General features: G+C 37.3%; 7 protein-coding genes and 2 pseudogenes across 9 annotated transcripts in view; 2 read left to right on the top strand and 7 right to left on the bottom strand.

Moving 5' to 3' along the window:
* Positions 1–4,341, bottom strand: part of LOC137717352 (receptor protein-tyrosine kinase CEPR2) — a 5,274-nt gene extending 933 nt beyond the window's left edge. Inside the window, exons 1-3 of one of the 2 annotated variants that reach the window (XM_068456683.2) lie at positions 3,836–4,341; positions 3,629–3,716; positions 34–2,736 (exon numbers count right to left, since the gene is read on the bottom strand). In XM_068456683.2, coding sequence (XP_068312784.2) covers positions 34–2,593 — 2,560 coding nt within the window. In that variant the 5' untranslated portion in view covers positions 2,594–2,736; positions 3,629–3,716; positions 3,836–4,341. Of the gene's footprint in view, positions 1–33; positions 2,737–3,628 lie in introns of both variants that reach the window. The other variant, XM_068456684.2, reaches the window with a different exon arrangement.
* A 1,803-nt stretch (positions 4,342–6,144) lies between these two features.
* Positions 6,145–9,569, bottom strand: LOC137717642 (uncharacterized). The gene is made up of 5 exons (XM_068457062.2): positions 9,304–9,569; positions 7,458–7,657; positions 6,767–6,868; positions 6,520–6,571; positions 6,145–6,421 (listed from the first exon to the last, which is right to left on the bottom strand). The coding sequence occupies exons 1-5, from the start codon at positions 9,392–9,394 to the stop codon at positions 6,309–6,311; spliced, it is 558 nt and encodes a 185-aa protein (XP_068313163.2). The 5' UTR covers positions 9,395–9,569; the 3' UTR covers positions 6,145–6,308.
* Positions 9,570–11,814: 2,245 nt separating this feature from the next.
* On the top strand, positions 11,815–14,303 carry LOC137717193 (alpha/beta-Hydrolases superfamily protein; the record flags this gene model as incomplete). The annotated part of the gene is made up of 3 exons (XM_068456491.2): positions 11,815–12,115; positions 13,249–13,552; positions 13,651–14,303. Coding segments are annotated over 3 exons (1,149 nt in total), but the record flags the coding sequence as incomplete, so codon positions are not given.
* Positions 14,304–15,017: 714 nt separating this feature from the next.
* On the bottom strand, positions 15,018–18,034 carry LOC137718577 (MICOS complex subunit MIC10). The gene is made up of 3 exons (XM_068458126.2): positions 17,794–18,034; positions 16,160–16,302; positions 15,018–15,208 (listed from the first exon to the last, which is right to left on the bottom strand). Exons 1-3 carry the CDS (start codon positions 17,924–17,926, stop codon positions 15,194–15,196), a joined length of 291 nt encoding a protein of 96 aa, XP_068314227.2. The 5' UTR covers positions 17,927–18,034; the 3' UTR covers positions 15,018–15,193.
* A 1,228-nt stretch (positions 18,035–19,262) lies between these two features.
* Positions 19,263–20,164, top strand: LOC137718500 (uncharacterized). The gene has a single exon (XM_088699029.1). The coding sequence runs from the start codon at positions 19,352–19,354 to the stop codon at positions 20,162–20,164; it is 813 nt and encodes a 270-aa protein (XP_088555155.1). The 5' UTR covers positions 19,263–19,351.
* A 22,229-nt stretch (positions 20,165–42,393) lies between these two features.
* Positions 42,394–45,416, bottom strand: LOC137717583 (patellin-3). Its single transcript, XM_068456995.2, has 4 exons — positions 43,796–45,416; positions 43,400–43,524; positions 43,166–43,316; positions 42,394–43,081 (listed from the first exon to the last, which is right to left on the bottom strand). The coding sequence occupies exons 1-4, from the start codon at positions 45,107–45,109 to the stop codon at positions 42,821–42,823; spliced, it is 1,851 nt and encodes a 616-aa protein (XP_068313096.2). The 5' UTR covers positions 45,110–45,416; the 3' UTR covers positions 42,394–42,820.
* Positions 45,417–50,154: 4,738 nt separating this feature from the next.
* LOC137718699 (protein NRT1/ PTR FAMILY 5.10-like) lies at positions 50,155–54,939 on the bottom strand. The gene is made up of 4 exons (XM_088698126.1): positions 54,429–54,939; positions 54,070–54,287; positions 51,286–51,779; positions 50,155–51,129 (listed from the first exon to the last, which is right to left on the bottom strand). The coding sequence occupies exons 1-4, from the start codon at positions 54,571–54,573 to the stop codon at positions 50,328–50,330; spliced, it is 1,659 nt and encodes a 552-aa protein (XP_088554252.1). The 5' UTR covers positions 54,574–54,939; the 3' UTR covers positions 50,155–50,327.
* A 2,147-nt stretch (positions 54,940–57,086) lies between these two features.
* LOC137716814 (uncharacterized) lies at positions 57,087–57,657 on the bottom strand (annotated as a pseudogene).
* A 1,456-nt stretch (positions 57,658–59,113) lies between these two features.
* On the bottom strand, positions 59,114–66,541 carry LOC137718358 (26S proteasome non-ATPase regulatory subunit 1 homolog A-like; annotated as a pseudogene). The gene is made up of 13 exons (XR_015965742.1): positions 66,271–66,541; positions 65,252–65,321; positions 64,794–64,899; positions 64,412–64,523; positions 64,170–64,338; positions 62,739–63,202; positions 62,481–62,616; positions 62,141–62,386; positions 61,867–62,044; positions 61,466–61,724; positions 61,100–61,332; positions 59,832–60,351; positions 59,114–59,615 (listed from the first exon to the last, which is right to left on the bottom strand). The product of XR_015965742.1 is annotated as a 26S proteasome non-ATPase regulatory subunit 1 homolog A-like (transcript).
* Between the last annotated feature and the right edge of the window lie 4,854 nt (positions 66,542–71,395).

Here is a 71,395-nt window from a genome sequence, read left to right as displayed (position 1 = left end):
AAATGTATGTGGTTTCGTAGATTTGAAACTCACCAGGAGCAATATAGCCATGTGTGCCGGCGAAGGAGCTGTAATCACAACCCTTCTGAGAGCTTTCTGCAATCTTTGCAACCCCAAAATCAGCAACTTTTGCCTCATAATCGTCGTCGAGCAGAATGTTAGTGGATTTAATATCTCTATGAATTATAGCTGGTGAACAATCATGATGCAGATAAGCAATGCCCCTAGCTGCTCCCAAAACAATCTTATACCTCTGGCACCAATCCAATTTGGGCTCCCCGCTTTTAATATCTCTGTGAAGCGCTTGAAATAAATTACCATTTGCCATGTACTCAAACACGAGAACACTAGATCCGCCCATCGCTGAACAAGCGTATAGCTTCAGTATATTTCTATGCCTGATCTTCCCCAAAATGTCCATCTCTGCGGTCAAAAGCTTCATGCCACCTCCTTTCCAGAGTTGTTTGACAGCTACCGTGCCACGACCTTTCTTCAAATCTACACGGTAAACTTTCCCTGTACTGCCACTTCCAATCAAATTTTCTTCTTTCAAATCGCATATATCATCTGCATCTATTTCCAACTGGTGGAAAGACGCAAGTTTCCATTTCAGATCTTTCTCCTTCCCTGCATCCAAATTATTTTCTCTGTCAACTGCCTCCCCAAGCTTGAAGTTCTTATAACTGACCAGCAGTAATCCAGCAAAAACAGCAACCAACGCCAATGCTATAATCGAGAACAAAACCAGTTTATTTTCAAGCACCTTTTTTTGATTCAGCTTTTCAGTACACATGTTCATCCCAGAATTTGTACGTGTTCTGGAATATTGATCAATGCAGAGTCCCTTGTTTCCATCAAAGGCTTTGTCTCCTCCCATGGTCAGAAGATCAGATGGTACTCTTCCGGATAACTGATTCCCCGACAAATCTATAGAACTTAGCTTCAGTTTCACCAAAGTTTCGGGAATTAAACCCGTGAGGTTATTTTGCGAGAGATTTAGAGAGTTCAAAGAGCTTATTAGTGATAACGTACGTGGGATATTACCAGTTAAAGAATTCGAAGCAAGATTCACGTCCACCAACTTATCACAGTATCCCAATTCTGTTGGTACGGATCCTGTCAAAGAATTGTGTTCAAGATGCAAAGATGACAGCCGCTTTAGAGCACCAATTTCGGAAGGTATTTCACCGGAAAATTTATTACCACTCAGATAGAGCCTCTCCAAGTTTGATAGGTTCCCAAGTTGCGGAAGATTACCAGAGAAACCATTGTTCTGCAATTTCAACTGATTCAAGCTGGTAGAAAACCCAATGCTGGGGGAGATCTCTCCGCTGAAGTCGTTATCACTCAAGTCAATCATTGTCGCGTAGGGAAGTGACCAAAACTCAGCTGGAATCTTCCCAGTCAAATTGTTCTGATTGACTCTCAGCCTCTCTAGAGATTTACATCGAACGTAAGAGTCTGGCAGCTCCCCAGAAAAATTGTTGCCCAAAGCAAGCAAGAATTGTAACCTGCCCTTTTCACAAAGAAACCTTGGGAAACCACCCGAAAACTGATTCTCGGATATGTCAATGCTTTCCAAAGGTGAGAATCTGCCAAAATTGGTTGGAAATTCCCCGGAAAATCTGTTTTCATAAATTGAGATTGCAACAAGGTGTTCCATATCGCCGAACCCAGCAGGGAATTCTCCGGAGAAATTGTTCCCGAATAACTGAAAAACCACCAAGTTCTTGAGATTTCCCATCTCCGAAGGCAACTTCCCATAAAACTTGTTTGATGAGAAATCAAATTCCCTTAGGAGGGTGAGATTAGCGAGCCCTGGTGGGATTTCCCCGGTCAAATTGTTTCGAAAAAGCTCAATCTTATTGAGTTTTTGTAGCTGGGAAATCGAGTTGGAGAGCTTCCCAGAGAGCTTGTTCTTCGACATATCCAACGTCTCCAATGCCTTCATTTTGTAAACAGATTCCGGAATCTCTCCTCTGAACTGGGAATTCCCCAGATGGAGCCAAGTCAAGTTGGTCAAGTTTCCAAGCCCCTCAGGGATTTCACCTTCATCAAATTCATTTTCCCCGAGCCCGAGAGAATTCAACGCAGACAGATTCCCCACCCATGATGGGAATGCGGCGGAGAAGGAGTTTGTAGAAAGATCAAGAATCTCCAATTTTGGGAGGGCAGAAAGATCCGGGATTGCTCCCACCATTTTGTTGCCAGTGAGATTCAAAGTTTTGAGATTGGCACAACGAGTGACTTGGGCAGGAAGCTTTCCTGTAATGTTGTTGCAAGGCAGCGAAAGTGTGGCGAGGCTGTCAAGAACACCAATGGCGGGCGAAATCTCACCTGAGAGGGACTTGTTATCAAGAGAAATTCCAATCACTTTCCCGCTAATCCGATCACAGGCGACTCCGAAGAAGTTGCAGGGCGACCCATCTGCGGTCTCTTTCCAGGAATCGAGAACATTCAGAGGGTCTTTGAGCTGCCTCTTCAACTCAAGGAGGGCTTCAGCTTCCGTTTCAGTTCCGACCGTTAGAGGCATGCATGGCGGGAAAAGCAAACAGAGGAAGACCACAGTCGGCAGCAGCAAGTACAATGCCATTGGAATGTAGTAATAGGTTGTAGTAGGGGTAGAATGGTCAATTAGAGACGACGGAGCTTTAAATTTGGGGACCACCACCACTACCCCATGCCGATGCCATTCTTTGGACTTTGAACACGTTCCGAAGAAGCTTAAGGAAACAGCTGTGCAGAAAAAGCCCACAATTCATTGTCCCTGACTGCATTATCTTTTTAATTTATAATATTAACAAAAATGCTATTTTTATCATTTATTTATATCATCATTGTCCTAACTTTTTAATAGAAACGAAACCAACATGTTTTGATGAATTTACACGTATTAGAGAGATGGTACAAATGACGGTATAAATAGATGGTAAGTGTAGCACTTACTAATAACTAAGCTTTCTAGCCAAAATAAATTTGAGATTGACATAACTCATCACTTAAGTTCCTGAGATTTATCCATGCATTTGTCACACTATGGAGCAATGGTCGTTTTGGATAATTCCGTTAGAACTTCCGCCCCTTATTTGACGCTTTAAACCATTTATTTTGTATGAAAGTTCTAAACGTATTATGCAAAAGAGTTTTTGCTTCACATTGTGACAAGGCCGATATCAATACACACTGATTTTTAGTTTAGAAACTAAGGCTCCAATTGTGCCAAAATTCATGAAACAATGCTCTAATTTCATCGAATTACTTACTTAGGACTTAACTAATTTACTAAAACTAAAAGAAAGCAATACTGTTATATTTTGCAAGTAGCAACTAATTAATTAAAGTTATTAAGTTAAAATAACGATGTTTTGAGCCAGAAAATTAGCTTAATTTTGTATTTCCTAAATTTTCTTGCCAGTATAAAAATAAATTATTTAGGCTTTGGATTAATTTTGTTTTCTTTTTTCAATAATTAAAAAGTAGTTTTTAGTTTATCTAGTAATATTAATCAAGCAGAAGGCATTCATAAGTTGAGAAATTACAAAAATGAAGAAAGAATTAATCCAACAGAATCGAAAATAATGTTTAGAGTTAACCTAGAGAGAGGTGAGAGATGATTAGATTAGAGTACCTGATGATGATGATCAGATCCAAGTGAGTGGTAGATCATGTGGTGGAGGAATTAGCATCAAGTGTCGGCAGCCAATGCCTCATCACATCTGATGACGGACAAGTTAACAACAGGTGGGAATTTGATCAAACAAACTGGATTAATATGGTGAACAAATTATACAGAAGAGAAAGCAAACAGAAAGAGCATGCTATGATATAACTTTACTTTGTGTTTGTTTGGGTGATGGGATATATGAACAAGTGTTGTGCATGCATATGGTGATGGTCCATGGATATGGATGGAGACTGGAGAGATGATATCTGACACTCTCTTCCTTGCTACCCACATGTTTCTTGCTTACTAAGTTCACCACTCACCACTCAGTAATCTTTCATCTACCCAGGCACTAAATAATTATGTGTGTGTATGTAAAACCCAGGAAATTAAGCAAATAAAAACGAGAAAAACAAGCGAGACAGACAGCGGAAGGTGGAGGAGGCAGAAGAGATAAGCAAGGACGAGAGAGAGAGAGAGAGAGAGAGAGAGAGAGATGAGTAATAGTGTATCTACGTGACTGATGCGAGGGAGGGAGCCCATAATGGAGAGAGCAGAGACAAAAATGCTTTATGCGCAACATTTGGAAACTAGGGCCTCCTCCAAAAATCACGAAAAAGTAATTATTGTTACATGATATGAGTGGAATCTGGATGCTCGCCGGATCCTTTTGTGAGAATCACAGAAATCCATGAATCGTATCTGTATTCGTTTATCGTATATCGTGCAATCAGAAATCATTTTAAATATTTTTATTTAAAATTAAACACAAACAGTACCTGACAAATATTGATCACACAATGTACGATGAATGGACACGATTTACGGATCCATAGGATTTTCACCAAAAGAATCCTGAGAGGATCCTATTGGATATGAGTGAAGGATTTTTAACCAAAATGGTATATGTGATTGACAATATATAAAAGTAGTTCATGAGATTCTTCTTTGTCAATCATTTTAGTCATTTCTTGAAAAATATTCGTTAAATTGAGAATATTTTGTCAAACCAACCCCTTCACTTGAACTTGTGGTTTCTTCAATTTAATGAAATTTTTTCAGATAAAGATAAAAATGATTGACAGTGGACAATTTCAAAACCATTTCTATCGATTTTAATTTCAACGACCAAAGTGAGAAGTTGTGGGGCCCACACCTTGAACTTCAACAATCTAAATCATCTATTTTTCAAGTTGCACCTCTTAAATTGTCCTTGCAAAATATTAGCCAAATTAGAAATATTTGAGATATCTAATTGAGTTCAAATAAATTGACGAACACTTTGTTCTATAAGAAACAATGAAATTTCATTGTGATAATTAAATAAGCAAATAATTTCGAATTAGATTGAATTTTTGCAAGAATAATCTATGAATCTAGACATACAAGATGATTGAGATTGTTGAACTTTGATGTAGAGTGAGTCCTCCAAAATAGACAATTTTATTTTAGTTTTACCTTCTTTTTTTTTTTTTTTTTTTTTTTTTTTTTACACCGATTCTATGAGTATTTCTTCATCTCCACTTTCTAACATATATTTCCCTTATATCTCAAGTACAAAAATGCAAATTAAAAATGACTAAAACAAATGGTTACTAAACGAGTCCTTAATTATATATAAAATGTGACTTGGTGATTATTATACGGAAATGAGATATGCTTAGTAATTGAAATTCAATCCACATAAGATTTGAATTTAATTCGATGAAGCCAGTGCCAACACAAATTTGGAATTTAGATGCGACATTCCTACTTGGTTCGACATGGTCCAGCGAGACAATCATTTATAAGGACTTGTTATACAAGCATCTCCATCCGTTAATGTATCGGTGTATCAGTTTTATGTCTTCTTTTTTTGTTAAATTAATTATCGATGAAATTTAAACTAATATTTTTATGCAAAAATTCAACACTTTTTCAACATTACAGTAATAAGCCACTTGCAGTTCTACGTGTCTAACGGACAATCATTACTCGTCTTATTGTGTGTCTAATGTAGAATCATTACTCGTCCTAACGTGTCGGTATATCAGGTAATGTGATCAATAGTTATACCTATAAAGCAATTTCATTGTCACAGTAATTTCCAGTTGGAATACAGCGAGTTATGCTTACCCTAAACCCTAGACCCTACATCCCCTAAAAAGCATGTGAACGCAAAATATTCACGAGATCCGCTTTGGATGTCTATGTCCGAATTCGGCGGACCAAAAATCGAAACAACTCATCTTGAATTCTACCATCCTCGATTAGCCCATCCAACTGATCCACCTCATGCAAACCAAAGGTTTAGATCTCCCTTACTTTGAATGGCACAGATCCCTGGGCTAGCTAGCTCCAGACTTCGAGATGCGCAGAGGATCTCGATTTGTATTCGACCCTCAATGAACCACTTGGGAGCATATGCTATAGACATCAGTAGGTACATGTTCTGATTTCATGTGTAAATCACAGTAATTCAGCATGAAATAGTTAAAAAATACAACTGAAACTACACTGAAATATATAGATGGCTTCCTTGTACAATCATATATTTCAATGAGGTGAATTATGTCCGGTTTTTTGACCCCAAATAACAAAAAAGTAAAATCCAGCTCCGTCCCTGTTTTTTCCGTGTGATTAAAAATTTCCATGGCCGCACAGTTCAGGAACCTCCATGACGGCGATAGAGTACAGACCGATAAATGGCAGCAACGTGGAAGAAGACGATGAGCACTATGAAGAAATCGTCCAGGAGACCAGCTATACCAAATATTGCTACAAGAACACTCAAAACAAAGATTATGTATTAATAGTGCTACTTACTAGAACCACCCCACAAGAAAATTCAACCAGCTTGAAAGCATAAAAAACACCTTCCGGGATGAAGTCAAAAGGACTGAATAGGTACGCAGCACCCATTATCATCTGTATATTTAAGAAAATAAAATTTCCAAAAAGGTCAGAACTTCTTAACGAACATACAGTATACAATATACTTCAGATTAAAGATGAGATAAGTTCTCGCAGAATGTTATTTCCAACCATATAAACTGCATTAACATCTGCATGAGAATGCAAAATATACGAGAAGTGATCGCATACTTGTGTCAATTACTTAACTGAAATCCAGACACGAGCCCTTATAACAAGGGGAAGAGATCTATCAGGATTAATTAGTTCTCGCAGCAGCCTCCGCAGGAGAAAAGGAAGGTCCTGCGCTCTCTGTTGACAAGATTATTGAAATTTATAGAAACAGATTAGAAATGCAGGACATAACGATCTATTATTCTCAATCAACTATGTATTATTTTCATGTAGTTGACAGAGTACAGAAACTGCAAATATTTTTCAACAAAAAGCATATCTGTGCGTGTGCGTGTGCGTGTGCGTGTGCGTGTGCGTGTGCTGGTGCGCGTGTGTGTGTGTGGGGCATGTGGGGGCTGTGCGTGAGCGTGTGCGTGTGTGTGCGTGTGCGTGTGCGCGTGTTGTAGCTCTCACTACTCATTGTATTTCAATAATTCAACCGTCTAATTTTTCAGTCTTCCCTCAAAGATCATCCTAACAAAATATCACTGAAACCCAAAACTTTTTTACTACTAAGTGGAAGGTTTGTCACTTTTAGTGTTTTCTAGATGTATCATGTTTGTCTATTTTCTTGACTCGAATTAGATGGCTAAACGGTCGGAAATGTCTCATATTTTGGGAAGATGACCTTTGAATGAAGAACTCAAAAATAGACTGTTTGGATTATTAATATAAAATATGGACCGGGCCCCACAAGGTTATTTGATGGATACATAGATTCATTTACCTGAATAAGACTTCTGGAATGACCTCCAAAAACACGATTGTACCTTTCAATCTTGCCTAAAATCTCTGCAACCTCCGGCTTATCAAGCTGCCTTGAAGAAGCCCTACTTGGAACCAACAAAGTGATGGGACGACGACATAGCGGGCATTTACAAGGGCGAACTGTTGATCCATGATCCCAAACAAGCATAATACAATTTCCTGAAGAAAGGGAGCCAACAATGCATTATTAGCTATTACTTTTTTTTTTAACGACTACTCAATTTGGAGTTCAAGCCTTGTAGATTATATGTAATGGAATCTGATACTTGCATGATCGTATATAGTAAGAGTCCTGCAAATTCTATTATACACTCACAATGTTATACTTGATCCGTTATCTTACACAGTATGCAGTGTATACTAAATAGAACATCACACCCATTCAGTTTAGGTAATATAACAACAGTCCTACAAAAAGTATGGGAAAATATTCTCAAGTAAGCAAGTTGGGGACTTTGTAACCACTCTGTGTATCCATAGTCTGTATAATCTATTCAAACAAAACAATTCCAAGCAGAGATCACTTTTACGTACAATAGAAGCAGTAAACTTGTCAAACAAAAAAAATCCTTACAGTGTGCATGGAAGAGGGAATTTTTAAGTTCCATGCAATTTTCGTTCAGAATGCGCTACAAAAATTACATAGAGGGACTTGAAAATCACTAGATGCAATACATTTGAAAGTACACTTGAGAGAACTTCCAAATTACTCCTTGAAAGGTGTCATTTGCAGGTGTTTTAGTAGTAGCTTTAAAGTGCTTAAGTAGTTCATTGATAGCATTCTTGTGATGCGTTTTAACAATTCAGTCTAAATTCCCTTGACACTTTGAAGTCTCTCATCAAAACATAAGGTTAAAGCCTAAACCCTATGCGCGGGTGATGTTCTATAACTAGACCCAGCTCAAAACAGCATTACACCTCTATATGAATGCATGAATGAGTTAAGGCCCTGTATCATCAAGTTCAAAACATGATCATTTATATATATAAATATATATAGGCACCATGGGCATCCACGATTTATAACCAGACCTGGAATTGCGCTCGGAAAAACTAGCTATATCAGATGTTGGTTAATAGGCACTATGGGTACCCGCGGATTTATAACTAGACTCGGAATTGCCCTGATCAAGAATATCAAGTCCATTCTTTAACATACAAATTTCCTTTGCCACATTTTTACAATGCAAGTCTTGGAAACCTACACAAAGGTGTTCTTTCTATTCACAGAACTCTGCAGAGTACAATTACATGTACACAATGACATTCTGTCTTGCCTTCTCTACATATCAATAAGAACAAGAGACTAATGATATCAAACGAAAATGACTATTATCGAATATCTACTGCGGTTTCTGAGCTCCATCTTCGGCCCTCTTCTTTGTTTTCACCGAACTTTTAAGTTAGTTTTCACCAAACTTTTAAGTTAGCATAGGCTGCATAGCTAAGCTAAAGACTTGTTTCAGCGAAAACGTCATAGATTGCTCGAAATAAACACCCAGTTTGGATTTGGATTATAAGTCCCTTCGCTCTAAAGAGCAAATGATATCGAAAGCCCGCCGCTGCTAAAATCTTCTGAGTAATCAATCAAGTCTTTCAACACAAGCATGCTTAAACCATCAATCAATCGTATCAAAACATGAACAAAAGCATGCTTGAGAAAAAACACAAACACAAACAATTGAATGGAGAAATTGAAGACAAATTGGGTTTAGGGTTCTTTCGATTGCACCAAACCAATACCAAAATTGGTTAATTGTGTAAGCGAAGAAATAGGAACGAGAGAGAGGGAGGAAGAAAGGTACCGCAAAACCAGTGAGAGCAATTGGCCTGACAAGGAGTGTCGAAGTTGCCATGGCACACCGAACACAGATCGCCGCCTGGAGGGCCGTCCATTCCGATATCGCCTTCGCTTACTCCGCCGTTACTTCATTCCTTGGAAGATATTCTGAAACCCCCCTTAACCATGACGTGCCACACAAAAGGATCGCCACGTGTCGCCGCCCAGGACCCGCAGTAACTGTAATCGTCACATTATTACACACGGATTGGATCGGAAATAAGGTTTTCTGATTTTTAATCGTATCAAAAGTTTTAAAGTGAACATTTTTTATATTTGAAATTTTCGGAATCAGCATCTTCACAATATTCCGAAATGTGGTGAACGAACTTCACACAAGCGTAAAATTATTTTAAAGTCTATATAATTATTAAATAAAAAAAAACAAGTGAGACTTTGTCATACTGATGTGGTGTATGTTAAAGGCTTTTTTATGCCTAAGTTAGATTTAAATGTAGGAAATGAATCACAAACTATGAGTTTTTTGGCTAAGGAACAGTTATCTTATCATGAAAATGAACATGACTTTACATAGTCTAACATGAGCTTGAGGATGATTTATTAAGGCATGCATGACGCTTTTTAAGTGGTTGGTTTAAACACTATATTATCCGCTAATCACGATTGATGACGAGAGATATAAGGAGAGGCACCAATTAAGAGTCTCATTTAATACCGACCTGTAACAGCATAAGTGATTAAGACCTATGTACGGGGCTATGATTATGGTAAACATTATCTTTTGAAGATCTTCCTAGATCTTTGCTTTATCAATCCTTATCTTGCTTTATCAACCCTTCTGAACTGATCCCAATGTGGAATCCCCTTTTGGGCCTTACTCGGGCCTGCTAATCCCTAAACCCAAATTTGTTGAGCGGATATGGCCCGAATCTTCAACTTGATCTAAGTTTTTGCAAAATTTAATTGGAATATTGTTACTAGCTACTTATGGTGTGTAAAATCTGTTAAACCAACTGGTGATGGAAGATTTGCTAGACGAGCCTTACATCAAGATGATTGAAGATCGTTCCAAATTGGAGCCGCTAAAGAGTGTATAAAATGATGTGTTTGGACTCACACAAAAATCCAAACACATCATTTTATACTATCGTTATTCTAGCATTTTTCTCCTTAGGTTTTAGTTCAACTAAAGTCTTTCTTATTTTTCTGCTGTAGTTCGTTTCAAGTTGTTCCGTTTCCAGCACTTTGATTTCGTTACTAGTCTTAATTCATTTGTATAATTTGTCCAAAATAAATGAGAATGTTTGGCTCCTTGTACGTAAGGAGTCATTCATTTTAAAATGATTATGTAACATTATTTTATTATAAAAAAAATGTCACAAAATCAGAATAATTGATCCGTTTTATACTAATCTAAAAATTATCTCATGAAAAATCTATTCGATTTGGAGACCATTTAGTAATCTGTTTGAGTCAAATAAATTGTGTCTTTATGTTGTCTTGCCCGAATTACTACTTTACTACCTTGTTTTGCTTCCGTGCTTAAATTACCAATATGGAATTAGTTTCACATGCAACCCATTACAAGTAATGATAGAAAAACTAAATGTGTAAACAAATTTTGTAAACTAAATGATATGGAAGTTGATGATTGGATTATTACTTAAGTATTGATTAATGTGCTTATTTTTTATTAGTGACACATTATTGCAAATTTAATTTACATAACATTACTCCTCATTATATGGTGGTCTCATGTAAACCAGAGAAATTTGACAACACCAAATAGAATTTATATTAAATAGTTTCACTTCTAAAACAAGGAGAACTTTACTTTTGTGGAAGGAGTAGGATTCTCTCCCTTTTTTTTTCCCTTCCCTTCTCTCCCCTCCTATTTGAACGGTCACGGTTAAGTCACGTCAACATCTTATATTAATTTTTTATAGCAAGAGAAAGACAAAATAAGAGAATGTGAAAGGAAGGGATGGAAGGGGATGGGAAGAGGAGGAGAGAGAATCATAGTCCTTTGTGAAAAGGTTTGTTGATGACCCAAAATCTCGACAATATCAATGTTATTACTTAGGGTAGTGTTATCCATACATTTATTTTTACTTCTTACACATCCTCTCAATTTCCGACCGTCAGATTGAATGAATTGAAAAAAATCAATGACAAAAAATTACCAAAGATATGCATGAGTTAAAAATGTGTGTGAATAACATTACCTAGGGAGCATTTTTGCTTACCACCATTTATTGTGGTGTATACTCACCATCCTATTTATCACAGTTAGATGAGTTTGAATTTGAAGATTCATGTAGTGGATAAGTACAAATCTCAAAATTCAAATTCATCTAACAATGATAAATAGGATGGTAAGTATATACTGTACTAAACAATGATGGTCAAAAATGAACTCCATCACCTATTACGTATCAGTAAGTGGTCGATGGCCGCGTATGAAATCCTTACAGCTTAAGGTAGGTCCCCCCACTAGAAGTAGGGAAATTAATTTTGCGGCGTACGTTGGTTTGAAGAAACAAGGATCAAACACAAGAGGAAGAAGTGTCGTGGAGCCAAACAACTGCAAGTGTTGAGGAAGGAAGGAAGAAAGGAAGATGAAAGATATGAATTGGCTGTTATACTCAACTGGAAGTGGAAGCGGGAAACTACCAACGCCACAGCCGTCGGCGGCGGCTTCCATGTTTCTCAGAAGCAAAACAAAAACAAGAAGAAGCAGCCTAAATCATCGATTCGATTTCCTCTCAACATTTTCTGCTTCTCCTCTGCGGGCCGCCGCCGCCGCCTCCTCCTCAGTACGTTCTTATTTACGTTCCTCCTTTTACTTTACACTTGTTTCTTCTTCTAATTAGATAGAGATGGAGGGACTTTGAATTAGTTTGGAATGCTATTATAAAAATTAGATGGGAGGACTTTGAAAATCACTAGTTGCTATACTTTTGAAGACACCTTTCAAGGTTTAATTCCAAAAGTTTAGTGCATTTGGAGAGTGTTTTAGTGGTATTTAAGCAGCTCACTGTTAGAGTTTTTAATGCAATTTAGGACTCGTTTGGAAAGGATTTTAAAATAACTAAATAAAAATGAAGTGAATCTTAGAAAAGCGCTTAAAGTGCTTTATGCTAGAAGCATAGTTATGTGCTTCATCTATAAAGCACTTCCAAGTGCTTTTGTAATCCAAAATCATTTTCCATAAAAAAAACTTTCATTTATCTTAAAATACTTTCAATCGAGCCCTTAAGTTTTAAGTAAGGTTCTAAAATACGCTAGGTGCTAGTCAGGCGGCGGGCCAGGGACTAGCGCCTAGGCAGGCGCCTAGGCCAACTAGCCGGATTTAATATATTTTGTGTATATAAGTGTTTGTTTATCAAGTATTGAAGCATAATGAAAACATGAGGAACAAGCATATAATGTGTGTTCATTTTACTATTCAGCAAGTCTCTTACAATTTATTGAAAAAAATGAAATACAAGATGAAAGTTATCTATTTTCTATCTAAGTAAGTCGCAATCTAAGCGGGTGTCTAGGCCGGTCTGGGCGGGTTAAGCGGGTGCCTCATCAGATCTAGGTGCTCTTTTTTAATTTTCAAATATCTAAACATTAATCGGGGTGGTAACCAGCTGCCTAACGCCTAGGTAGGGCCTAGACGGCGCTAGGCGGGATTTTTAGGACAGTGGTTTTAAGAAAGCATAGCAGACTAAAGTTGTTGGGACTTGGAAAGTCCCTCGTCCAAAGATGGGAACTGAATTAAATCTACAAGAGGCTTAAGGTATCATTAATAAAAATAAAACTCTTCACTTTTGATTCTCTACATGCATCTTCATCATATGATTGCCAGAACAGCACAACTGCAGCCTGCTGCAGTTAGCTATTTGATTTTCTGTGCTGCTGTGCGTGTTGTTCTACCTTGACTGTAAAGTGTAAACCTCAGTTTATGTTCAGACGCAACGCAACGCAAGTCGTCGGAGGTCAGCTGCAGCGAGTACAGGCACAAGAGTTGCTTGTAGCCTACTAAAAGCGGAAGACAACGTAAATGACGACGAAACATGTGAGCTAGTCAGTGGATTTGAAGTTTCAGTTGACGGCGAGGGTGTTGCCGGTACCATCAACGCTTATCTCTTCAAGGCAGTCAAAAACAATAACGGAATTGGGATACTTCTCTTGTCTGACATCTTTGGCTTCGAAGATTCATCCACCAGAGAGTTTGCATATCGCATTGCCTGCAACGGTTACAAGTAACTACATTTTCTTAACCTTCAACTGCCATGACTATATCTATGCACAATTAAGTAGTTCCTCAAGTTTTCTTTTTTATACGTACAACAATATGCAGCGTTTTACTTCCGGACCTATTCCGCGGAGATCCATGGACAAAGGACCGCCCGAAGGTTGATTTTGAGAAGTGGATTGCTGAACAAGAAGCTCAAGGGGTTGCAAAAGACATTGCCGCATGTGCAAAATGGATGGTTGATGAGTTTGCAGCTGCAGGGATCTCAAACAAGCTTGGCTTGATAGGTTTTTGCTACGGAGGTGGCAAAGTGATCGAGGTGTTGGCGCAGGACCAGGGCGCTTATTTCGGGATTGGGGTCTCATTCTACGGGACAAGGATGGACAACACATCAGTAGCTTCTAATGTGAAGGTTCCTGTATTGTTTATTACAGGGGACAACGACCCGCTGTGTCGTGTGAGCGTGGTAGAAAGTATTGAGAAGATCATCGGCAGGGGATCGAGGGTGGTGAGTTTCAAGGGGAGAGGCCATGGCTTTGCGCACCGACCTCAGTCGTTTGAAGAAGATGAAGATGCAGAGAAAGCTTTCACTTTGATGAGAAATTGGCTTGATGGCTTGCTTGCAATTGCAAATGCAAATGCAGGTTAATTAGATATTGCTTAATCAAGTATAAATCCTTCATTACTGTATCTGTCTAATTAATCACAAGATTATATGTAGTTTATTAACTCCGTCTTAATCTTTGTTTTACATCTCATTCCTAATTCTTCATTAATTTCCTAGTGTAAACCTTCCACATAAACTACGGTCAATCTGGAGATGAGATTGGCAAAAAATTAGCGCAAAGGTAACACCAGGTAGCATATTCGCACGGTGTTACAAGTTAACACAGAAACGAGTCTATAATTCACGGGATTCTACTCGATTGGGCTCCCCCAATTTTCCTACAAAGAATTGGCATGGGCCATAAACTACATGGTTCAACAATTGCTTATGCATTTCTTGTTGCTCGGAACACGGTGCAGCCCGAAACTGTTGTCACCAAGTTAACAAGAACCTGAATCGATTTCCACGGAAAACACCCTCACAAGAACAGTCACGTGAGGTGAGCAAATAGCGTGGTAAATTAGAGGCAAATGGTTCGACTGAAGGGCACAAAGCATGTCGTCTCACCAAGGGTTACAACCAACAGGAGGGTCTTCAACCATTAACAACATATTAATGATTTCAGTCTTCCGAAACCCTCGACATTTTCATATGAATCCATGTTTTCTTATGAACAAATACCAAAGCAGAATACTAATGAAGTGTTCAGCATCGCCAAGGACAACTACTAGGATTATCAGCAAACGACGATGCACATAATACATACTGATGAGTTTCCTTTCGTTTAGTCATCAAAGACACCAAACCCGCAATCGCAATTATTTTTAACTTCCACAAACTAAGTTTGTAGAGTGACAGCATTACAGAACAAAAGGCAATAAATTTGTATTAAGCCTGAAGTGGATCAGGTGAAATCTTTATCAATCAAAAACAGCATTCGTACTACATATTCAAATCCATAGCAGGCATAAACGCGACCGAGAGTCAAAAAACCTCCAATTTGAATCCCAAGACTGTGGGTTAACTTGACTTTGCATAAACTCAGTCTTGTCCGTCCTGAAAACAACAGTAAAAACGACATCAAATAACTTCCATGCACAATTCATCCCTTCAGTAATTGACTTATGTTCATCCTCAAAACAGAAAAAAGACCCGAAAATGTACATTAGTTTCAAATAAATCAACATGCTGAAAATACACTAACTTCAATGGATTGAATTTTTCACTGCAATAAAACTCATTTTCATCAACATGCTAAAATAATACACTCTCCTGCAAAATGAGTATGAACCAAGAGATGAACCTACATCATTTATCACAAAGTACAAAGAAAAAAAACCTCCAAATGACAAGGTCGTCGCACATCAGAGCTTTAGTTTTCAAACAATAAAAAAAGTTGAAAATAATTATAGGATTTGAGGCTTAAAAGGAAAATTTTGGATGCTTAATTCAAATCGGTCTTTCTGTTTGGTTCATGAAGGAAAGAATTAGAAATTCACTGCAAGATGTTCACTAGGTGCAAAAGGAAACCAATGGAGTGAGGTGCAAATAGGTTTTCCAAAGCTACACATATTGAAGCTCATGAGCTCTAGGTCTCCTATGTACAAGCTACAGGCCATGGAGTAAGTACATACGGAACCTCACAGAGCTGCATGCTCAACCCAAGCAAGCACCTCATCATCCAGTTTTGGTGAGGAAACTTGAGCCCATGTGTCGAGAAATGAGTGAGAAAACATCCACAAGGGTGAAGTCAAACGAGTCAAGGCTCATGAATAGATGGAGGCACCCTCCTCCAGTAATGTGTTTTCTTTTTTCCTTTTCTATTTCTAAAAGATTAGTGAGTGTAGATGTTTTGGTTTTTGAGTTTTATTACTATGTATGAAAAGACAGCCTTGCCTATCAATTGTTAATTTGAGTAATCTTCCGTTAAAAAGGAATGTTGGTGGAATAAATCAACGTTGTGGGGTATGAGTGGAATAAATCAACATCAGAAGAAATCAAATCTACCTGAGGAGCAGGATTCTCAACAATCTTAGGAGCAGCCGGCTTTGCTGGAGATCCCTCAAACAAACGAGAGCACTCTGTGTATGCAGATCCAATGCCCAATCCAGCACCAAAAGCTACAGAAGCCCAACGAGACGCCGGACTTCCTAGTAAGACACAACAAAAATACATTTATTCAAGATTACTAATTATGAGAGATTTAAAACATATATATACAGTTCAAATAAATGAAAGACATTGGTCACATGTGAATGATAATTAGATAAAGCATCCAACGAACCGAATAACCTCAAAAGGGCTAAAGAAAATGTAGAATATATTATTACTTATGTTTTTATGCCTTTGAAAGTCAAATCATACCCTTGTTATCTTAAGAATTATGATACATATTACATAGACTTGGACAAGAATATTAGATGAAGCTACATGTCCATGTGTTCAATTATTCTGTTTTTAAAAGATTACCAATGACATCGGAGTGTCTAGTTTCATTTTATCATGGTCAGGTCCTGTCACAGTAATATGGCAGGGAAATTGGTTGCATCTACCAAATTACTGGTATGATGTCTTTCAAGGTATTAGACAGGCTCTAAGTCAATTTCCATTAGAAGCCACTAAACATTGCCATACAGTATGCTTGGTTTTAAGAAAATGTGCAAAAGGAAATTATTTTGCAACGATAAAAGCAACATGACCGACCCACTAATATCCTGAACCTATACTAAGAATTGCTAGAGATAGGATAAATGGGGACGGTAGACGTCATACTCAAGATAGTTTCAGGCTGGCCAATGACTATCCAGCCTGGTTGCATTTAGTCTCCGCTTCAATGGAGATCATAAGTTCAAATCTCATGAACGACAGGACAGTTTATTAAAGGGAAAAAAGATAGCCTTGTGCAAATTTTTTCCTTTCATAATCGCCCAATACCCTGAGGAATGGTAATAAACCAAATTAAAGCCACTAAAACACGAACACCTAACCCGATAAAAGAAGGCAACAACATTACTTTGACATTAGCAGCCAATGAATCATAATTTACATCACATTTCATGTTATCCAATTAATCAGTAAGCTCTATTCTACATAGAACAACATTGAGAAACATATAAAGTCGAACCGAAGAAAATAGCTGGAAATCCTAACCCTCCATTTGTCTGATGTCACAAAATACAGGAACATATATGCATTAATTCGGTCCAGAAAAGTACTAAGAATCGCTCGAGTTCATTGGGCATAGCCAGTTTGTACATATATATACATGTATGTATGCCTACGAACGCAATTTAAGGTTCCATGTAGGTCAATTCAATCAAGTAAATATGGGGTGTTCGTGTTCGTGTTCGAAATAATTTTGGGCATATTCCAAATTGCAGTGAAAAGGATTTCGCCTAATCATTCCAGCTAAACCCATCAATCATCATCCTACTAACTAACTAATCTTCCAATTATTTGCACATATACACACACACATGCATACATATATATTCATATAGATATATAGATATAAATGTATACATAAATACATATATATATATATATATATATGGAAATTGTCTTGGAAATTGCAGAGAAGCAAAACGGAGAAACGAGAGAAATAAAGTGAAGGAAATGGGGAGAAGAGGAAGACAACTGACTGAACAAAAGGAAACCGCCAAAGGCACCACCCAAGGAGGAGTAGACGAAGCGCCGGACGGTCAGATCGAGACAGGCGTCCCATTTGGCTTTCACGTCGTACGGCGGTGGGATGATTTCTTTGTTGTCCGCCATTGTAGCCACCTGAATTTTCTGCTTTGATTCTTTTCTTTTCTCTCTCCCTTCTCCTCCTCTTGCTTTCCGCCTTGGTTATGAGATTTTGTGTGATTTGGTTGGGGCTGTGTCCGTCGTCCGTTTTGGTTTCAAGCTGCATCCTTTTTGGGCTTTAGTTGCATAAGTACATGGGCCTCTTCAAGCACTTACAGTAAAATTGATTTTGGGTTCAAAAGAATTCGTTTGGAAAAAGCATTAGATATGTGCTTCTTGTGAGAAGCACTTAAAGTGCTTTTTTAGGATCTACTTGAATTTTTATTAAGGATTTATTCAAAAACATTTACACTAAAAACACTTTCAGTTATTTTAAAAACATTCCCCAACGAGCCCAAAGTAACTGAGCCTCCCCAAAATTTTGCATCGTCTTCGTCGGAAAATTTGAATTCTTCAATTGTTGAAGCAATTTCCAAAACTCAGAAGTCCCTATTTTCATAGCCATCCATTCTGAATCTATGGAATTGGAATCAGATTTGAAATATTGTTGAATTCGTAGAATTGGATTGGATGGATTTAAAAAGGAAAGATTGGATGGAATTGGTTTTGTAAATTTAATAGAGTTTTATGTAATTGGATTTGTTGAGTTTTCTATGTTCTTTTTCGTTCAAGTTAAATTTTGTTGAGATACACGGCGAGGACGATTGGATTTTCCAGACGGGAGCATACATGAAACCATCTTCTCTGGTTTATTTTATTTTTAATCAACAATACTTTGTTTAGATGTAACGTGAAATGTGTAAATAAGTCTAACTAGTATTAAATTTAATTTAACGATTTATATAAAATAGGTCGTCACAGGTCGAGAACCTTAAGTTAGCATCGTTGTATTTTTTTCAAACAATAAAATATGTATTAAAATATTATTAGATTAAAATCAAAACCTAAGTACCTAAGTATTATCCGATCTTCATTGGGCATAAGATTCCAGATTGAGCTGAAGCATCCGTCCTGACCTTGCAACTGACAAAACCAAACAAAACCAAAAGGATCCTCTTTCCGGATCTTTTTGTTAGAATTTTTGGAATTCGTAAATTGTGTCTGTTCAGCGTATATTGTGTGATGAATTTTTATCAACTACTATTTATATTTAATTTTAAATAAAAATATTTAAAATAATTTATGATGACACGATATATGAGGATCGAGGGAGGATCCAGATTCGTGAAACTGTCGCTTCCGTTTGTTTGCGTCTCTCTTTATGTTTTTGTCAACCAACAAATTTTGTTAATTTAATTGTTAATGGGGTTCGAACTTACTGTTACGTGAGGACTCAACGCCATTACTGTGTTAGAATGCCACTTGCTCCTTCTCCATTGTCATCAATATATCTTCCTTCTGCTTCTTAACAGTAAGCCCACCAAACTCCTCCTTCCCATCTCCTTCTCCAAAATGGCCGACGAAATCCCCAGACCAACACAACCATCAGACCAAGCACCGCCACCAGGGCCTCCCGCCACTTCCGAGTCTGAATCACAGGCTTTGACGGTAGCTGAGTCTACAGAAGACGCGCCCCCACCACCACCGCTGCCAGAAGTGGCAGAGTCTGGGAACGAAGAGGCACTTGCACTACCACCAATGGCGGCGGCATCGGTGGAGTCTGAGCCAGTGAAGGAAGAGGCGGATAAAAAGCAGATTCCTCGATCTTTGATTTCGTTCAAGGAGGAGAGTAACGTAGTGGCCGATCTCTCAGATTCAGAGAGGAAAGCTCTTCAAGAACTGAAGCAGCTCGTCCAGGAAGCTCTCAACACTCGCCAGTTCACGTCCCCAAAAGCTAAACCACCACCAGCAGTACAGGTTTCCGAATTGGAATCGGAATCGGAACCAAAACCAACCCATGAACCCAAAATGGAAGAGCAGCCACTGAACGAAGCAGAGGAATTAGCTAAAGAAGCTGCATTGTCGGCGGCTGAGGAAGTGTCCGTTTGGGGAGTCCCTCTTCTCAAGGACGAGAGGAGCGATGTGATTCTTCTCAAGTTCCTGAGGGCGAAGGACTTCAAGGTGAAGGATGCCTTTGTCATGCTCCACAATGAAGAAACCATGAAGAAACCAGAGAAAACTAAGAGACTTGTTTTACTGAATATTCCTCTTCTCATTTACTTTCTTTTACTTAATTACAAATGTGTTTATTTGTACATATATATAGCTGAAGCTATGCACAAGGTTTTCTCTAACAACCGTAACAAACATAACAAATCTAGGTAATTATTATTACAACCATAACAGAAATAATATCCTACACTATATGAGCTGTCATGACTTGGCATCTTTATCTTTACACCCCCTCAAGCTGAGCGTGGACAGACTAGGAGTACCAAGAGAAAGCTTGGATTGAAGAAATAGAAACCGATTTTTAGATAAGGATTTAGTATGAATATCAGCAATCTGGTCCTCACTGTAAACATACTTAACCTGAATCAGATTGGCAATGACAAGCTCCCTTATATAGTGGTAATCAATCTCCACACGTTTAGTGCGGGCATGAAAGACGGGATTGGAAGCAATGGAGATTGCAGAGATATTATCACACCAAATAGTAGGCTTAACAAAGGACAGGAAACCAAAATCTCGAAAAATCTTACAAACCCAAGTTATTTCAGCAGCAGTATGAGCGAGAGACCGGTATTCAGCCTCAGTAGAAGAACGAGCTACTGTAGACTGCTTTTTAGCACTCCAACTAACCAAATTTGAGCCAAGAAAGACACAAAATCCACTCGTGGATCGCCGATCAAAGGTACAGCCAGCCCAGTCCGCATCAGAAAAAGCAGAGAGAGTAAGAGGACCTTTGTGAAACCAGATACCATGGGAAGAGATACCTTTGAGAAATCTAAGTATTCGCTTAGCAGCCTACATATGAGAATCCGTGGGAGCATGCATGAATTGGAAAACTTGATTTACAGCAAAATAGATATCAGGCCTAGTCCAAGTTAAATACTGAAGGCCACCCACAATAGATCAATACTCAGAAGGATTATCCAATGGTATACCACTATGATCCAGTTTGACAGTGCCTATGGGTGTAGAGCAAGGCTTAGCACCCTCAATTTTAGTCCTTTGCAACAAATCCAGCAAGTATTTGCTTTGGTGTAGAAAGAGCCCTTCATTGGTCCGTTGAACTTCAAGACCCAAGAAATAATGTAAAGGACCTAAGTCCTTGACAGGGAACAAAGAACTCAGTTGCTGAATGAACAGATTGCACACAGATGAATCAGGACCACTAACCAAGATATCATGCACATAAACAAGGACAATAACCAGAACTGGATCTTTAAGAACAAACAAAGAGGCATCAGATGAAGACTGAGTAAAGCCAAGAGACTGGAGAGCTTGAAACAACTTATCAAACCATGCCTGTGGAGCCTGTTTGAGGCCATACAAAGATTTCTTGAGTTTGCACACATGATTTGGGAAGTTTGGATCACTGAAACCAGGGGGCTGATGCATGAAGACGTCTTCTTGTAAGTCACCATGAAGAAATGCATTACTAATATCAAGTTGGTGCAAAAACCAATCGAATTGCACTACAAAGGTCAACAAAATCCGAATCGTAACAGGCTTGGCTACGGGACTGAAGGTTTCTTGATAGTCCAGGCCTTCTTTTTGATGAAAACCCTTGGCAACAAGCCGGGCTTTATACCGGTCAATAGAGCCATCAGGCTTTTTCTTGACTCGAAACACCCACTTACAGCCGACAACATTTTGAGATGAAGAAGAAGGAACTAAAACCCAGGTACCAGTAGACAGTAGTGCATTAAACTCTGCTTGCATAGCAGATCGCCACTCAGCAAACTTAGAAGCTTGATTATAGGTTGTTGGGACATAATCATGAGATGAGAGTAAGGGATGTTTGGTAGCAGTATAGGCTTTGGGTTGAAAAATACCATTTTTAGACCGAGTAACCATGGGATGAAAATTTGGAGCTGGTAAAGGAGACAAGGATGAAGATGGTGAAGAACTTAAAGGGGTTGGGAAGGGAGAAACAGGAGAAGGAGGAACAGGTAAAGGAGAAGAGATAGAAGGAGAACTGGGAAGAAAAGAGGATGAGATAGAAACAGGAAATTGCAGATCAATATTAGGAGAGACAAGAGGAACAGAAACAGAAGCAGTAGCAGGCTTTGGAGTAAAAGGAAAAGACTGTTCATCAAACACAACATGCCGAGAAATATAGACTCGGGCAGTGGCCATATCTAAGCACCGATAGCCCTTGTGTTGTAAACTATAGCCAAGAAACACACACTGCTTGCTTTTGCCATCAAGTTTAGAATGAACATAAGGTTTTAACCATGGATAACAGCTACACCCAAAAACCTTGAGCCGAGTGTAATCAGGTAATGTTCGAAATAATAACTCCCAAGGTGACTGTGCAAGACCAGAAATAGGTAACCGGTTGATCAAATAAGTAGCAGTAGACAGAGCTTCAACCCAATAGACTTGAGGAACATGAGATGCTACTAACAATGTCCGAGCTGTTTCAACAAGATGGCGATGCTTACGTTCGACACAGCCATTCTGTTCAGGTGTGTGTGGACAACTGAACTGATGAAAAATCCCATGTAAAGCAAGATAAGACTGAAAAGAAGTACTAGTAAATTCACCCCCTAAGTCAGAACGGATAGCTTTTATTTGATTGCCAACTGATTTCTCCACATAAGTCTTGAAAGTTACAAAAGTAGAATACACCTCAGATTTTCTTTTCAAAGGAAAGAACCAGCTATATCTGGTGTAATCATCAACTATCAAAAGATAGTACTGAAAACCACTTACAGAAGAAACAGGGGCAGGTCCCCATACATCACAATGAAGTAAAGCTAGACTATGAGAAGTAGAGGAACCAACAGAACAAAATGGCAGTTTATGATTTTTAGCTATAGCACAATCCGAACAGAAGAAGTCAACTGAGGATTTACCATCTAGGGCAAGCTTATTACCAGAAATCACTTTACGAAAAATAGTAGACGAAGGATGACCCAATCGACTATGCCAAGTCTTCACAGGAGCTTTAATACTGACCAGAGCGGAGTGAGAACTTGAAGAGGAAAGACCAGGCAGAGGAGAGCCTTGCAGATGATAGGATCCATCCTTAACGGGTCCCCGCAAAAGCATCTTCCCCGTAGAACGATCCTTGACAAGGGATCCATCAGAATCAAGGGTCAATGAAACTGAATTATCGTTGACAAAGTGAAAGGCAGATAACAAGTTGTGCTTCATTTGAGGAACATGAAGGACATTGTTCAATTTAAAACAAGAACTAGGAGTACATAACAAAGAAGAACCAATATGATTTATAGACAGACCTTTACCATCACCAATATAAACTTTGTCTTCACCAGTGTAAGGAGAGGGAGAAGAGATGTTGGAGATGTCATTTGTAATGTGAGAAGTAGCACCCGAGTCAATAAGCCAGGAAGGAGAAGAGGACTTGGATGTGTAATGAGCGCACATTGCAGCAAGCTTTGCTGGAGGAATGCGACCAGAAATATCTGGATTCATGCGATCAAAACAGTCAATGGCTTCATGACTGGAGTTCCCACAGATCTGACAGGGCATACGAAAACCAGAGGAGAATGTACCACGAGAATTAGAGTTGGAATGATGACCACGAGTTGAACCAGATTGGAATCCAGAATTGTAGTGGCCCCGATTAGTACCTCTGTTGCCCCGATTGTTAAAAACACGAGAGTGGCGGCCACGATTAGAATTGTATCGAAAAGAATTGTGAAGTGGAGAATGTTGAGCAGCCAAAGCTTGGGGTGGTGTAGGAAGAAGCGGTGGTGCAGCTTGAGCCAAGAGAGCATGAAATGGTTCAGTGCTTGGAGAGGATGCAAGTTTCTTCCGGCGAGTCATGGAAAGTTCCTTGGTGAGTAATAACCCATGGAGTTCATCAAGAGAAGTGGAAGACATACAGAGCATGATAGAATCAATGAATGATTCAAAATCATCAGGAAGACCGGCCAGTGTAGCAGTAATAAGATCACGATTGGAGACCGAAGCACCGGCAGCAGTAAGAGAATCAGAAATCTCTTTGATCTGTTGCAAGTAATCACCCATGGATTGAGAACCTTTCTGAATATTCTGAAGACGAGAACGGAGCTGATGAATATGGGCATCAGAAACACCACCAAAACGCTGCTCAAGTTTGAGCCATAGATCTCTGGATGAAGAAACACCAACCGTGAACGGAATAACTTCCTCAGAGAGAGTGGAATTAAACCAGATGAGAAGATTCTGATCCTTCTCATACCAACTCTCAAAAGCAGAATTCAGAGATCGATCTGGGAGAAACGGCGCCGGACAAGGGTCAGATCCATCAACAAGACCAAGAAGCTTGTAGCGACGAAGAATTGGGGCAAAAAGAGCACACCATGGCAAATAGTTCGAACGATTGAGCTTGATCGGGACCATGCTACCAATGTTCTGAGTAGTAAGAGATGTGTACGATTGAGACAAATTAGGGTTTGAAGCGGACGAATTTGGCAGAATCGGAGAAGAGGAGTCAGGAGGTAGCGCCATCAGAAATCAAGATCAAGAAGACAAAATCAAGATCTGAGAATCAATCAACCAGCAACAACTTACAATACGAAGAACAGACCAGAGATCGGAGAAGAAATCTCAGCGGAAGAGATCAGGATCGAATAGTGCCGTGAGGCGGTGGCGATGGATACCATGAAGAAACCAGAGAAAACTAAGAGACTTGTTTTACTGAATATTCTTCTTCTCATTTACTTTCTTTTACTTAATTACAAATGTGTTTATTTGTACATATATATAGCTGAAGCTATGCACAAGGTTTTCTCTAACAACCGTAACAAACATAACAAATCTAGGTAATTATTATTACAACCATAACAGAAATAATATCCTACACTATATGAGCTGTCATGACTTGGCATCTTTATCTTTACACAACACCATTCAATGGTGTAAAGAGTTCAGGATCGACGCTCTTGTGGAGGAGGATCTCGGTGATGATTTGGAGAAGGTGGTGTTTGTTCATGGGTACGATAGGGTGGTCACCCTGTGTGTTACAATGTGTTCGGGGAGTTTCAGAACAAAGAATTGTACCAGAAAACATTCTCGGACGAGGAAAAGCGAACCAAGTTTCTCCGGTGGTGGGTTCAGTTCTTGGAGAAGGGTATTCGAAAGCTTGATCTCACTCCTGCCGGTATTTCTAGTATTTTTCAGGTCAATGATCTCAAGAATTCTCCTGGACCCGCAAAGAAGGAACTTCGATTGACCACCAAACAGGCCCTTCACTTGCTCCAGGACAATTATCCCGAATTCGTAGCCAAACAAGTGTTACTTAATAAACTTGATTGTTTGTTGATTGGGTATCTCTGCATTTTTTATATGTCTATGTCGAATGTTGAATGCCGATGTTTGTTTGCTTGGTTTGGTTGTAGATAAATCTTGTTAATGAAGGTGTTTATCAATGCTCCTTGGTGGTATCTTTCATTCTACACCATGATCAGTCCGTTCTTGATGCCGGGGACGAAAAGCAAGTTCGTTGTTGCAAGCCCAGCCAAAACCGCAGAAACCCTTTTCAAGTTAGAAGGATTATTCTCTATTGTCTATCATCTTATGTGCCAAAGTTCTCATCTCATCCGATATCAAGAACGCTTACTTTGTCGTATATTTTTTGGTTTGTCTTAGTTTAAATTTTGATTGGCGTATAATGCTGGTACATCTCTCCTGAGCATGTTCCGATTCAGTATGGTGGCTTGAGTGTCGAATACTGTGACTGCAACCCCGAGTTTACCATTGCGGATCCAGTTGCCGATGTTACAATTAAACCTGCAACAAAACAAACTGTGGAAATCATAATATATGAGGTTTCATAATATATGAGGTTTGATTGCGATCTTTCTTTTTCTTTTTTTTTCTCTACTTTTATTTGATCCATGAACTGTATATATGCATTGGCCAAGTGCTAAATTATTATCCATGGCTCATTGGTTTAATTCATTTGGAGTTGATGAATTGCAGAAGTGCACCATTGTGTGGGAGCTCCGTGTGGTCGGATGGGAGGTGAGCTGTGGGGCTGAGTTTGTGCCCGAGGCGGAAAATGGATACACAATCATTATACAGAAAGCCACAAAGATGAGCCCAACCGATGAACCAGTGGTGAGTAACAGCTTCAAAGTTGGCGAACTGGGTAAAATACTACTTAAGATTGACAACCGAACCTCGAAAAAGAAAAGGCTTCTGTACAGGTTCAAGATTTTCTCAGCAATTTAAATGAGGCTGCAGCACTTTAAACATATGTTATGCATTGTGCACTTTGGGCAGGCTGCATCATACTTGTTTTTTTCCTTTTCAAAAAAGGGACTGGCTGATGGCTTCGCCGCGGCAACCCTATCTTCTGGAGGTCGGAAAAACTCATAGCGGCATTTCATCCTTCCCTAGCATCATACTTGTTTATCATCATCCTTTTTGTGTTGTATTTTGTTAATTGGGTTTTCTAGTTACTAAAATTTATTTTTTCCTTGTAATTTTGGGTGGCTTCTATATTCTAGTTTATGTTTTTCTGTTTAGAGTTGAACACTCGGAAACAAAAATTATAATTATATTGGGAAGAAGGCCAACAAATTTGAGAAAATGTACTACTTTGGTAATCATTTTGTACAATTTCCTTTTTTTTTTTAATGGGTTTTCAAAGGATGAGTCTTACTGACTTGGCTACAATACATTCATGTACCGAGTACAATTACCTATTAACAGTCACATATATGTTGTAATGACATTGGACGACCATATCTGACTGTTAAGGGGTGATATTCAAGTAAATGTGAGACTAATATTCAATAGAAAACAACCACATATGGAATTTGGGTGTATGCATTACCAATTGAATCATGAACTCCAAGCCAAGATAATACTAACTATTTATCAAACAAAAGCAATAAAAGCAAAAACTCAATTAAGGGATCAATAACAATAATAAAGAAGACAATGAAAATCTTTATTGGACTGGGATGGAATTCTCATTCTAAGAGGCTTGTTTGATTCGAATTAAATCGTTCTCATGAATGAATCATTGTCATTAGTTGACGATTACAATTAAGTCATGTCAACATTTTATATTGAAAAGAAAACCGTGTCTCAAACGAATTTGTTGTTGACAATCTCTTGATAGTTTAACGCAGGTGCAGTTAAAAAGGAAAAACTAGAGGCATACGAATTCAACAGTCAAAGGCACTATTTCTTTAAGGTGTTGCATGGCGTGCTCTCTTGCTTGGGCTTCCTCAATGGGAAAATCGTACCGAAAAATCGCTGTATCCCAAGACCAATGTTGGAAGACCGGATGAACAACAATTTTCTCCAATCCAACCATGTTCTCTGTTAGGAACTTGACATATTGAGTGACCAAGGTCCCAAAAGACGCTATGCGCTAGTCAAGCGATGGGCTGAGATCTAGTACCTAGGCGGGTAGGTGGTGGATTTAATTAAATCTTTTATATTTCGTATAAATAAGTGTGTTTTATATGATTTCATCATGAACTACAAAATGGAATGACATATATATTATGAGCTATTGGAACATAATGAAAACATAGGGAATAAGTATATAATGTATGTTCCTTTAAGAATTCAACAAGTTTCTTATAATTTAATAAAAAATTTAAATGTAAAATGAAAGTTATTTATTTTTTGTCTAAGTGAGTCACAACCTAGACAGGTTTGGGCAGGCTAGGCGGTCTAGACAGACTCCTCAGTAAGTCTAGGCGTCCTTTCTTAATTTTCAAACGCCAAGGCATTAATCGGGACGATGGCCAACCATCAACCGCCTAGGTGGCGCTAAGCAGGAATTTTTAGAACAGTGTGAGTGACACAGGGAAGGTGACGGTACCCTATTATTTCTACTACCTTGAGGTAATTATTCAGGGAGGGGCATTTATCTGGTACTTTTTCTCCTTCTCCTGCGTTACGCCATCTCACACTTCGCTTCAACACAAGTCTCTCCAAGTAAGGACACGCCTCCATGGAAAAAGCTAACCAGCGAAGACTCCGGTAATGCTGTGGAACAAATTCTAACTTCAATTGTCTGAGACTTGTTAAGGTAGGACACGTACGATTCTGAAAGTAGAGACTGTCACAGTAGACAGCTCCATTGGTCTCCAATTCGAGAATCTCTAGTTGAGAAAGACAGCAAGAAAGTTTGTCAAAATGAAGCGTTAAGGGGTGTATGCGACAATGACCGAAACCCCTGTCTGCTGGACAAACGGACATGGATATGTCAACAAGGGAGGGTACTTTACTCACAGCCAGGTTTATAGAACCACCGCGATAATAGAACGAAACAAGGTTCACATCACGAATCTCAATGCTTTTGAGACCAAGACAAGATTTAATAGCTACCAAATTGTTGGCAGCGTAACCCACAGATAGGTGCTCAAGAACGGGACAATTGGATGTCAAGTACTCAAGTATTTCTTGAGTCACAGAAACCTTGCAGAGGCTAAAAACTTTGAGAGATTCAAATCCGATACAGTATCGACTTGGATTTTCAGGATGCGAGTGCTCGAGCTTCTAGGTATACACTTGTCCAAGACTTAATAGTTTCTCTGGGAATGTATAATAGTATTCCGTCTCAGACCGTGTGGAAAAAAAATCCAACTCAAGTATTTCAATTCTCTTATTCATTGCAAATTCAATCCATTCATCAATGGAGCTTGTGAAAAATATCATCTAGCTCAAAGCAAGCTCTGAATCGAATGATGGTTGTGCCTTCATGTTGATCCATCACACTATTTACCCAATCGACGTAGCTACGGGCTTGTTTTTCTCTTTGTTTTGGTGAGAATGCATGCAACCGGAGACAAGGGTTAGCATTGAATCCCGAACCAAAGACGAGATTCATAGTGGACGCCCGCGCACAGCGCCATCGCCGAGAAAGGATACTAGTTGATGTTGCTTCCTTTAGCGGGAGAAGAGACAATATACTAACAAGAAGTTCATCTGGCAACAAACTGATCCGGTCCAACGAGCTGCAATCACCCTCATTTTTCCCTTTCCTTCCCAGGTAGTATCTTTTTTTTTCCTGTCTAGCGGCCAACGTCTCCTTCCCAAGTTGTACACATAGCACTTCTTGAACTGGACAAATTGAGAGGTTGGGCGAACTCTCTTCTTCATTATATTTATTTATCTCACGGTACGGCTGATATGTTGAGAGCTTGTGACAGCGGTTGGAAGTTTATGGTTGATCTCACAATTACCTGATTTCTAACCAAATTTCAGGATTTGTTCAAACAAGTAGAGAACATATATAATGGAGTTTTGTAAACCCTAATTCTAATATATATATATATATACACACACACACACAGGAACTTTCATGAAAAGGGTTTGGGCTAAATTTATTTTAACAAAAAATCGTGCTATAACTTTATTTAATGGAAAAAAATTAAATTTTAATGAAAAACCCTTAAATTTTAATAAAAATGACAATAAAAAACTAAATTTTTAATGAAAAAGACAAAAAAAAACCCTTAAATTTTAACCAAAAACCGTACTATAACTTTATTTATGAAACTGAACATTATTTATGAAACTAAACACTATTTATGAAACTACACTATTTATGAAACTGAACGTTCCAATTTCATAAATAATGCCTAGTTTTTTTGTCAACTTTCATAAATAGTGTCTAGTTCTTGATCATGTTTCATTAATAATGCCTAGTTATTGGGTCCAGTTTCATAAATAATGTATAGTAATTGGTACAGTTTCATTAATAGTGTCTCTTTCTTGGTCCGGTTTTATAAATAGTGTCTAGTTATTGGTCCACTTTTCATAAATAGTGCCTAGTTCTTGTTCATGTTTTATAAATATTGTCTAGTTCTTACTCCAGTTTCATAACTAGTGTATAGTCCAGTTTCATAAATAGTTTCCACCTATTGGTTTAGTTTTGGAAATAATGCCTAATTCTTGTTTTCGTTTCATAAATAGTGTCTACTTATTGATCCAGTTTCATGAATAATGTCTACTTATTGGTCTAGTTTCATGAATAATGTCTACTTATTGGTCTAGTTTCATTAATAATGTTTAATTCATTAATAGTGTCTACTTATTGGTGAAGTTTTATAAATAATGTTTAATTCTTGGTTCAGTTTCATAAGGTTTGAAACTTAGACCCTTTTTGGTCATGTAAAAGCACCCATTGCGCCGAAAATGATGAACCCAAAAGTGACTCTTTAGATCAAAACCTTGAGAAGATTATGTTCTCAGTAATTATATTTAAAAAGCTGTTTTCAATTACCAAATTAAAATTTCCTCACTTTTTTCATATACCTACAATAATAAATGTAGCTCTCCATCCAATTTCTTGAGTTGGGTGTCATCTTGGAGAAATTTTTCCTTTTGCTCATAACACAAATGGTATACCACGTGTTATTATATAAGTGGTGAAAATTTTATTTTTTATGTTATTAATTTTTTAACACAAGAATCTTACAACTTATATAGAATGTACTACCCCATGTTCTGGGCGCACTGAAATGTTTCTCATCATCATGACTACTATTGGAAAATAACACCACAAAAATAAAACAGAAGAATGTAATTCAATTTGAAGTATTTTTCTTAGTCTAAGAAAAATAAAAAATAAAAAAAAAACTATTAATGTAACTGACAATGGGACAAAAAAGTGGAGTATTTGAAAGTACGGGGGGATGGGGGGTACGCGCCCCAGCGCAAGTTGGGTTTGTTAAGTTTTTTATTTATTAGTCTTTTTTCCTTATTATTAAATAAAGTTAGTGAGTGATTTTTTATTAACATGTAAAGATTTAAAGTCCTTTATATTAGTTTTCCTATATATATATATGTATGTATGTATGTATGTATGTATGTATGTATGTATGTATGTATGTATGTCTATTATTGATCTACAAAGACAATCATACAAACGAGGAGACTCAATCATACAAGGAGAAGGAAACTCAATCATGCATACAAGGAGAAGGAAACTGGATCATACAAGGAAAGGGAAAACAAATATTATAGCTACGTGCATCAAAGAGTCCTTACTGGATTGGGATGGAGTTCTTATTCTAAGTGGATTGTTTGATTTGCATAGCTTCTTAATGTGGTCGGAATTGGCACTAGAATATAAAAAAAGTTAGAAATACCAGAACTGAAATATTTAATAAAAATAGTTTTGAGGATGCATTCTAATCAAAATAAGAGAGAATGCAAGAGCGCAAGAATGGTTACCTCATATGGAGTAATTCTACTGTTCGTGCATGTTAATTGGTTGGAAAGTGTGTTGAATTTATGATTAAGTCTTGATCGCAGCAAGACTGCAATATCTTTGGGGGATGGCGGATGATGAAGAGGAGATGATTAGAGTTATACATTAAGGGGATGGGGTAGCGGGCTAAACTTCACAATGAGCTAATAATAAATAATGTGGTTCAATTTCGTCTTAGGCGAGAATTGAAAATAAGATCTCTCACTTACTAGTGCAAAGGAATACCACTACCATAGTACTAAGTGGCATGAGGCTTTTAGATTTTTTTTTTTTTTTTTCTCTTGGTTAAGGGGCTTTTAGATTTAGGAGGGTGTATTTAATTAGAATTCTAATAGAGTTTAATGTAATTATCAACTCTCATAGATTTCATAAATTTTAATTGATTCACATAAAATTGGGTGAATTGTAAAAGAATTTGGTATGAATTTTTGTTAGATCCCACATCGCCCAGGGGAGTACATCTTGTAAGCCTTATGTGCATATTCTCATCTCTACCTAGCACGAGGCCTTTTGGGAGCTCACTGGATTCAGGTTCCATCGGAACTTCGAAGTTAAGCGAGTTCGCACGAGAGCACTCCCACGATGGGTGATCCACTGGGAAGTTCTCGTGTGAGTTCCCAGAAACAAAACCGTGAGGGCGTGGTCGAGGCCCAAAACGGACAATATCGTGCTTCAGTGGAGTCAAACTCAGGATGTGGTGGAGGCCCAAGCCAGGATGTGACAATTTGGTATCTGAGTCACTCTGCTGTGTGGTGCAGGTGTGCCGACGAGAACGTTGGGCCCCTAAGGGGGGTGGATTGTTAGATCCCACATCGCCTAGGGGAGTGGATCATGTAAGCCTTATATGTATATTCCCATCTCTACTTAGCACGATGCCTTTTTGGAGCTCACTGGCTTCGGGTTCCATCGGAACTCCGAAGTTAAGCGAGTTCGCACGAGAGCACTCCCACAATGGGTGAACTGACACACCCCGACCCAGAAAGTCTACTTGGACTCCAAATCGAGTTGTGCTGGCCGATACAGACGAAGCCATAAAATATAGTGATGTGGGAAAATGTGAATAAATTTAAATCTAAAGGAATATCAACAATAAATCCATAAATATACCACGACACAACATCTCATGAGCAACATAAATAATCATGTGCTCAATAAATCAATGCTAGCACATAAGTCGGAGTCACTTATATTGACTTGTACGACTCATCCATATCTCATCAATCAATGCTAGCACATAAGTTGGAGTCACCTATAGTGACATGTACGACTCATCCATATCTTATCAATCAATGTTAGCATATAAGTCGGAGTTGCCTAATGCAATTTGTACGACTCATAGGCAAGCCACTCTGTCGTGTGATGCAGGTGTGCCGACGATGGATTGTTAGATCCCACATCGCCCAAGGGAGTGGATCCTGTAAGCCTTATATGTATATTCCCATCTTTACCTAGCATGAGGCATTTTGGGAGCTTACTGGCTTTGGGTTCCATCGGAACTCCAAAGTTAAGCGAGTTCGCAAGAGAGCACTCCCACGATGGGTGACCCACTGGGAGAAACAAAATCGTGAGGGCTTGGTTGAGGCCCAAAGTGGACAATATCGTGCTTCGGTGAAGTCAAGCCCAAGATGTGGTGGGGGCCTGGGCGGGGATGTGACAATTTTGTTATAAAGTTTAATGCATTTTTGTGGAGTCTAATAGTCATCGGGCAATTTTTTATTTACAGATTCTAATCATTGTTTTTCTTTTCTCTCTATCTCTCTCTCTCTCTCTCTCTCTCTCTCTCTCTCTCTCTCTCAAACGTCATTAGCAATTGGCTCAATTGAATCCATACCAACATAAACTTTTTTCAATTAGAGTTGCTCGAGTGAGTCTCTCCTGAGGTACTATTTGCTTCATTATCTATTCTAGCTCTCTTTCTTTGAGGGAGTTTTGTTATGGCAGGCTCCAAATTTGTGTCCAAGAAAAGTAAAGTGTAGTCATCTTTCTCAACTTGACTCTACATATTTGTGTTAGTATTGCCATCAATAACATGGTCTTCTATCACGGCACTTGTATTGTTTCCCACTCTTATGTTCTAGAATTAGTGTCTTCACCCAATCCAACCGAGTTCCCAAAAGCTGTTCCATGCCAAATACATTTACCAAATTATCGTAGTCAGGAAATACCCATTGGAAGAACTTGCAGTTTTCAGTAGTTCTTCCAATTTCAATGCGTCTTCAAATAAACCAATACCCACATAATCCATGATGTAAGTAAAAAGAAGAAGAAAAAAAAAAAGAAGCAAAATCACAAATAAACACGATAATTAGAACCCTAATCAAAAGATTTACAATAGGAGACATAGCATATTGTTGTGTATTACCTGGAAAAGAAACTTTTTGAAGAAGTTGTTCGTAGTATGTAGCATGCTTTGAACATGAGGAATCACGTTGAAATATGGAGAAGGGTGCTTGATTTGTGAAGGCTTTTGATATTTATACCTCACACCCTAAAATGTATCAAAATTAGCAAATTCATTGAATCTTACGAATTCCCTTATTTTTTTAATACTCTCATATTTGAAAAGTCACTCTAAAAATTTAGATTGAATACCACCAGACTTTGATTGATTCTTTATAAATCTATATTGAATACAACATGCATTTGATTGATTCATTTAAAATCTTAATTGAATACCCATGGATTTTTAAACTCCTTTAGAACCTCACATAATCCTAATTGAATACAACCCCCTTAGATGCCTCATTCCACTACTATGTTAGTGGTGCCCTCATTTATCATCCGGTTTTTCTCACTAATAGTTCATGAGATTGAGCAAACTCATTATTTTAGTCCTTCACTTTCAAAATTAATCAATGTTGTCACTGACATTCACTACTGCATATCAATTTTGTAATACCCCGTATTTAAAAAAAATGGTTATATATACACGTATGATATTATTTTGTTAGGCCTTAAACTTATTCTTTTTACTTGTTGATGGAAAATCACCATTGCTATCTTCATTGATCTTTAATTTGAAGCATAATCAGGAACAAAGAGCTAAGAGCTTGAAGTGGGGATTATCTAACTAGAATTGGTGTGATATTTTTTAACAAATGGTGGTGTGGCAAGTTGAGTTAATGTAGTGTGATTATTCACCCCTAAACATTGGGGTGAGGTGTGAGTCTATTTAGGGCCATAGACTAGGTACGTGTGTCTAAGTGCATGAGTTGGCAATATTTTGTGGTTTTAGAGTGTTGATTCACAAGGCTAAGAGCAACTCCAGCGTTGGAGCCTTCGCCCCTGGCAATACACTATTCAATCCACCTAATGAACAGTAACTGCCCTTAATGAACAGTAAGTAGCCCTGGCAATAGAATTTGCATCTCCACCGTTACACTTCAATAACCCTGGCAATAGACAATAAAATATTAGTATTTTTTTTTATTTATAAAATAATACAAAACCAACTCCAAGGAACCTGGTTTCACCACATGCTTCTTGGCCATTGAATTCCTCTGCAAAACCATTTCTCCCCCGCTCTTGAGATTCATCGCCGTAGTCGGCAGCGCATCCAAACACAGGCAAGGACTAGTGTGCGAGTCCACCACCGACGAACCCACCACAGACAGAGCAGCCCCCACCATCATATCTCACTCTCTCTCAAAAGCTCAAACCACCTTTTTGCGGAACACCCAGATCAGAACTCTTCCCAAAAACCAATCTTTGCAGCTGGATTCAGGGAAATGCCAAGAATCTGGTGATGGGTTTTCCGAGAAAATGGGAGATTTTGATCAGAAATATAGCCAAAGATTCAGGAGTTATGAAGAGAGGGAAAACTTGATGATGAACAAAGATGGTGTTCTGGTGCAAGTTAAGAGGACGACGATGACGAAGAAGAGGACGACGACGTCAGCCCACGTCAGACAGCCCTCGGGCGCTCGGGCTGGCAGGAATCCACCGGCCTGGAGCTCGGGCCTGCTCGGGCTCGCTCGCCAGCCAACGCTGGACTTCCTCCCTCTGGCAATCAGGCACTGTTCCGCAGCCTGTCCCTCGAGCAGTTGCTCCCGCTGGAGCTGCTCTAAGAGGAATCTTAATCATTTGGTTACAATATTCTCTATTCAATTTTGTTCCAAATCTTCCAATGAGGTGAGAACGGGTGGATTTGAAATGCAAGTGCATACATGTTTGAAGATCTTTAAAATCCACAAATAGCAGCCTTGATATGATTCATTCTCTATAAATAAAGGAGAAGAGCTGAGGGAAAGAACAACACACCACCAACAACAACACACAGGGAAACAATAATAAACAACCTCATCTCCTTCCCAGATCACTTTTTTCATTTTTCCCATTTACTTTCCATTGAGTAAAGGCTTTAAGCCATCTTTCATTGTATTTGTAAGTCCCTCATATGTAGTGAAATACAATGAAAGCAAACCCCCAGTGGATGTAGTCGATTTGGTGAACCACTTAAATCTTGTATTGTTTATGCATTTACATTTTGAGATCATTTCCATGAGAAGCACTCCACTAAACCATCGAAAATGTCCATTTACTTCCCTTCATAATGTTGTAAAATAAGAGAGACAAATCCCAGAAAATGCATGAGAGCTTACCCAACAGAATTGCTCTATGGAACTCAATGGTTTATGCATCAATATCATCTAAAGAGAGATGGAGTAAAATGGTAAAGTAATATTTCTCAATTAGATTGTGGTGTGTTATCCATACTATATATTATTGATAAGATCATACGATTTTGGCTACTAACAGTTTGATTAGTGTTGCAGATGTTATAGAGCATGTGATTATTGATATCCTTGTTACATGGCATATACATATGCATGGCAAAGCAAGAAAAAGAGTTGTGTTGTGTCAAGTGCTCACTTGTGTAAAGTGTTCAAGCTGTGAGAATATTCAAGGGCTGAAGTTTGCCTTGAATATAAAATAATGAACCTTGTATATGTCAGGCGTCAGGGGAAGGGCTTGAGTATACAACCGGTCGGTTATAAAAAAAATGAAATCTTGTATATGTTAGGCGTCAGGAGAAAAGCTTGAATATACAATTGGGCATCAGGGGAAGTGCCTGTATAATAAAGTGGAAATTGAGAATTTAATTACAAAAATTAGGTTTAAGGGATGAACGGGAGTTAACTCATATTCTAAGGTATTCAGAGCCAAGTGGTATAAGCATGGTATGAGACGTGTAGGCTTGGATGCCTTAGGTATATGTTAGCGGGATTAGAAGAGAGTGAGTGCATTCATGCATCTCAATGCATATATTTTATGTATTGGCAAGAGCTACTCATTTCAATTATTATTCTAGTTGGTACTTTGTTATGAATTAATTGTGTATACTAATATTTTATTTCCGCTGCGTATTCAATAAATTATATGTGATAAACTCAAGCTTTTATAATGTAAGATTTGTTATATGATGTATTGTGTAATCGTGCCAAATTATTTTAATTTTTCCACCATATCTTGGTTGTAGAATTTATTTCTATAGCTAAGATATGACTCACACCCTAGCTCGTGAATAGTCCTTATTTCATGGGTAGGGACGTGACAAATTTGGTCCTTCCGTTTACATTCACTTTCAAAATCAATCAATGTCGTCCTTGACAATCACTACCGCACATCAATGTGGGACCCACAAATTGCATAAAATGGTGACACGGGGATTATACAAAAGAAGGGTTTTTATAGCAAATGGTCTCTGACATTGATCAAATTCCTCATTTTAGTTCTTGAGTTTCAAAAATAGATAAATTTGGTCCCTAACTTTCATTACTGCATATCAATTTAGTCATTCCATTAAAATTTCGTCAATATTTTTTGTTAGTGTGCTGATATGGTCCCACTAATCCAATCATATGGTACCACGTGGATTAACTATATGAATACAAATCTAATAGCCTAGAACTTGTGTCAAAATTTGTGTCAAAAATGTGGTGCCACTAATCCACACCCCTATATAATACTATTATATTATATATTATACATATTATTCAGGTAGGATAGGACATATACAAATCGAGGACCCATATCCAAAATATATCCAAATTTTTATACCCAAATTCATTCTATTCGGGCAATTATTCATGATTATCGGATTTAACAATTTGAATTGTCATCCTTAATTTTAAACTTAAGACATGTCACTTATAACTGAAAATGAATATCACTAGATTGTGTTACTAAGTGACTTTAATGGCTTTAACTTTAACCATGTAGATTCTTTTAGTTATTACTACATATGGGCGAGAAAAAATGGTTTAATTATCACTAACTTTATTCTAAAAAATGGTTTATCCATTTTTAAACTATGAACCCTATCGAAAATTTTGATATTTGGCGTTCAACATTGTTTGTTTGTGATAATATTGTATGATCACTTTTATGAGTTAGGGGACCCGACAATATGTTTCATGGAAATACCTCTTTCAAATAGTTGGATTTGAGTCACTTAGTACTACGGTCTAGTGGATTCTTTTTCACTTATAAGTAAGAGGTCTTAGCTTTAATTTTTGCTAAAGGTTAATTTGAACCACATTATTATTAGCCCATTCTCCCTCTAGTGTAGATAAAATCATTTGTTAAAAAACAAAAAATTGTTGGATTTGCGACTCATGTGTAAATGTATCATAAAAGGCAAGTAGTGGCGGTGCCTTGTTCCTTGTACTTATAAGGCTTTACAAGTGTGATATTTAATCTTTTAATATAATTATAATTGCACATTGTTTATATATATCTCGAGTACTCGAAGAACCTAGGCTCCTATCCTTCATTTTTTTTAATTTCATTGATTTAAATTTTATTTTATTTTTAATTTTTTGTCAAAGTTCTTTAGTTTTTATTCATATTTACATGTTGATAGGATTTTTATCACATGTAAAAGTAGAGATAAAAACACTTAAAAATATTTGCAAGAGAACACAGTAGTTGTAGTATAAACGACTCAAGTAAGGTAGTTCTCCACAGAGATTGAATGATTAATTCGTGTCAAAATCAAATCCTCAAGTTGATAGCGAGCTCTTCACAACATAAGTTGGTTTGCTGTAATAAAATTTTGCAACTTCAGACACATTTTAATGAGAGAATATAAAAAAAAACAAAAACAAACATTTTAATGAGAAAATATACTAGGATTTCGAGCCTTACAAACCAAATATACTACTGCTTAAGTTTAACTTATTTATTATCGAGTCGAACATAGACTTGAGTTGCTAGAAGCCGTTTTGATCCGATTTAAAGGCCTATGTTTGTTTTTTTGTTTTTTTTTTTTTTTTTGGTTGACATTGCGGCATAAGTTCGAAAGAAAATGAAGGTTACAATAGAATATCACGAAACCATGAGACCCCAGCTATAATTACAGCTAGCAATCGATGACAAGAAGGAGGAATTTGTTCAAAAAATACTGGATTCAAACTGCATAACAAATTCAAACGAGCCAAATTATCAGCAACAAAATACTGGACCTTAAATGCCCATATTTTGGAGAAATTATGAGGAACCTATATGTGATTTCCCTTCAAATGAGAAATTTTTCACTGTGATCGGAATACAGATGGTATATCACATGTTTTTATATAAGTGGTGAAAATTTTTATTTTTTAAGGTATTAACTTTTTAACATACATATATCATCATTTGTATAGTGACACGTGATTTACTATCTCGTGTTCTGATTACACGGAATAATCTCTCCCTTAAAACATCAATATCATATGCCACGTAATATAGTAGGCGATCTACCTAGTAATTGATGATAAGTTAAAAAAGCAATAATGAATGATACATGCTTAATTAATCAATTAATTAAGGTAGTGGAGAAAATGATTACAAACCAAGCGTGGTGAGGGTCCCAGCCCCAGGGAAGGAATCAAACATCCATGGATTAAGCTTACAAGTAAAGACTAAAGTAATAAGATCATCATTAAAGGAAATGTCAAATATGTTATATAGACATATAACAGTAATAAATAACATATTATTTACTCTAACCTAGATATTAAAGCTGAAATAGAAAAGAATGCTAAACTGACATGCATAGACAAAGATATGTCAAAGTTGAAACTGCCTTCAAATATGATTTTTGTTATTTCCAAAGACATTCCACTTACCTTACCTTAAATTCTATCATATTTAAGTATTATTTTATTATTTTTAAGTGAGATGTCTTAGGTTTGATTCTCGCCAAATGCAAGTTTGAACCACATTATTGCTAACTCATTGTGAGGTTATGCACACCCCACTTCCCCTTTAGTATAGATAATATCGTTTGTTTCAAAACAAAAAAAAAACCCAACAACTCCCCAACTTTTATTATTTTTGTTTAAAAAAAAAACATAAATGAAACAATAAATTTTGGCATATCAGTTGGAAGAAAAATATTAATAATATGTCAAATTACCAAGTCAACCATCAAATTGAAATGTAATGTTTTAAATTTGAAATCTCATTTGGAGATCTTCTAAGGCTTTGGCTTTGCATTCGTGCAAAAGTGATTGATTACTGCCTAAATTACTGTCGACTCTCACCCTCTCACCATTTTTCCTTTTAAAAGTAAACTAAAATTTATATTGTTTGACAAAAAAAAAAAACGTGAACAAAAATTTATAAACAAGCAAGTCGTAAATTATCTAGGTAATTGGGAATTTTTTTTTATTGTTTAAACCGTTCTTCTCTTCCCTTAGTGTAAATTAATGATATCACTTGATATCCGGTGTACTAAAAAGAAAAAATTTATAAACCAATGACGGAAAGTTATCATAAATGTTACCAACATTTGCAAGCCTTGTTCCCATGCATGTACCATCTATGACTGGAGAGCTAAGTGCAATTGTTGGCGTCACTTAATACTATATTTTAATAGTATTTCTTTTTATTTGTAAGTAAGAGGTCTTAGATTCGATTCTCGCCAAAATCAAAGTTGAACCACATTATTATGACAAGTTCATTGTAAAACTTAGTTCACTTATTAGTATAAATACTATTGTTTGTTAAAAAAAAAAAAAAATGCAATCACTGGTCCTCCTCCTAGTACCTCGATCCACCTACCTTTTTCCTTTCCCTTTTTTTCTCAATGGTATCTAATATGCCGCTGCAATATGTTTATAGGGTCAAAATTGGAGGACTCGCGTCCTTTTTACACAATTTTTGACACACTTTCTTTTAGTTTTCATTTTGTAATTTTTTTTAGGAATTCGAACTGTTATATGTAAATTCTTCATTCATAGATTATCTTTGCAAACACCTATACAAATTCACAATTATTAAGACATCATCTATAGTGAAAAAAATAAATAAACGAATATGATTCTAAAACGAAACGCTAAAAAAATGACTACCAGTTATTTAATGATAAATATGAATTCAAATTTTGGTAACTCCTAGTAGGGACAACTTTTGAAAATGACTTATAATTAGAGAATTATTATTAGCACTCTAAAAATTTTATTTTGCACTTCAAACTTTCTGTAATTAAAAAGCAAAATATACTTATTAAGAATATAAAACAAACTTTTTAAAGTATTAATTACAGTTTTCTAAAATAAATAGTTGAATCTTTAAAATATATTATAAAGTGTACCTTAAAAAATATATTAAATTGTGTCAGAAAAATGTGTGTGACCTATAAATGCGCGTGCAATTTTGGCATTTGTAATAAAGGGCGAATTCTTTTTCATTAAATCATCTTCATCAATTAATTTGAATTTTTAAAATTTGATATAACCGCTACACACAGATGTTTATTTTAAAATTTATAATAATTTTAACCGTTAAATTAAATTTTAAGGATCTGAATTATTTGATAGGAAGAATTTGATGTAAGGGATCCGTAGATAATCATTTTCCGTAATAAAGGAGCGTGACATTAGTAAACAATTGTTGACAAACAAAATGGTCCAAGTCACTCCTTCCTATAATTCGAATTGTTGTTTGGTACCAAGATGTTTTTATTTACCTCGAAAATGCTGCCCAATAAATCAACAAAGTGGTCCTAACTCTTGAGAGATTTTTGTGTGTGATCGAAATACGGGATAGTACATCATGTTTCACTATATAAATAATGATGTATGTGTGTTAAAAAGTTAATAACTTAAATATTAAAATTTTCTACCACTTATATAAAAAGATATGATGTACCACTCGTGTTCCGATCACAAAGAAAAATTTCTCCTAACTCCTATTTAATTTTTATTTTTTGTTTTTGTAGTAGAATGGTTAAATGACAATGTTTTTTTTTTTTTTTTGTTATTAACCAAACGAGCTGTTATTAGTATTTTAAAATAGTTATCAAAGCAAAACATTGTAAAATAAAACTTCTAAATTTATGTTCATTGTTCTCAAAATATCAAAAAATCATATAAAATACATTAAATATGTCGTATGCGGGAAGGGGGGAGTTTGGGAATGAAAAAATGTTGTCCTTTTTTATGTCTCGTAAGTTCAGGTTTGGAAAATGATTTTTAGTATTTTTTAGTCTCTCGGGGAAACCAAAAAATACTATCGATCACCATCTTTTTATGACAAATATGGTCTCATTGATAATTTTAAATGACCATTATATCCTTTAAAAAAAGGTACTTCCTATTGTTGCCTAACATAAGAGAGTAATTTTGCATTTTCTTCCGAAGAAAAAAAAACATGAGAAATCTTTCCCGTAAATTCTTTTTTGCGCACCAAACGCAACCTTAATCCTTTCTCATTTCTTTCATCCAATTTACTCATGGGACGAGAAAAAGTTTGCTGCCAAGTTTAGCATAAGTAATGTTGCATTTGCACGCACTGATGAGATTTTTATGTATACAAATGGGTTAAAAATTCCTTTATACACGAATCACAAAGTGGAAAAAGTTGGATTTCAAATAATCAAATCGTTTATCTTTTAGAATATAATTCATAGATTATTTTGAAGAAAGTTAATGTTTCACTATAAAATTAATTGACAACATAAAGAATCCAACTTACTTATAAGATCATGCAATAAAATCCTAAACCCTTAATCCAACCATCATATGATTACATATATAAATAATTTTTGAAAGGCATGATCTTTGAGGAAAAATTTAAGGACAATCAATTCGAATCGTTAAAAATATTACACAGTGAGCCCCACAAATATACTGACAACAGCTGCAAGAACCAGATCTGAACAGATAAAGAAAATAAAGAGAAGGCAGGGAAGGGGACCAAATTTACACAGAATCTATAATTTTACAGCCACATCACAGCAGACATAACCATATGCTGTCAAATGTTTCCCCCATCACAGCAGACAGCACATCAAAGATTCATCATCCATCATCTTCCACTATTGTTTACAATCCAAAAACTAAAATTACGACAAACCCCATTCACTAAAACAAATATGAATAAAAATAAAAAATAAAAAAACCTTCAGGCACATACAATGCAAGAACAAAAACAAATATCAACCAGAAGAAGAAGAAAATAAATAAATGAACCCTGTATTTAAACATCAGACGAGTCGTTTATTCTGCTGCAGATGAATGTGTTTCTATTTGTTGATTGGAAGTGTTGAGAGCTAAGCAGCGAGACACCGGTGGAACGGAGAGAGAGCATGAATTAAGGCATAGAGTTGAATGTGTTTGTTTGCTGAATCAGATTACGGAGGAGGGCTTGGTCTTGCACCTGTAGAGGAGCTTCTTCTTCTTCGAGCTTTGGTTATCGATGGTGAGCACAACCTTGCCCGCCTCGCCAATCTTGTAGGTGTTTGAGATCACCGGCTCATCCGCTGCTCCAACCTTCCTCGTCTTCTGCAAGATTATGGTGTAGCTGTCCTCCGCGCTTGGCACGAATTCAGCTCCATAGCTCACTTCCCACCCTAGCACTCTCACTTCCCACACCAAAAACTCCCCACACTGCACCAATACACAAACTTTTACAATTAATACAAACAAATTTACATAAAATAACAAACAATAATTACTAATAAGATAACACACCTCAGACACGGGGATTTCGACGGTGTGCTTGGATGATGGCTTGACAGTAACCTCAGTGACAGGGTCCGATGTGGTGAATTCGTGCTCACCTTCAACACCTTCCTTGCTTAGCCCACCATACTTGACTGGCACATGCTCTGGGCCTATATATCTGCGTAATCATGTTTTCTCTAATTTAGAAATATTAATTACTAATTAGAGACAAATGAACTGAAAAGGAATGAATTAATTTACTTGAAAAGGGTTTCAGCAGACTTGGAAGGACCAGCAAATACAAACTTGCTCTTGGTCCTCTGGGTCAGGAAGGGGCTGATCATCCTATTAAAAGCAAGATACCACCATGGCACATTGATAAACACCTTCACAAAATCAAACCCACAAAATTCGAGTTCAATTCACTTGTTCATTAATCACATAAATATTCACTCGGGTCATCAGGTGACCAAAGAATGCATGTCACTCGCCCTCGGATTTGATTTAAAAAATGAAGAATAAATGAACATGCTTTTTAGTGTTATAAACTTTTAATCTCAAACCTGATATCAAATCCGATTGACCAGGTGACCAAGAAGACGAGACAATGAATATAGATGAAACAAATGAATTACTACAAGTAAATAAGTAAAGTACCTGTTTGGCTACAAACTCAGGGTAGTTATCCTGAAGCAGCTGAAGGGCCTGGTTGGTGACCTGATTGTGCTCCCTGTTGAAAAGCCCAGGAAAGTTCTTGAGATCATTGACCTGAACGATGGTCGAAATCCCGGTCGGATTGAAGTCGAACTTTCTGATGCTCTTCTCCAAGAACTGGATCCTCCACTTGATGAACTTGGAACGCTTCTCTTCGTCCGTAAAAGTATTCTGGTACAACTCCTTGTTCTGGAACTCCCCGAACACGTTGTAGCACACAGGGTGGCCTTTCTTGTCGACTCCATGAGTGAACACCACCTTGTCCCAATGGCTTCCCAGATCTTCCTCCAGCAGCCCCTCGATGCCCCACCCCTTCCTCCACTGCACGGTGTTCTTGATCATGGCGAACGCCTCCTTCACCTTGAAATCCCTCGCCCTCAGGAACTTCAACAGAACCACGTCGCTCCTTTCGTCTCGCAGAAGCGGAATTCCCCATATGTCCACCTCCTCCGGTGCGACAGGTGGCTCAGCTGGGGCCTCAGCTTCTGCTTTGGTCTCCTCCGCAGCTGCAGCAGCGGGAGCGGCCTCTGTAGCAGCCACCTCGGTCTCTTTAGCTGGGGCTGCTTCCGCCTCTGCAGCCGGAGCAGGGACTACTGCGACGATGGTCTCTTCAATCGCCTCCACAGTCTTGGCGCCGTCATCATCAACAGTCTCTGTAACTTTCTCCACCACAGTCTCCGTCATAACCACCGTCTCTTCCTCTACTTCTGGTTTTTTTCCCTCTTTGGCTTCTTCTACAGCTTCTGCTTTTGCTTCTTCTTTGGCTTCAGTAACGGACGCGGAGGCTTCTTCCGTTTTGGGTTCTTCTTCAGCTTTGGGTGGTACTTCTTCTATTTTCTCCTCCTCCTTTTTCTCCTCAGCCGCCGCCGCCACAGGCTTCACCTCCTCCTTGGTGGGCGGTGGGGCAGTGAACTCGTGCTTGTTAAGAGTCTCCTTAATGAGTTGTTTCAGCTCGTCAAGAGCCTTCTTCTGCGGCTCAGGAAGCTCCCCGACAACGTAGCTCTCCTCCTTGAAAGAAACCGATTGAGCGATGACTTTCTTATCCTCGTCAGCCTTGGGGGCAGCTTTGTCCTCCACCTCCTCAGTCGTCGTCACAGCCGGCTTCTCTGCCTCGGCCTCCGGCTCTGGAACCGGAACCGCTTCTTTCTCGGTTACAGCCTTGTCCGCAGGCGGGGCATCCGCCACCACGACAACTTCCTCGGATGGTGGTACTTCTGGCGCAGCTGCAGCCTCAGGCTTCTGGTGTTCCTCAGCCATATCAAATAATTAATTATCTAGAGAGAGAGAGAGAGAGAGAGAGTTTGAGAGAGGAGAGAGATGGGAGGGGGATTAAGAAGGGGGAGGGGGAAGTGGAAGTTGAAGGTGTTGAGGGGGGAAGGAGGAGAGAGTGGGGAGGGGTTGGATGGATGGTTGTTGATGTTGGTGGTGTTGTCTATGGAAAGAACCAGTCTGTCAGACCGGTTCGCCAGCTAGTACACCACTTTGTTCTGTGGGGCCCACCCCTCTCCTTGTAAGTTTTCTAACTGTTGTTTCCTAAGATATCCAGTCCAATGTACTTTGCCCCAAATTTGTCTAAATGTCGATCTTTCTTCTTCTCATATGTCGCTATCAACCCTGCCCTCTTGTTCATTTTTATATTTTTCTCTTCTCATTAAAGTTATTCTATTTGGTGTAATAAGGTCAAATTTATTAAATTATTATAAACTGATTCAGTGGTTGGGAACGAATTTTAAATCTGTATTTAATATAACATGTTTTGAAGTTGATTTTTAGCATTGGTGAATCATACAATGGCGGTCAGAAAAAAGGTTAAATGCTTATATAAATCTTATCAACCTTCAAAATAGTAAATTGACTAACGAATCTACTAAATGAGTTTCCTTTTAAGAAAAACCAAAGAAAAGAAAAGTTGGGAAATTCTATTGCACTTTATGTTATATCTCTTAAGGGCAATCATCTAAGATTATTAAGAATCGGTTGTGATAAGAACGATGTCAGTTTAGTGATATTTATCTTTTTATTTAAAAATAAAAAAAAGTACTGCATCTGACTTTTGTGAGCATTAATAATTTTGAAAACTTTAATCTTGGTTAGGTCATTATGTTTTTAGACTATGTCTACCTCCCCGATTTTGTTGTATTTAAAATTTTCAATAAAAATAGTCTTGATAAAACAATGATTTAAAATAAAATAAATTTCCATTATTTATGCTTTAAATCCAATAGGACCTGAGGTCGATGGCACTGCAATTTGTTCAATATATATGAATTATTATTTGATTTTTTTTTAGAGGTTACCTTACTTACCTATATAAATAGATAAATATTTTTTTTTTTGTAAATTTATTATTATTATGAAGATGGAGAGTTCAGAACTTTTACAATAATTTAGTAGATCAAAGAATTTTGAACCAATAATGCATGAGTATAAGTAAATAAATATTAAATGTGTGCATACATATTATTTAAAGAAATATAACATAATCTTTTAAGTGATAGAACGTTCTAATTTCTACCCTCACACCAAAGACTTCAACCCTTCCCTTTCCACTTTGTTGAACAAAAGGGAAAAGAAAAGCTTTATCTTTCACTATCCTAAATGGATAAAGTTATCTTACGTTTAATCTTTATAGGTTGCCGTTTTTCTTTTCTTTTTGCTTACAATTTTTAGTAAAGAAAAGCATTTATTTCAGTCTTATGAGAAATTTTCAAGTTTGAACATTAGTTTGTCATGACGTTACATAGTATTACTAAATCACATGCATAAAATTAGCATATTAGTACTCCACATAATAATATACTAGCCGTTTTTTCTAAAAATAAAAAGTTGTGTACCACTATTTAATCATAGAGACAGATCCGTAACACTACTTTTTTTAAACAACTTTTACATATGTTTTTATGGGGCCCACTTCGTCATTTTTTTTTCAACGATGAAAACCGTTTATCTTTTAGGTTTTCCCCATAGATCATGTGTACAAAAAATATATGACCGTGAAGTGTTTAGGGTTCCTTTGTAGAACCATATTCATCAATTTTCTTTACTACAAATGAATGTCTAAATGTTTCGAATTTGTTTAATTTTTTGCAACGACGGTCTATGAATGATATTCTAAACGATGAGACGGTTTGGATCATTAAAATACATTATGAACTGAATCCCACAAAAACATGTATACAAAATTGCGTAAAGAAAATGGTTTCATACATCCGCCCCCCTTAATCATTACAAAAATGTGAGATTAAAGCTTATTGATTTTAAATTAAAAACATAACATCATGGATCCGTCCCCTTTAATCATTGCAAAAATGTGAAATTAAAGCTTATTGATTTTAAATTAAAAACATGATAGGATTGTGAATTGTGAATTGTGATAAAAATGAACAAGGAAGGGCTGCTTTTTCTTTCCGTTTTAATTCGCTTTTGTTGGTGAATGCACATGCAATGCAAGGATGGAGCCCTTTAATCCTCAATTTGTGGAGAAAGTTGGTAGAGTCGCGACTAATTGATGCAAGGGCCCTTTTTTATATTTAAAAAAAAAATCTTAAACATTAACCCAAATAAGAGAAATGTTAAGGGACTATCTCAAAATTGAAACTTTCATAAACTTTCTATAACCTCATATTTTGACACAATATTTTATAATATTAACACGAAAATTAACGTTAAACTGTGAAAAAATAGAAAATTTATAAATAATCTTACTTTTAAGAAAGTTCACTTATCATTTCTATCCAAATAAAGAGATAAGATGATTGGAGGTATGGTTGTCACGAAATGATTCATTTGTCAATTCATCTCCTCTCACAATTTTCTTTCTCTTTCCCTTGAAAATTTTAATGATTTCACAAATTAAATAGTTCCCAAAAGCCGTCGGATTTTTCAAAACAATGGGCCGCGCACACAACCCACACAGAATGTCCCCTGAAATGAAATTTCAGAAGCCGCTAAGCACGTTTTATGAGATGTGTTATCAACATTTTCAAAACATCATTATACTCCTCTCTTATTTGACAATAGCTAACATAAAACGAGTTTATTATAATTATGAGGTAGGTTTGAATTTCGTAGATAGTAAGTCTGATGTTAGTTTATTTGTCACTTTTTAAGTTTGAATCTCGTGAATAATTATACAACAAAAATAATATGCTTACCATCATTTGTATTATCTCTCTAATAAACATATGACTCACATGTGTTAGTGGGCTCTGCTAGATAAATAATACTGATGATGATATAAATAGATGGTAAGTGTTGCATTACTCATTATACACTATCAGATGCAAGTTTTTTTTCCACATATTATTATATTATTGAATTGAAATGTTACGTGTCGATGAATCCTTTTTATCTGTATGATTAATAGATCTCATCTTCCTTTTTCTAAATAAAGATACGATGTCAGGTGTAGGTTGCTAATCTCCTCTCCGGCCTCTCTAATTCTATGATAAAAAGAAAAAAAACAAGAAACAGAAATATCCTCTTCCTCCTCTTCAAAGATTTTATTCCCTACAGAATATGATAGCATAGATGACAAAGCTGTCAAGAAAGATTAACACCTCGGAACCTTCAGACAAAGGTAACACCGTGGTCCTCTCAGTACACATGTTGCGTTGTTAGTAGGCGTTGATATCCAACAGGATCATCTCAAGTATAGTTAATGTTTAATTTTAAATACAATATTTAAAATAATTTCTAATCGTCTGATATACGATGAACAGACAGAATTAATATATTCCTAAAATTCTCATAAAAAGAATCCAATGAGAATCCGGATTCCGTAACAGACTGTCATCGGATCAAGAACAATGTATTGTAAATTTTGTGTAGGTTTTTTTTATATTTTTTAATTTATTAGAAAATAATAAATATGGAAGGAAACCTTGAGAACATCGATCGAGCCGCCCGCAACGGATATACGTTGTGACGCCTTCTGCCAGAGGCAGTGCCAGTCTTGTCATTTTGGGGGCGTGGCGGGACCCCCTCCCGGGTCTATCAGTTTTGCTTCTAAAAGCAAGCTAAAGCTGTTGGCTGGTTGTTCTTTGCTGTCCCTTTCTTTGCTTTTGAATTTTAAAATCTTAACTTTTTTTTATTTCTTTTTGTCAACAAAAGAATTTTAAATTTGTTTTTAAGGTTTAGATTGTTTTTGGGAGATCGAATCTCCTGCACCGAAAATAGACGTGAATTCTCTGTGGCCGTAATCAATAATTGATATGTGTTAAATTTTTGAAACAAGCTAAGAAAAATTGTTTTTGTAAGCACGTGTCAGTTATTAATTGAGGCTCTCAGAGAAATCACATTCATTTTACGTGCAAAAGATTTAATTTTTTATTTATGTTTGGAGATTAACTTTACTTTGAGATGCTAAATCCTCTCATTAGAAAAACAATTATTAGGGATTATAATATGTAGGAATAAGTTGGTATTGAACGCGCTATTCACGTAATTCGAATATAAAACGTCTCGCTAACAAGTGAAGAAAAATATCATTAGACGGTGGTGCAATTTATTTCTTATTAACTTAGCTTCAATCACTTGAAACTTAGAATTAGGTCACCCAAACATGACTAAAAGTGCAAGTTAATTACCTCAAATAGTTGATGGCTTAGGGATTACAGGATGTGGGAGAATAAGTTGCTATTGAACGCATTATTCACGTAATTCAAATGTAAAATCTCGTTATCAGCGGTGCAATCTATTTCTTATTATCTTTGTTTCAACCACTTGGAACTTAGAATTAGGTCACCCAAACATAACTAAACCGCGAGTTATGTAACTCAGGCTAAATAGTTGATGGCTTTGGGATGTTGACACTGTCTCTAATCAAGTCTTGATTGGGCGTCAACCATTAAATGCATGTGCCACTCTGCAAAAGATGATGTGGATTTAGTCCAAGTAAGCCGCCTAAGGATTATTTATGCTCGTCACTCTAAATGATGATGATGTTCACTATTTATCATAATTGGATTAACTTAAATTTCGAGATTTGTATAGTAGATAGATACAAATATTAAATTTAAACTTATCCAATGATAATAAGTAGGATGATAAGTATTACCACCACTAAAGATGATGAGCAAAAATGAAAGCGTCGAACTAATGTTTTTACAAAATTCAAGTGTCGAACTAATCAATTTGAAAAAAACGGTGGGTCTATATGGTTAATATGAGGAGTCTTGCAACGTGCCTTTTAATAAGGATGTGACTTTAGTTCTTGATGGTCATGTATGAGTTCATATAGATTTTTGGACTATCCTATGTAATATAGCATCTTATTCAACCGAAAAAAGAACTAATGCAAATGCAATGCAACTTTTCCCTAGATTCCTCCATCTGGAATGAATTATACACAGTAAATTTACAATCATACAGATTCGCATTTCAGATTTACAACCGACGGCCGTGATGGGTCGAACATTGTATTCAAATTGTAAGTGTATACTCCTCGGAATTTTGCTAAGAACAACGACAGAACTTACAGGGCGTGGGATTTGTAAATGTACGATTTTGCAAAGTAGAGGTAGACAAGCAATTGTACCACACTGATTCCACCAAGTAGCCAATAGAAGTAATCAAGATGTGCACGGTTAAGATTATTCGAAAACCAGCTACTTTCGCCTTCTAAACTGGTTGCGTCATCAATGGCGGAAATAAGGAAGCTTCCCACGCCGAAGATGCTGAGATAGAGGGCGAGTCCTACACTTCTCAGTTCATTTGGCACCTGATCGTAAAAAAACTCTTGCAGACCGACCATCGTGAACAAACCAGCCAGTCCGGCCAACAAGTACTGAGGAACCAACCACCAGACGCTCATTGGAACTGTGGCACTTGGTGTATCAAGCAGACCATAGTCTTTGGCAGTTTTGAGCCTTTTCATCTCAACTAGAGCTGCAATTACCATGGAAATAATAGATATGAACATCCCCGTTCCAATTCTTTGCAGCATTGTAATTCCAGAGGGTTTCCTGGTGTAAGCTCTAGCAGTTGGAACAAAAATGCGATCATAAATGGGAACGAAGATGACGATGGTAATGCTGATGAAAGTCTGTAGTGAAGCGGGTGGTATATCAAAGCCAGACACAATTGTTCTGTCCATGGTGGCACCTTGCTTGGTGAAGAAAGTGGAGTTCTGTGCAAACATAACAGCATACGCCAAGCATGTAACCCATATTGGAAAAAGCCTAAGAACAGCCTTTGCTTCTTCAACGTCAACGATGGTACACACCTTTCTGTTTTCCTTCAAATCATCCGGTGCAAGCAACGCTTTATCGAGGATCCTGTCAGTACATCACATCATAGGAGTTTCTTAGCTGAAATCACAGTTAGGTTGTGTGAGAGTAACTTGTGAATTAATGAATGCAAGTTAATGTTCTAGACAGACTCAACTGTTCCTTTCTATAGCGAAGTCAAATGCTGACAGTTAACTCTCTTACCTGAATTGTTCAGAACTCTTGTGAGGCAAGGTACCGCGAGATTCCTCTTCAGAAGTTACTGCTAAAGGAGTAGTTCGCCAGTTCCTTAAAGCAGCAACGAATACCTTTCCAATTCTTACAAATGGGCTTTCTTCATCCCCTTTAGTGCTATACCGATATGTTCTAGTTCCGAGCAAGAAAAGTAAAATTGCAAAGACCATTACAATACAGGGAATTCCAAAACCCAGAACCCAACTCAAATTGTCCTGTATGTAGGTCAATACGGTAAGTGTCATTGAGGTACCTGCACATATACCAAAATACCACCAATTGAAGAATGAGCTTTTGGCTTTGCACTCCTCTCGATCTGACACATCAAACTGATCAGCTCCAAATGCCTGAACGCAAGGCTTGTGTCCGCCTTGTGCAACAGCTACTAGATATAGGGAGAAGAAGAATACTACTTGGATCTCAGACGAAGGAAGCACGGTGGACAGGGTCAACAAGCCAAGTCCCTGTTTCAATTTAGGTCCAAAATGATAGCACTCAGACATAGCAAGATGTACAAAGAAAACACTCAAACTTGCATCCCTAATTATATCTGAAGAATAGTAACCAATCATTTCTTAGGAACTCTGTCCACCATAAGGAAAAGTAAAAATATCAATGAATCTGAAGAGTTTTCTTGTTTTACTCTTCTAAGTTCTTTATGCTGTGTTTTGAAACAACATCCCTGTAAGCCAGACCAAAAAAAGCGAGAACCGGCTGGGGGGCTAACTCATGGGAAATTTTCCGTAAGGTGTGCTTTACGCTGGACATTTTTTTTCCACAAAAAGTGCAGTCTTCACGTTATTTTATTTTGTTTGATGTTTGAAACAATCCCAGTCCCAAAACAACATCATTTTGAGCTGGTTTTTAAAATCAACATCATGCCTCTCCTCTACATCGCAACATCAGCTATCTCACCTCCCCCACACCAAACTGAGCTCACACTTCCTCCTCACCCAAAATCAACTAATCAAGCCAAAGAAAGTTAAGGTCAATAAAGCACATTCATTTTCTGCAAGACCTAGTGAGTTATTAGCCAATTTCGAAAGCAAGATAAAAAAATTCCATTTTGCTATGCCATCTAAGATAAAAGCCCCCTCCAACGGAAGTAGCAACCCAAGTAGCAATGAAAAAGTACCAACTCCCATGTCAAATTTAAAAGGTGAGTTACCTATAGCAAATCGAACCTCGAATTAACTTCTTTTTTTTTTATTTTTTTTTTTAAATTTTTTTTATTTTATTTTTCTGGATTAATGTTCTAAATTTGAAGAAAAGATGAGAGAAAATCGGTTACGATGGTTTGGACATATGAAACGAAGGCTTACTGTCGCTCTGGTTAGAAGATGCGATTACGGGACAGAGGTTCAGGGCCGAAGGGGTAGAGGAAGACCTAGGAAGACTTTGGAAGAGACTCTAGTACTTGGACCTAACGGAAGACGTGACACAGAACCGTGCGCAATGGCGTTCTAGGATTCATATAGGCGACCCCACTTAGTGGAAAAAGACTTTGTTGTTGTTACTAATGTTCTAAATTTCTAATCACCTATTGGCAGACATTGATGGTTGAACAACTGTGTCTCTTCTTTTTGGCTAAAACCTTAAAACCTTCAAGAGAGCTAAATGGGAATTTGCTCCATTTGAATTGATGTACATGATTTCCATCTTTAAACGTTTCCTCCCTGTTCTTGACTTGAACCCATTTTTCTAATTTTTCTTCCTAAGAAAATACCCCCTTCTTGTCCTACATCATATACTTACTTCCTACATGAACTAATACAACTAAAACATGTGGCGTTGTAAGGATTTACTAAACACCTACTATTTGGCATTCCAAATAGCTAAAATCTCGACTTAACCATCTTCCATTCAACTCTAATTAGTTATTTTTGACCTTATTGTATTACGACGAATACAACAAAGTCAAAAATCTGATTCCAACTCCTTTTCTTGATGGCTAATCTCATAGCATCGTTCAATTCGCTTGGAAATTGGAAGCTGATTTTGTACATCTCTATTTCTTGAAATTAATTAACCATTTGCTTGGCTCCTCATGAATTCAAGCTTTAATTAATATTTTTTTGTAATTTACAAAATTACAAATCCAAATTACTGAAATGATCACTTTTCAGAATTTTATCGATAATGTCTGTCCAATATTTGATTTTGTTCACTTCAACAATTGACATTTGCAAATCCTAGCAATTCAGCTAATTTCCCAAAATATATTTCCAACTAATGCGGTGAATGTAATCACAGTGTTGGATTTTTGGATCGTCGGGCTCGTGGGTCCCACTTTACCAATACCAATACTAGATATTTTTTAGTGTGACTTGTATACGGAATGATACACCACATGTCACTGTACACATAGTGGGATATATGTGCAAAAAAGTTAATAACTTAAAAAATAAAATTTTCCACCCTCTATTAAAACATGGTGTGTACCACTTATATTCCCGTCGTAACTAAAAATTTCTCCACCAATACTATCTCCAACTTTATCACCTGCCAAATCCGTCAGGTGCGATGTTTTATCACTTAGTTAGAATGAGATAATCATATTTAAACTCCATTATTTTCTTTTCACCCATCGATTTAGGATTCCAACACTCCCTCTAACCTCATTTAGCGATTCCAACACACAGGACAATACGACCAGGATTAAGGGAACTTGGTCACGTGCCAAAATGTAGAGAGAGAGAGAGAGAGAGAGAGAGAGAGAGAGAGAGAGAGAGAGAGAGAGAGAGAGGCAAGTACCAAAATGTAGAGTAGAGAAGCAAAAACAATAGTGCGGTAGCGTCCAAGAAAAGAATCAGCGACAGAGGCTCCGAGTAAAGTAACCAACGACGCCGTTCCGTCCCACATGTTGACAATCTCAGCCGCTGTGGCGGTGGACTGCCCCAAAGGCCCCGTCAGAAACGTGATAAGGTTGGAGCAGATTCCACTGTACGCAAACGTCTCCGCCACCTCCACCCCTGAAAATATTCAGATCAAAACTTCACGACACTTATCTAATCATAATTTATTTATTACTAATCACCAATTAATTTAATTTAAGCTTGAAACAAAATTAATGATATTTTATTTGATTCGATTCAGTGCAGTGCGGTGCTCACCGATTATAAACCAAGCGGAACGCCAGCCGCCTGATCTGGATCTATGAACGGGGCGGCCTTTGTGGTCAACGGCACCGTCGACGACGTCGTCCAGCAGTGGGGTTTGGGTGTCCGGCTCCGGGGATTGGCGGAGAGTAGTGTCCATTGAGCTTTACTTGAAATGTGGACTTCAACGACAAACTCAGAACTCAATTGTTGGAAATGCAATTTTAAATAATATTGTTAAAATAATTGAAAACGTTTTTTATAAATATGTTTTTGAAATCAATTTTTTTATAAAAATATAAGTAAACCATGTAAAAGCAAATGCTTTGTGAAAAAATATGTTAGGTGGTGCATCAGTACTTCATTAAAAGCATTTTCAACTAATTTAAAAGCATTTTCAAACGAGTATTAAGAAATTCACCCCAATCAGTGCCAAAGTCCGCCATCACCTCAAAGCACCATCCTCGACCATGGCTTTCGCGGAGGGCGCGACAGAGAAATGTTTGGGAACAAGATTGAGCGAGAGGTTATTTTGTTTTTAATTTATTATATTAATTATAATGGTGTATTAGGGGAAATGGAAAAATAATATTTCAAAACATTAATTTTGAGTAGAGAAGTCATAAAAAAAAATGTAAATGCAGAAGGTAATTTGCATTCTTCTTATTTCGTAAATATCTCGTAAGAACTAGATAACGATCTAAAATTTACATTTTTGTGACATTTTAGTTGCCAGATGCAATAAGAAGACATGCAATGAAGCGCATGAGACATTTTTGTGACATTTTCTTGTTGTAGCTTTACAGATTTTACATTTTTTGTGACATATAACGAAATATACTTTTGATTTCTTTGTTTTTTCCATGGGTCCAGCATAGACTCCATAATCCCATTGGGTGGCTGGGTCATGATTCTGGTGGGTAGGGAGCTGGTTGAGGAATGAGAATCCTCTCTGGATTCTCTTCATGAAATTCCCAGAAATTATTTCATCGTGTTTGATCATCGTATGTCGTGCTCGATCATTAGTTTTTATCAAATACTATTTGTATTTAATTTTAAATAAAAAATTTTTAAATGATTTCTGATCGCATGATGACAAATGAACGGACACGATAAAATAATCACTGGAATTCTCACAAAGAGTATCCGAATAGGATTGTATTCCCTAGCAGGTTGTTCTTACAGGGGAAGAAGAAAGACAGGAGGTGGCCGGGGTGGTTTGGTAGTGGCTGCTAGTTTTTAACCTTTTGTTTTCATTTTGTAACCCTTGATTTTAATTGACGGTTTAGTTACAAACAAACAGCCAGCCTTGTGCCTACTCTCTCTCTCTCTCTCTCTCTCTCTCTCTCTCTCTCTCTCTCTCTCTCTCTCTCTCTCTCTCTCTCTCTCTCTATATATATATATATAAATATATACAAGAGCGGATGTACATTGAAAAAAAGATGGTCACAGTACCAATTGGAGGCCGGAAAATATGCATGTGAAGGTCCTCCGAATGTATAGTATAAATTCCTTTTGTATCAACTAAATGTTTGATGTAATGCCCGATAAGAATATCTCGACAGCACTCGACAGGTTGCATCGATAACACTCGACACGTGCTCTCGATAGTACTCATCAGATTGCATCAGCAAATGTCAATATCTATTGACATATGCACAACATTATTTGACTGACGACACCAAACCCCTGAAGTATTCTATGAAAAGCTTCCGTGAATTAACTACAATTTTTTTCATGCTTTGCGCTTAGTCTATTTATTTTTTTTTTTTTTAAACTTTAACATCAAAATCCCCAAAATTCAACTCGTGAATCCGCCACTGGACATATATCCAGTTGCCTCTCTCGCAGGCTAAGGGCTGAGGACTGAGGATTGAAGCTCACAATGAAATGTGAAGTGTGAACTGAAAGACACACGGCCATGACATGACCATAAGATTAAGATATGAGCTGCCTGAATTTAGCTTTTTTTAATCATATATTTTTTTCAAATGTACAACGTGTAGTGTACAACGTAAGAATTGAATGATAAAAACGTGATACACAAGAAAATTAAGTAGAAACCCAAAATATAGGAATTGGTATGAATCACAAAATCGTAAAATTAGAGTAACTTATATGACACACATATACTGTAATCGTGACATCCTGAACCATTTTGTCCTCGCCCTCTGCTCTGCTCTAAACATGTTCCTCCCTCATCGGATCCGTCCAATTAAAGGCAACAGTTTTTGGGTGAAGTTGGGAACTTTCAATTAGACCCTTCATCTACCATTGTTGGAGATCGGGTTTGAACTTTCTTTGGCATTACAATTGGTACCCTCGTGGTCATCCGGCGTTGGGACCTGGGTGATATTGGGAATGCAAGGATAAACGGTGTTTAAATCATCGATATCGGTAGAAATAATTCAATATTGTAAATTTGTGAAAATATCGTTAGATACATCGATACCAATCTCAGTTATTTTCAATAAAGATGAATCAAATAATGAAAATTTGCTCAGAAACGTGAAAGTTTAATTGAAACTTTAGAGAATATTATACGTCAGTTTATGTTATTTAATTAATATATTGAAAATATCGACAAAATCCCATAAACTTCACAAACAAATTTTACCAAAAATCAACCAAAAAAAAAAAGCAAGCAAAAATGCAAAAGAAGGAAAGAAGGAATGAATCAAGCCAAAAGAGCAGTGTTGGAATCATTATCATAGTCATGAATCTCATGATACAAGTCATCACTCTCATCGTCCCCGCAATCATACACAGATCCAACCAGCACCAACTGATCCTCCAAGTACCTCTGCAGCAGCCCCATCTCTTCTTTCTCCCCTTCCTTCACCGCCGCCGCTGCACTTCCACTGCCGCGTCCTTCTTCCCACCGGCGCATCCGCTCCTCTCCCTCGTCGTCGCCGTGAGACGCCTTTCTACGGATGCGGCAGCAGAGGCGCAGGCAAAGCTCGGCGAGGCAGAGCAGAGGAAATGGATGAGAATCGGGTGGCAGATGAGGAGAAAGAGGTAGCTGATCCGGCGAGCTCGGAGCCATGTGGAGGAGGAGGACGCGGCGGCGAGCATGATCATGGGCGTGGCGAGGATTGGGAAAGGGAAGGGAGAGGGAGAGATCGTGCCCGTTGAAATGTGGGAATCGAGGACTTTGATCTCGTAGCGCGGTAGCGACCGTGAGCGTGAGCTTCTTTGGGTTTGGGTTTGGGTTTGGAAGCGTGGGATTGGAGTGCGGGGATCACGATTCACATGAGTTGGGGGATATTTATAGATGTAGGCGCCATGTCAATTTCGATAAATTTTGTTAGATTAGATATTAGAATAATTAACGATATGTTCCAATCCATTATTTCATACGATGATTTAACATATTTCCACCATTGTAATGAATGGTTACTTGTTTGTGAATTGTATTTAAATAAAAAAATAAAGAAGAGATCAAAATTTTAAACTATTTCTTATAAATTTTATGATGTGATGTTGGACTATTTTTTCTTAATAATTAAAAAATAAATTTAACCATTAACTGGCACACACTCATCTAATTTGTCTTAAGTTCTACTTGAGATAGTTTAGATATGATCTATAATATATGATTTTAGGTAAAAGATCCAATTTGAGTACTGCGTAGCATTTGATACAACGTATTTTTTTTTAAATTAAATTTGTAGGTTTCTAAAAAATTGTAGGAGGTAACAAGTTTTTTATGGGACTCACCATTCAATTTTTTTTTCGATACAGTCGATATTTTTGTGAGAATATTTAAAAAAATCAAAGAAAGATATGAAAAGCGGGATGTCGGAGAAATTTTTAAATATCAGCTAAAATCGACAGATTTTGTGGATATTTTCGACATATTGATTAAATATACGAGAAAGTCTTGTATTTGTCTAAATCAGTATTTGACATTTCCTAAAGTATCATTTTAAAATTTTCGCGTTTTTAAGTAAATTTCCATCAATCCTATTAGAAGCAACCGATAGATATCAATTTATGCATTGATATTTTCACAGATTGTCATGCTGATATTTTAAACGCTGATTTTTTTGCGACAAAGTGGGCACAGCATTTTTCTTTTTGCTGTCCTAAAAGTTGCAAATTACTGCACATTATGCCGACCATTGGCAACAATAAAAAAACTAACTTTATTTAGATGACACTCAAGGTACACACCTTTTGCTTACATGAACACCAGATTGATGCGCTCGACAATATTCATTAGTACTATTATTCACATTCTTTTTTACTTTTCACACAATCCTTTCAAATTCTAGCTGTCGATCAAACAAATTGATCAATAAACAAAAATTAACAAATGTGTATGAAAGATAAAATAAGTGTGTGAATAGCATTACCCTATTCATTTCTATCCATATTTGAAAAGCTATCATTTTCATTAAGCAAAAAATCTTATTTGTTCATATAAAATTTGTCAATCAATTAGTGACTATGCAAACAAAAAATAAACCAACCGTGTTAAGTCGGAAATTTAAAATTAATATTTAAACTTAAGAGGGCTAAAAGTGTAGGAACTCATATCTCGATGTTAGTAAAATGTCAATTTTAAAGATCAAGGACCAGCCACTTAATGCTACGGTATAATGATATTTCCCTTCACTTATACGTGTGTGTAGTATAATATGTTCAAAAAAAAAAAAGTAAAGGACCAAAATGTTACTGACCCTAAACTAGATGGGTGCAAAGTGTAACTCGTACACACCCGTGTTTAATTCTAGGCATTGATTCCGTTTGATTTATTTAATTTGACGGCTATAAATAAAGGAAAATGCGTGGAAAGTTAAAAAGGATGTGAAAATCACTTTCGGGAAAATACTCACTCAACTTTATATACCACACATTTGCCTCTCATTGATTAGAAGTGTATTCGAAGGGCTGAGGAGGCTGAGGTTCGTCGTCAACTGCCATGGTCGATGCAGAATCCTGCTGTCCAGTTGCTGATCCACCACCAGCCGCAGAAGTTGCGGAAGAGGGGGTGTCTGTGAGTGAAAGCACCTCGGGCTCAGTAGGTCGCAGGTCTCTCAAGAGAACAAACCCCGAAGGCGCTAACTTGATGGGCACGTATCTACTTTCTTCCAAAAATTTGATGTACTTCTCCTGAGAAGGAACCACCCTAGCAGGGTTGGTTAAAATCTCAAAAGAAGGCTCCGGCACGGGTTTCTTTTCTGCTGGGCCATCAACCTGCCAAAAGGAAGGGGGGATTTTGAATTAATCAGAGGTCTTTTTTCTTCCAACAGTACCTACTGTTTGTGTGTATAGATAAGACGATGATTATGGAAGAATTTAAACAACTAGTATGTCATCAAACGAGCAACTTTTGAAAGAAACGTAAACCGTAAACAATGAACTCTCTGAAATAGCGTAAGAGAAAGGAGGAACGGGTGAGACAGGACTTACCTGCATTGAATCCCCATCCTTCTCACTTGATTTTCCTTTCTCAGTATTTGCACGGGAAGATGAAGCCTCCGCCCCGGATAACTTTTCAGCATTTGCCTTCTGATCTGCTTCTTTCTTGGCCTTAGCTTTGCTTGCCTTTGCTGATGTTGACAGTACAGCAGTGGGGAGTTTTACAGCCGATGTGGTAGTTGGCACAGTCGTCGGTTTAGGATATTCAAACAGCGAAGGTTTTGCATGTGACATGAACTCAAACTTCGGCACTTTCAGGTCGGAGTTCAGTCCTCTCAAGGCTGTTGGTGAGAATGCCAAGCTTATGAAATAAATGAGGGGATACCAGTACCAAAACTGGCTGAAAACAGCAAGGCCAACAACTGCGGTGACCTTATCATGTTTTGTCTTAGAAAGTAACCTTAGGGTCACATTCCTTCCACCAGCATCAAGAATTCCGGCGGCCAAAATTGCTCCCATTTTGCTCATGGTGTCCTCATGCTTATCAAGAATAATTTTCTCCAATTGCCGCCTAAATTTAAAAAACAGCAGAACCAAAAATAAAACAAGCTAACTCAATTTTCTAAATTTCAGACATCATTGATAGTAAATGGATAACGATATCTTTGTCTATATATGACTCCATGCTGTGGGACTCAACCAGCTTTACGGTCCAATGTTCTGAACACTCCCATTTTCTAGGTCTCCATCAAAAGATCATTCTTATAACTAATCAACCAAACCAAAAATTTGTTTGGCCATAGTATCATCACACAATGATTTCAATGTTTATCAACTACTCATCTATTTATTTGATAGAAGTTAGATAACTGAATGACTTTCAATTTGGCCGGTTTTTTGTAAAGATGATATTGAATGGAAACCTAAAAAGTAAACCACACTGTTGCTGGACCTACAACGTTATCCCTATAAATTGCTCATACAAGGGATCCCTCATCTGAAGCTACCCCTACGGATAGACATACATCAGTATACAATCATCTTTCTGAGAATAAAGTAGTTAACAACTTCCAATTCGGATAAACTTTTGGAAACCATTTTAACCATTTGATTATCACTGTGAGCATTGTAGCACATTATGGTTGCCTTATTTTGTCTAGATAGATAACTAATGATTTTCAATTTGGTAGGTTTTTCCTATGGTTTATCCTTGAAAAGAAAACCTAAGAAATAGACAGTTAAGATCATTGGCTTGCACGGGATTTGTGTATTGAGAGAGAGAGAGAGAGAGAGAGAGAGAGAGAGAGAGAGAGCAGTACCTGAAAACTCCTACACGAGAATCACTGGCTTCACTAATCTGGACCATGACCATAGCCATTGCAATGAGAGCACCTTGGCGCACAAAATCAACGACATCTGAAGTCAGAGGCTCCAGCAAAGATATGGCCCCACTCAAGCCAGTACCAGCACAGGAAATGCCTACTGCAAGAGCAGCACCATAACGAACATGCGGGTTGTAAGACTCAGATAGCAGGGAGACAATTCTAGGCGTCTGCAGTTTGTGCAATTTTGGAGATACAAAGGCATCATAAGAGAACAAAAAAAAAATAAAAAAATAAAAAGGGGCAGCAGCATCAAATTGATTTGGATAGGACATAGCAATGGACAAATAAGAAAGTACCAACCTGCTCGGGCTCAGAGTACAGCACAAACCCAAGTGCTAGAACAGCAGTCCTCCTGACATCATCACTCACATCAGACACGGCAAAATGCAGCAGCTGACGAATGGCTTTGTTGTTTGCTGTCCCACTGTAGGCCAATGCCAATGCATACATACCACCATAACGCAGTATAGGATCTTGATCCCTTGTCATCTGCTCAATTAGTGTGTCTGCTTCTTCTTCTCTTCCATATACTGTCAGGGCAATTCCCAATGCTAACCCCCTGTAACATACTATACGGTTAGCAAAGACCCTAAACGTATTATCCCTACCACAGATCATAAATGATCATACTTTGCTCAATAGTATTATTAGGTAAAAGAATGCCGAGAGGAAACAACAAAAAATCAAACAATTCTCTATACCTGATGATCTTTTCATGTTGTGTCTCATGTGCATAAGCAAACCCATACTAATCCCAGCAGCTTCACCCGCAACAGCACTGTCAGTATACAGCACATTTTTAATGTCATCATAGATCTCTTCATCAGCAGTTCCTAAAGCTGATAAGCCAAGACCTAAGCATGCACCATGTTGAATAACCTGTGTAAAGAGATCCCATTAAAAAAAAAAAAAAAAAATTGGCAATATACCAAATATGCACAAAAAGATGTGATCGCTAATTTACAAAGTACACACCTCTACATTAGTACTATGTAGGCTATCACAAAGGAATTCTTTGATGCCCTCGCCATGGTTGGCATGAATGAGACCCAAAGCATACAGAGCACTGCCTTCTGAGTATGGACTGCCGCCACCAGCCCCACCCTGGGGCAAGTAAGGTGCCATCAGAGATCTTCCTTTTTTCAAGTGGCCTCTATGAATAACACCCAACCCTGCTGTCGCGCTGAATTTTGCCCAATTTGTGGCTCTGCTCAACCAATCCTGACAATTTAAATTGATGTTGGCAACATTGATAACAAAGAAATATGCCAATGGAGACGGTGGCGAAATGAAAAACTTAAGATATGTGCTTTACCAGATTCTCCCTAAGAAATGTGTCCACAGTCGTTCCAGCATGCATTATTGCATTAGCATAAATGGTTGCACTATGGCATACACTATTTCTCATCTCAACAGACTGCTTTATTGTCTTCAGAATAAGAAGATCGGACCTATATTCAAATTTCAAAACAGTCAAAACGCTTAACCACCACTCAATTCAGAAGAAACAGAAGTTCTGATGCTTACATTAAAAAAAAAAATAAAACAAAAGGGAAGAAAACAGAAGCCTCACTTGTTATGACTGTACAAAAATTGTAGAGTCAACTGTATTGATGTCTCTCCAGACAAAATTCCTTTAATTTTTGTTAGCCTCTCAGAATACATTACTTCTTTAGGATCTTCAAGCAAACTCACATTAGAAGTAGAACCACCATCTGTCATTTGAACATCCTCTGGAGCAGAACTTTCATTTTGAGCAGCTTCACTGGCTTCTGGTAGCGCAGCTTCTGATGGCTGAGGCTTGGGAGGTGAAATGCGGTTTCTCACACTTAAGAGAAAAGCTTGGTGTTCATTCTCTATGAGATCAAAGGCTACTTGATATGCCAAGAGCGCATCATCCTTGTTTTCAGAACGCAGAAGCTTTTCCAATATACTTGTGACACCTTCAGGTTCATCTAAGAACATGAGACACTGACAAATGCTCAAGTAATCTGGAGAAGGCAGTTTCTGATACACATTTACCAGAAGACGAAGTACCTGTAACAAAGAACCAAAGGAGAAAAAAAAAAGTCTCACTCACTACAGTCCCTTCTGTCGAAGTGTGAGAAATTATCTAACATGACACATATGGAAGCATAACAAAGAAAATGAGACACCAACAGGCCACAAAAAAAAAAAAAAAAGACACGACAGACTATTTCCAATCAAATTGTCTGAAAACCTTTGGTTTTGGTTCCAAACCACTTAAATCCCCGTTTTATCTAACATCAAGATTTAACTTTGGAGCATGTAACCTGGAATACAGATGAAAGAAGAAAAAAGAAGAGAACACCTCTAAGATTTATAACCTAGGTTTCCTATGTAAGAGACATGTAATCTGTCCAATCTGGCATGTGTACCCATCAAACACCTCCAACTGAGTGCTGGAACACATTTCCTAATACCTTGGCAAATATGTAACCCAACTTTCACATACCAACAAAGAACAGCCAAAAAGGAATTAAAACTCGTCTTCCAGGTTTACTACAAAATTGTTTGTAATTCTGTCCTAGCAATTATATTCCAACTCTTCCATGTATAACAATCATATTCTAACTCTTCCAAATAAGGCTCTTTCACTCAAAACTCAACATCCACTGGAACATCCATAACACCATCATCAGAACCCCTAGAGTTCTAAACAATTTTCTCCTATTTTAATTAACTCCACATTCTTTAAGCATAATACGAAATTAATATGGAAAAGAAACCTAAACTACATCATGAAAGTGCAAACACATGTTAAGGCTGTGCAATGTACTGTACTATCCATTATACAAACCTTTGTAATACATGTACTATCCATTATGCACACCTTTGTTATACATGTACTATCCATTATGCACACCTTTGGTATACATGTACTATCCATTATGCCTTGTTAAAGATATGAAATCACCCATCTTCATTTATCAAAAGAATCAAATGTATCTAAAAGTTACAAGCCAATAAGGTATCATCTTACCTCACGTCTATATTCTCTAAGATTAACAAAGGAATGAGAGACATTTATGCAATATGACAGAGTTCCATGAACATTATCACTTTTTGTGATTGCTTCCTCAAGTATATCCAATCTTCGGCATTCAATTGCAATCCCCATAGCTTGGTGGTACTTTCCATCCATGATACACCTAAAGGGGAAAACAGGTAAGAAAACCAAAGGCAATGAAGAACTGTATTTAAAACCATTAGAGGCTTGCATACTTGTTCAGCATTCTCTCTACAATTGCCTCCAATCTAGGATCCACATTTGCTGCTTCAGCACTTGATTCTGCTGCCATAGACTTAAGACTGGCATACTCGTCTATAGCTTTAGCTGAGGAGGAGCAAACAACCAAATATGTCATGTAAATAAATTGTGGTTGTGTATCCTCAAAGTTCCATGCAAATCCACTTCTAACAATACTAAATCAGAGATGATGTTCTACTAGATCAAGAAGCAAAATTGATTATCTAGTTTGAGATATCTTAAACCTGCTTACATTGTCCTTTCACAGTCTTCTAACCCTCAAAGTACATTGTAGATTGTACTCACAGCCATCACTAACAAAACCTAAGAGTATCATACTTAAAAAAATATGCTTACCTAGAAGAGTATGGACAAAATCAGAATCCTCTGACACGTCAAATAACGAACCCGCTCCAAGGGCATAGGAAAGTGAATCATTAAGTTCACCCAAATAATAGAAAACCTGGAGTGAGGAAAAATATCATGTAAACAAAAGATTAAAGTAGTTAAGCTTACATTCCAGAAGAAAATAGGAATTTACACCCACAAATGAAAGAGAGACACACAAACTTCAAAGTTAACATGGCAGATTGCATGTAGTATTACTAATCCATTGATGTTTTTCAAGAATTTCTTGGCTGTTAGAACAACAAAAAATGCAACCTTATAAAATTCAGCCAAAAGGGTCCAGGTCGTCAATAGATTTTCCCAACCTTATTTGTTTACAAAATTGCAACCAAATTGATTGATTAAAAATCACTTTCGAACTGCCACACTAATTTAAAAGGGAAGGCTGCACAGCAGTTGACTTTTACCTTTGACACAAGCAATGCCGCCAGTTGTCTTTGATGTTGATCAAACTCTTCATCTTCATACAAACTTTCTCTGAGAAACAGAAAGACATCATGATAAGTATTCACAATTGAGACAACAAAATACAAAGTCAAACAACAAAACTTTGTACGTTAACTATCTACCTAAAATATCATCATTTGAAACCTTATTCTGTAAAATGAAAAGTTTCTAGGCCTTTACTTGTACTACTATTTTCCAAATACACTTAAACTATTTACTTATTTGTATATAAGCCAAAACAGAAAAACAAATAAGCATGGATAAATAAAAATTATGAGACAAGTTACAACATGGGGCAATTTTATTTGTCTAATAATTTTATTTACTTATTGTTTGTTGTAGATTATCAATTATCAGTCCACAATATAGCAGTTAACAAACTAATCCATATCAGCAACCATTATAGTTTTTACTGCATAGTTAATTAAGAAAAACTTAGCTGCATTTCTCGTGTTGATTCTATAATCAAACCACAGCCTTATTTCTCAATACTGCCTTATATGTACAATTCAACTGCCCAATGCAGATTTGAAGACAACGGAAACCCCATTACCTGCCTCCTTATAGGCTTAGGAGCATTATATAGCTTCCACTACGCCCGGCATGATCTCAATTACTGCAGCCTACACAGTGCTCACTTCCACCACCACCCATAAAACAATTGTAAATCTCCAACTTTGAAATTCAATCTCTTCGTCATAAAAAATAAAAAAAATAAAAAAAATAAAATAAAAAAATCCTTATTCTCTTTAACTGGAACTAAAAATTGAAACACTGTTCTCATTCGCACAAAATCGAAAACAAAACAAAACATTCGAGTTCACGCGTCCTTTTAGCTGCTCAATAATCCAAAATACACACACACAAAATTCAAACAATTCCTCTCGGAACAAGCGAAACACGAACGCACCCCACGAGTCACAAGCATTCAGAAAAATATATAATGAAAACGAAAAATTAAATTAAAGAGAGAGAGTACATGACGGGGACGCTGGTGGAAATCTCGGGCCAAAAGTTGTCGACCAAGGTGTTGAGGTTGGACAAAGCGTGGAGCTTGAGCAAAGGATGGGACTCGTTCAGCATCGCTAGTAGCCCACCGGCCCAGCTCACCATAGTCGCCATAGCTACACCACCGCACACCGATTAACCCAAGTTCCAAGGGGTTTCCTACGATTCGGGTTTATAGCCAGACGCAGATTCGAAACCGAAACCGAAACCGAAACCAGACACTGGAATAGTAGAACTACAGCGCACGTTAACTTCTTCTTCTTATTTCTTATTTTCAATTTTCTTTTGTATTCATGAAATTATTATTAACCCCCTGTATGAATTCTTTGTTACATTTCAACCCTCAAAAATTTCAAGAAAAAGAAAACACACGGGATCGACTAAGAGTTTGTGAGGGTGTAAATTACATAAAAATTCTTATTATGGGACCTACCATAAAAATGATTTAGGTAACCGGTGAAAAGAAAAGATCCATTTTTAGGGGTAACCTTTAAGACTATTTCCAACAATGGGTTAAAATCTAAAATTTTCCTTTTTTTCCCCCAAAATCCACTCCAACCCATGACTTAAAATTAACCTAAAAACTAAAACTGATATGGGGGTACTGGCCCAATTTTAGGCCACAAAGCAAAATGAGCCCTACCAACTGAGACTGAAACAGGGGCTGTGAAGCCCACTGCCCAAATTAAACTCGCCTACGCACTCCACACGCTAGACATTTGTTGCAGGGTGACAAACCCACGTGGGGTTGTTCCCCCGAGTGTCAAACCAATAAGTAGCCCAATGGCTACTTTTCTTCATCCAACGGCTCGATTTAAATGGACGGTCCAAGTTCAAATTTTTTTTTTAGTTTTATATTTATATATTTATTGAATCCAACAACTTAGATCGAATATAATCAAATCTAACGGTAAAAAAAAGTTCTAACGGTCCAAATTTAAATCCAACGGCTAAAATAATTTAAAAAAATTATTTAACTTAAAATTCAACCAAAAACTCTATATTACCTATGTATTTGTTCAAACATTCACACAAAAACTCATTTTTCTCCTACAATTCTTTCAATTTTTCTTTCTACCATTTCTTCTCACTTCCAAATTTTTCAAGATGGCAAAAGAGCATGTTAGGAGTCGTAATTGGACCTTTGACGAAGATATTGCTTTATGTCTGGCATGGATTTCTGTTAGCGAAGATGGTGTCGTCGACACGAATCAAAATAGAAAGGTTTTGTGGGGTCAAATCGTTGATAAGTTCCATGAAAACTCCATCGCCGGTCGAAGGGAAGTTGGTGGTGTTTATGATCGGTGGAAGATTATCAACAAAGCGTGCACTTTATGGAATGGAAGCTTGTAGAGAGCCATGATTGACATGCCTAGTGGAAGGGGCGCCTCAAAAATTATGAGTTTCTTTGTTGATATTTTAGTTGTCATGTACATAATAGTATTTTGCAACTAATTATTTTTATGTATTTGTTGCATAGGGTGACAAAGTAATGGCAATTCACAAAACAAGAACTACACCAAAAAATCAAGCTTTTAAGTTGCATCATACTTGGAACATCCTCAAGGATTGTCTGAGGTGGGGAACCGATGCGAACCAACAATGTGGAAGATTGTTTCATAGTGAAGCCCCACCCCCAAATGATGTCAATGAAGATGTGAATTTTGCTGACAATGAAGGTGTCAAACAAATGAGCCCAACTTCTTCTTTTGCAAGGCCCCTGGGTAGAGATAAGTAAAAGGAAGCAAAGAGAAAAGGGAAGTCCCAAGATCCAATACGTGCACAATTTGCTAGCGAAATTGCAAGTATGAACGAAAACCATATCTCTCAACAAGAAGAATCAGCCCAAATGTGTTTGGCCATAAAGGAAGAAGGGAATAAGGAGCAAGAAAGGTTCGAAATTAATTTGATGATGGAGGACCTCGACAAATACACTCCAGAGAGGAAGAAATACTTACGTGGTAAGCAAAAGGATATTTTATGAAAGAATGCCACAAGGAGTATATTTCAAGATGATGATTCATCTGAAGACTATCACCCAAGTCCATCACCAAGTCAAGATGGTAGATATCATTATTAAGTTTATGAGTTTTCGATTGTGATAAGTTTATGTAGTTTATTAATTGTCTTTTTTATTTTTATTTTTATTTTTAAGTTTATGTGGTTTATTAATGGTCGTTTGTATTAAGTTTATGTGGTTTATTAATGGTCGTTTGTATTAAGTTTATATGGTTTATCATAATTTTCATGTATTGATTTAGTGATTTTTCAAAATTTATCAGAATTTAAATATTTTTAGGTTAAAATGTTCATAAAATTAATTTATGATAGTCTACATAATTTTTTTTTTTTTTTTGTAAAAAAGGTTAATTTGAAAAAAAAATAGCCTTAATTCATTCTTTGATAATCTTGGGCTAAAATTTTGGGCCAGAAGGGTTGGAGCAGAAAAGCTGTTTATGGGCTAAAACCTAAATTTTCTGGGCTAAATATTTTTAGGTTTTAGGTCAGGGTTGGAGAAGGTCTAACCTAAAGGTAGAGGCAAGATATAGTAAATAGTTTTTATCACAAATGGTCTTTGAAATCGACCCACATTGTTAAAATGAATACTGCAATTGAAAATCGATCAATATAGTCTTTAAGAAGAATTGTTGCAAATTAATGTGGTCATTCTGTCACAAGTTTGTCAAATATTTTGTTATGTGCACGGCACATAACTAGATCCCACAAGTCTAATTAAATATTAATATGTGAATTAAAAATATTTAATAAAAAAAATTGACACATCTCGACCTGGAATGTTCACGTGTCCATTTGAATCGTGATGTGTTAGCCGACACCCGGAAGGTGACGAAGCCATAAAGTAAGGTTGATGTGTAAAAGTGAGAATAAATTTGAACTTTAAATAAATAAGCCAGAGTACACAACATGATTGGGTGGTAACCCTTATTACAAAACGTGAAGTTTAGAGCATAGTGCAGAAAGATAAAAGTTGTCTCATCCATAAAGGATGATTATTTAGTACATAAGCAGCCCACTTTGACCGAAGGACAGTCAACTACTTCCACTGAAACCTCGTACTCCCACGAGCTCAATCTCTATGTCCTGGAGGGGCGAAAAACAAAGGTGAATGGGCCTAGAAAAATAAAGCTTTTTGAAACCTTTTTGAAAACGTGTAACCCCTCGCTGTAAAACAAGTATATAATTTTCCAAAGTAATAATATAATAATAGCTAGTAGGGAACCAGTAGCATAAATGAGTTAAAGGATATAAGGTGCTACTACAAAATATCTCATCATCAAAACTCAAATAGTTGTCATAAGATCATAGTTATGAAAATCATTAAAAATTCATTGCTCATTATCTATGTAGGCACACAAGACATACAGAAAGTAGCTGCATGAACAAGTTTGGTGTATGTTTTACGTTCTAGTACTACATCATGTGAAGCTGGCACTACACGCATCACATACGAGTCCAAACAACAAACCTAAGGACAGGCTGTCACCTAACTCTGGATCCAAAGCGAACGTAAACGGTGCATGTGAACATACACGTGAAGTTAGTCATTGGCCCAGGACAATACAACTAACTAATAAACACCGTGCACATGTAACAACCCGCCCCAATTTTATTGGAACAAAGAGAGTATTTTCATGAAATTGCACCTTGGGCTAGATATTTTTCTTTTAAAATTGTTTTTGGGTCTTAATGGGTGTGCCAAGGGGCCCACCCCTGAATTTTGTCCCCCGAGCCCAATTGCTCTCTCTCCCTCACCTCTCATGTTCTCTCTCTCTTTCTCTTTCTATCTCAGCTTAATTGTACGTTAAGTTCAGCAAATGCCAACTCTGGTTGAATTAAGTATCTTTCCTTGGGCACATAATTTCAGTTGATGGTATTCATGTTGATCCCCAGAAAGTTGCAGCAGTTGAGAACTGGGAACGTCTGCAAAATGTCATTGAGATACGAAGTTTCCTTGGTCTTACCTGCTGTTATCGACATTTTGTGAAAGATTTCTCCACCATAACTCTACCTCTCACAAAGTTGACCTGGAAAGGTGTCAAATTCGAATGGAATAATGACTGTGAAAACAGTTTCCAGCAATTGAAGTACTGCCTTACTTATGCCCTCGTTCTTGCTCTTCCTGACGATAGTGATAACTTCGAAATCTATGGTGATGCTTCACTAATTGGTTTAGGTTGTGTGTTGATGCAACACATGGAAACTTGCATGCATGCTAGTAAACTACACAGAAAAACTCAAGTTAGAGCTTAAGGGTGGAAATCTTGGGCTTACCATAGTTGAGGAAGCTTCCATTTGCCAGAGTTTGTCGAACGCCAAAACAGGAACCTTGTTTTCGTTCGAGTGTGGCACCACCAAGGAGTTGCAGAGGATCGTAGATAATTTTTTGGAGAATTTAGAGGTGTTGGTGGAGCTTGGAGTGATGGTGGTGGTTGTTGCGTGTGTCCGAGAGGGAGGAGATGAGAAATGGCTAAATGCCATTTGCATGCCTTGAATTTCCAGTAATGCTATTCATACCATGTTTTTGTACCACATTTTCATACCATCTTAAGTGGCATTTGATGTGGACAGCCATATCATTTAAATTAATTAGATTTTTAAATTTAGTTCATTATTTAATAAACTAATAATTAAGAAAAACTAGTTAATTAAATTATGATTGTGATATACGATGAGTTTTTCTCCTCATTTCCTTGGGTTTTGTAAATTTTTCCAATGATGTGACTATCCACATTAGATGTCACCTAAGGTGGTATAAAAATGTGGTATGAATATCATTACTCATTTCCATATGAAACAAGTGTAGGCTTACACCCTGCACAAGGTCCCACTCACACACTCAAATCTAATAACATATTAATTAAAACCAATTTGCTTCTCTTTAATTAAATCGGTCAACTCATGCAAGTTTTTACACTACATCAAGGCTGATTTCCTGTTCCAAAAAGAACCATGCAATGGTGCATGCTGCATAAGGAGAAAATTCCAAGTTTTGAATTTGTCTTAGGTATTTTTACACAATTTCGAACGTAACTTGTTCGTTATAACTCCAAATTGAATTTTGTATGCGGCTACTC

Source organism: Pyrus communis, chromosome 8, assembly GCF_041283825.1.
Source record: "Pyrus communis isolate YQ-2024b chromosome 8, ASM4128382v1, whole genome shotgun sequence".
In the NCBI taxonomy this organism is placed as follows: Eukaryota; Viridiplantae; Streptophyta; class Magnoliopsida; order Rosales; family Rosaceae; genus Pyrus; species Pyrus communis.
The sequence above is the reverse complement of the archived record's forward strand: the minus strand, read 5'-3'. Positions and strand labels throughout refer to the sequence as shown.

Bases quoted from the DNA above. Each gene is read 5' to 3' on its own strand.
- LOC137718500 (XM_088699029.1), top strand. From the start codon at position 19,352: ATGGCCGACGAAATCCCCAGACCAACACAACCATCAGACCAAGCACCG.
- LOC137718577 (XM_068458126.2), bottom strand. From the start codon at position 17,926: ATGGCGGACAACAAAGAAATCATCCCACCGCCGTACGACGTGAAAGCC. The intron at 16,303-17,793 runs GTCAGTTGTCTT...GTGTCTTACTAG, and splicing joins TGGCGGTTTCCTTTTGTTCA to GAAGTCCGGCGTCTCGTTGG.
- LOC137717583 (XM_068456995.2), bottom strand. From the start codon at position 45,109: ATGGCTGAGGAACACCAGAAGCCTGAGGCTGCAGCTGCGCCAGAAGTA. The intron at 43,317-43,399 runs GTAAATTAATTC...ATGATTACGCAG, and splicing joins TCTGCTGAAACCCTTTTCAA to ATATATAGGCCCAGAGCATG. The intron at 43,082-43,165 runs GTGTGTTATCTT...GTATTGGTGCAG, and splicing joins TCGAAATCCCCGTGTCTGAG to TGTGGGGAGTTTTTGGTGTG.
- LOC137717642 (XM_068457062.2), bottom strand. From the start codon at position 9,394: ATGGACGGCCCTCCAGGCGGCGATCTGTGTTCGGTGTGCCATGGCAAC. The intron at 6,572-6,766 runs GTTAAGTAATTG...TTAAATATACAG, and splicing joins GGGCTCGTGTCTGGATTTCA to ATGATAATGGGTGCTGCGTA. The intron at 6,422-6,519 runs GTGTTTTTTATG...GTGTTCTTGTAG, and splicing joins TTTTGACTTCATCCCGGAAG to CAATATTTGGTATAGCTGGT.
- LOC137718699 (XM_088698126.1), bottom strand. From the start codon at position 54,573: ATGGACACTACTCTCCGCCAATCCCCGGAGCCGGACACCCAAACCCCA. The intron at 54,288-54,428 runs GTGAGCACCGCA...GAATATTTTCAG, and splicing joins TTCCGCTTGGTTTATAATCG to GGGTGGAGGTGGCGGAGACG. The intron at 51,780-54,069 runs GTACTTGCCTCT...AAATTGAAACAG, and splicing joins CTTCTCTACTCTACATTTTG to GGACTTGGCTTGTTGACCCT.